This window comes from Lissotriton vulgaris, chromosome 2_1, assembly GCF_964263255.1.
Source record: "Lissotriton vulgaris chromosome 2_1, aLisVul1.2, whole genome shotgun sequence".
Classification (NCBI taxonomy): Eukaryota; Metazoa; Chordata; class Amphibia; order Caudata; family Salamandridae; genus Lissotriton; species Lissotriton vulgaris.
In genome coordinates this window covers 1,649,538,169-1,649,610,257 of record NC_141687.1, presented here as the reverse complement: position 1 = coordinate 1,649,610,257, position 72,089 = coordinate 1,649,538,169, and positions in this window count along the sequence as shown.

The window sequence follows — 72,089 nt, the reverse complement described above, 5'->3', positions numbered from 1 at the left end:
ACAGAGGTAGAGAGGTGCATTGAACTACATCTCCCACAATGCCCTGTGCTACACCCAACTGGGCGGGGGATGTTTGAAATTGAGTTTAATGCCTGCAAACACGCCCTTCACCTCTTGTCCTTTTTTCATCCAGCAGCTGAAGAAGAGGCAACACTCGAAACGCGTCCTGGCTGGCTGACAACATTTGGCAACATTTTGTGCTCGTGTGCAGTTTGTTCACTCACAGGCTGACATTGAATAAACATCTGCTGCGAATCAAGTTGGTCTCCACTGGCTCTCTCTAATGTTTGGGACTGCAAGTTTAGGATTTATAACGGCCTCCCTGGGTCGTGGAGAGAGCCGACTGCTGCGTGTAGCAGGTCCGCTGCGGTGTCATGGGACACTGCCTGTGAGCGGAGGAGACTGAACACGCTCCCATGCAGTAAAGATCGTGTTCACAGCGGCGATTTCAGCATTAAAGTGGTGGTAATGAACTCTACATCTAGCGCCAGAATTGAATATAGACATTTGTACAAGAGGGCAAGGCGGACCCACAGAGGTAGAGAGGTGCATTGAACTACATCTCCCACAATGCCCTGTGCTACACCCAACTGGGCGGGGGATGTTTGAAATTGAGTTTAATGCCTGCAAACACGCCCTTCACCTCTTGTCCTTTTTTCATCCAGCAGCTGAAGAAGAGGCAACACTCGAAACGCGTCCTGGCTGGCTGACAACATTTGGCAACATTTTGTGCTCGTGTGCAGTTTGTTCACTCACAGGCTGACATTGAATAAACATCTGCTGCGAATCAAGTTGGTCTCCACTGGCTCTCTCTAATGTTTGGGACTGCAAGTTTTGGATTTATAACGGCCTCCCTGGGTCGTGGAGAGAGCCGACTGCTGCGTGTAGCAGGTCCGCTGCGGTGTCATGGGACACTGCCTGTGAGCGGAGGAGACTGAACACGCTCCCATGCAGTAAAGATCGTGTTCACAGCGGCGATTTCAGCATTAAAGTGGTGGTAATGAACTCTACATCTAGCTCCAGAATTGAATATAGACATTTGTACAAGAGGGCAAGGCGGACCCACAGAGGTAGAGAGGTGCATTGAACTACATCTCCCACAATGCCCTGTGCTACACCCAACTGGGCGGGGGATGTTTGAAATTGAGTTTAATGCCTGCAAACACGCCCTTCACCTCTTGTCCTTTTTTCATCCAGCAGCTGAAGAAGAGGCAACACTCGAAACGCGTCCTGGCTGGCTGACAACATTTGGCAACATTTTGTGCTCGTGTGCAGTTTGTTCACTCACAGGCTGACATTGAATAAACATCTGCTGCGAATCAAGTTGGTCTCCACTGGCTCTCTCTAATGTTTGGGACTGCAAGTTTTGGATTTATAACGGCCTCCCTGGGTCGTGGAGAGAGCCGACTGCTGCGTGTAGCAGGTCCGCTGCGGTGTCATGGGACACTGCCTGTGAGCGGAGGAGACTGAACACGCTCCCATGCAGTAAAGATCGTGTTCACAGCGGCGATTTCAGCATTAAAGTGGTGGTAATGAACTCTACATCTAGCGCCAGAATTGAATATAGACATTTGTACAAGAGGGCATGGCGGACCCACAGAGGTAGAGAGGTGCATTGAACTACATCTCCCACAATGCCCTGTGCTACACCCAACTGGGCGGGGGATGTTTGAAATTGAGTTTAATGCCTGCAAACACGCCCTTCACCTCTTGTCCTTTTTTCATCCAGCAGCTGAAGAAGAGGCAACACTCGAAACGCGTCCTGGCTGGCTGACAACATTTGGCAACATTTTGTGCTCGTGTGCAGTTTGTTCACTCACAGGCTGACATTGAATAAACATCTGCTGCGAATCAAGTTGGTCTCCACTGGCTCTCTCTAATGTTTGGGACTGCAAGTTTTGGATTTATAACGGCCGCCCTGGGTCGTGGAGAGAGCCGACTGCTGCGTGTAGCAGGTCCGCTGCGGTGTCATGGGACACTGCCTGTGAGCGGAGGAGACTGAACACGCTCCCATGCAGTAAAGATCGTGTTCACAGCGGCGATTTCAGCATTAAAGTGGTGGTAATGAACTCTACATCTAGCGCCAGAATTGAATATAGACATTTGTACAAGAGGGCAAGGCGGACCCACAGAGGTAGAGAGGTGCATTGAACTACATCTCCCACAATGCCCTGTGCTACACCCAACTGGGCGGGGGATGTTTGAAATTGAGTTTAATGCCTGCAAACACGCCCTTCACCTCTTGTCCTTTTTTCATCCAGCAGCTGAAGAAGAGGCAACACTCGAAACGCGTCCTGGCTGGCTGACAACATTTGGCAACATTTTGTGCTCGTGTGCAGTTTGTTCACTCACAGGCTGACATTGTATAAACATCTGCTGCGAATCAAGTTGGTCTCCACTGGCTCTCTCTAATGTTTGGGACTGCAAGTTTTGGATTTATAACGGCCTCCCTGGGTCGTGGAGAGAGCCGACTGCTGCGTGTAGCAGGTCCGCTGCGGTGTCATGGGACACTGCCTGTGAGCGGAGGAGACTGAACACGCTCCCATGCAGTAAAGATCGTGTTCACAGCGGCGATTTCAGCATTAAAGTGGTGGTAATGAACTCTACATCTAGCGCCAGAATTGAATATAGACATTTGTACAAGAGGGCAAGGCGGACCCACAGAGGTAGAGAGGTGCATTGAACTACATCTCCCACAATGCCCTGTGCTACACCCAACTGGGCGGGGGATGTTTGAAATTGAGTTTAATGCCTGCAAACACGCCCTTCACCTCTTGTCCTTTTTTCATCCAGCAGCTGAAGAAGAGGCAACACTCGAAACGCGTCCTGGCTGGCTGACAACATTTGGCAACATTTTGTGCTCGTTTGCAGTTTGTTCACTCACAGGCTGACATTGAATAAACATCTGCTGCGAATCAAGTTGGTCTCCACTGGCTCTCTCTAATGTTTGGGACTGCAAGTTTTGGATTTATAACGGCCTCCCTGGGTCGTGGAGAGAGCCGACTGCTGCGTGTAGCAGGTCCGCTGCGGTGTCATGGACACTGCCTGTGAGCGGAGGAGACTGAACACGCTCCCATGCAGTAAAGATCGTGTTCACAGCGGCGATTTCAGCATTAAAGTGGTGGTAATGAACTCTACATCTAGCGCCAGAATTGAATATAGACATTTGTACAAGAGGGCAAGGCGGACCCACAGAGGTAGAGAGGTGCATTGAACTACATCTCCCACAATGCCCTGTGCTACACCCAACTGGGCGGGGGATGTTTGAAATTGAGTTTAATGCCTGCAAACACGCCCTTCACCTCTTGTCCTTTTTTCATCCAGCAGCTGAAGAAGAGGCAACACTCGAAACGCGTCCTGGCTGGCTGACAACATTTGGCAACATTTTGTGCTCGTGTGCAGTTTGTTCACTCACAGGCTGACATTGAATAAACATCTGCTGCGAATCAAGTTGGTCTCCACTGGCTCTCTCTAATGTTTGGGACTGCAAGTTTTGTATTTATAACGGCCTCCCTGGGTCGTGGAGAGAGCCGACTGCTGCGTGTAGCAGGTCCGCTGCGGTGTCATGGGACACTGCCTGTGAGCGGAGGAGACTGAACACGCTCCCATGCAGTAAAGATCGTGTTCACAGCGGCGATTTCAGCATTAAAGTGGTGGTAATGAACTCTACATCTAGCGCCAGAATTGAATATAGACATTTGTACAAGAGGGCAAGGCGGACCCACAGAGGTAGAGAGGTGCATTGAACTACATCTCCCACAATGCCGTGTGCTACACCCAACTGGGCGGGGGATGTTTGAAATTGAGTTTAATGCATGCAAACACGCCCTTCACCGCTTGTCCTTTTTTCATCCAGCAGCTGAAGAAGAGGCAACACTCGAAACGCGTCCTGGCTGGCTGACAACATTTGGCAACATTTTGTGCTCGTGTGCAGTTTGTTCACTCACAGGCTGACATTGAATAAACATCTGCTGCGAATCAAGTTGGTCTCCACTGGCTCTCTCTAATGTTTGGGACTGCAAGTTTTGGATTTATAACGGCCTCCCTGGGTCGTGGAGAGAGCCGACTGCTGCGTGTAGCAGGTCCGCTGCGGTGTCATGGGACACTGCCTGTGAGCGGAGGAGACTGAACACGCTCCCATGCAGTAAAGATCGTGTTCACAGCGGCGATTTCAGCATTAAAGTGGTGGTAATGAACTCTACATCTAGCGCCAGAATTGAATATAGACATTTGTACAAGAGGGCAAGGCGGACCCACAGAGGTAGAGAGGTGCATTGAACTACATCTCCCACAATGCCCTGTGCTACACCCAACTGGGCGGGGGATGTTTGGAATTGAGTTTAATGCCTGCAAACACGCCCTTCACCTCTTGTCCTTTTTTCATCCAGCAGCTGAAGAAGAGGCAACACTCGAAACGCGTCCTGGCTGGCTGACAACATTTGGCAACATTTTGTGCTCGTGTGCAGTTTGTTCACTCACAGGCTGACATTGTATAAACATCTGCTGCGAATCAAGTTGGTCTCCACTGGCTCTCTCTAATGTTTGGGACTGCAAGTTTTGGATTTATAACGGCCTCCCTGGGTCGTGGAGAGAGCCGACTGCTGCGTGTAGCAGGTCCGCTGCGGTGTCATGGGACACTGCCTGTGAGCGGAGGAGACTGAACACGCTCCCATGCAGTAAAGATCGTGTTCACAGCGGCGATTTCAGCATTAAAGTGGTGGTAATGAACTCTACATCTAGCGCCAGAATTGAATATAGACATTTGTACAAGAGGGCAAGGCGGACCCACAGAGGTAGAGAGGTGCATTGAACTACATCTCCCACAATGCCCTGTGCTACACCCAACTGGGCGGGGGATGTTTGAAATTGAGTTTAATGCCTGCAAACACGCCCTTCACCTCTTGTCCTTTTTTCATCCAGCAGCTGAAGAAGAGGCAACACTCGAAACGCGTCCTGGCTGGCTGACAACATTTGGCAACATTTTGTGCTCGTTTGCAGTTTGTTCACTCACAGGCTGACATTGAATAAACATCTGCTGCGAATCAAGTTGGTCTCCACTGGCTCTCTCTAATGTTTGGGACTGCAAGTTTTGGATTTATAACGGCCTCCCTGGGTCGTGGAGAGAGCCGACTGCTGCGTGTAGCAGGTCCGCTGCGGTGTCATGGACACTGCCTGTGAGCGGAGGAGACTGAACACGCTCCCATGCAGTAAAGATCGTGTTCACAGCGGCGATTTCAGCATTAAAGTGGTGGTAATGAACTCTACATCTAGCGCCAGAATTGAATATAGACATTTGTACAAGAGGGCAAGGCGGACCCACAGAGGTAGAGAGGTGCATTGAACTACATCTCCCACAATGCCCTGTGCTACACCCAACTGGGCGGGGGATGTTTGAAATTGAGTTTAATGCCTGCAAACACGCCCTTCACCTCTTGTCCTTTTTTCATCCAGCAGCTGAAGAAGAGGCAACACTCGAAACGCGTCCTGGCTGGCTGACAACATTTGGCAACATTTTGTGCTCGTGTGCAGTTTGTTCACTCACAGGCTGACATTGAATAAACATCTGCTGCGAATCAAGTTGGTCTCCACTGGCTCTCTCTAATGTTTGGGACTGCAAGTTTTGGATTTATAACGGCCTCCCTGGGTCGTGGAGAGAGCCGACTGCTGCGTGTAGCAGGTCCGCTGCGGTGTCATGGGACACTGCCTGTGAGCGGAGGAGACTGAACACGCTCCCATGCAGTAAAGATCGTGTTCACAGCGGCGATTTCAGCATTAAAGTGGTGGTAATGAACTCTACATCTAGCGCCAGAATTGAATATAGACATTTGTACAAGAGGGCAAGGCGGACCCACAGAGGTAGAGAGGTGCATTGAACTACATCTCCCACAATGCCGTGTGCTACACCCAACTGGGCGGGGGATGTTTGAAATTGAGTTTAATGCATGCAAACACGCCCTTCACCGCTTGTCCTTTTTTCATCCAGCAGCTGAAGAAGAGGCAACACTCGAAACGCGTCCTGGCTGGCTGACAACATTTGGCAACATTTTGTGCTCGTGTGCAGTTTGTTCACTCACAGGCTGACATTGAATAAACATCTGCTGCGAATCAAGTTGGTCTCCACTGGCTCTCTCTAATGTTTGGGACTGCAAGTTTTGGATATATATATATATATATATATATATATATATATATATATATATATATATATATATATATTTATATATATATATATAGTGACATTAAGCTGGCAAGGCAATATTGCTATCTCAAAACCAGACCCAAAAATACAAAGGCTACTTGCCATCATTTTAGAAGCTGAGAAAGGCTAGCAAGGGAAATAGCAGCTAATGACTGCCCAGATGAAGTTACTGTGATAAACGATTACAAAACCACTATGTTAGGTGCTGAAATATTTTTAGGATACCTGTAAAACACTTAATAGGGAAATTTGCATGTAGCCAGTAGTACAGCATTTCTCAGGAGGGCTTCAAACATAGTTATGAATATACAGCCCTTCACAATAGTCCTGGCATATATGACATGAACAGTACCAACTCGGGGTCTGATATGAAATGATCATGATTTCTAGAGTGCAACAAATGCCCATGGGCGTCAAGGCTCTGTAGTCTTACTAGAATGCTTAACAAGAGCTGAAAAAAACAAAGATGAGAAAATATTCCAAGTTCTCCTATGCCTTGTTAAAGTGTAAACAGACACGTTTTTAACGCCTTTCAAAAAAGAAGATGTGGCTTTCTGGGGGCAAGATAGAGGGGTAGACTGTTCCACAGCCTTGAAGCCGCAAATGAAAAGGCTCTGCCTCTCCATTTCATCCAATGTACTCTGGGAATAATTGCCTGCTTGCAAGCTACAGAGTGGAGATTTCTGGCTGGTACATAACATTAGAACATGATTCACAAAGGTAAATATAAACTTGTGGAAGTTCACTCTTTTTTAGTATTCACAAGCTATGATTTATTAGTAACTTTATGACTGCTGAGACTCTGCAGTTGGGCGAACTATTAAATCAGCTGGCCTATCTTTTTATGTGTCGAGTTCTCCACCCTGAGTGCGGAGTCTCTGCAGTTGTAATGTTATCATTAAATTGTAGGTTGTGAATATTGAAAAAGAATAAACTTACACAAACTTGTAAGCTCAGCTTTGTGAACCAGGCCCTCTGCCTTCTATTTTTCCCTTAGAAAGCATGGACACTTCTTTAAATTGCTTCTACACTTGTAATTGGCAGTATTAACCAGTGTTGGCTCTAGAAGTGAATTTTAGAGTGCCGCAGATAAAACTGGTGAGGCCACCTACAAATGTTATATCTGACTTCGTATGTATGTTTGCATATATATATCTCTCTATATGTATACTTAGATACAGGTATACACTCTCAAACATACCAATTCAGCTTGAAACATTTTCAGCAAACAATACTGCTTTGGAATGAAAGGTGTTTGGACAAATTATTGTGTGTGGCAAGGTGCAGTGTCTGTTTATTCTGTGTTATTTCCTGGTATCTTCAGCAGATGTGGTGGTCGGGCACAAGAGGCAGAGACAAAAGATCTGGGGCCTGGGTCCCATCTCCCCCACTTCCTCTCCCCTCAGAAGATGCCAGTGATACCAACCATATTACTAGGGTGTATATACATTAATGGACAGTCTCAGTGACTAATAGGGCTGCTATATCATACAGTGCCAAGAAACTGTAATATGGGCGTATATTGCAATCAAGGGTGACATTTACAAACCACGAAGCCAAATGATGACATTTAAATAAGTTAATAGTTAATAATTGGTTTTATTATTCATTTGTACTCAGTGTTAAGTCTTGTTACTCTCGTTTTGAGTTCAGGTGAAATAAAGAGATTCCTAGAACATCAAAAAGCTATAAAAATGCAGGACATGTACTACCCAGTTTCAATACATTCTTAAGTATATAATGATAATACGTTTAATAACTGTTGATATTGTTGGGTAATGACACAATCCTGCAGTGTATCCGTGGAGGAAACTGATAGTTTCTCCTTTTGCTAAAATCCGACGGATGATGTAAGAAAGTGAATTTTTAACTGAGGTGGGTGGAAGTCCACCACAAGCAATAAAGTCATTAACCCTGATAGGACCAGTTAAAGGTTTCAGTAATTTAAAACTGAGAATGGAACAACACCTCTTAGCTATGACACAGAGCACATGGGCTTAACGGTGCACAGACATAATATCGAGTCCAAAATATCGATTGGACATAATATCGAGTTTTAGACAGGACAGAATACAGATATCAAAAATATTGTTTTTAAGGTAAGTGATGTAATATCGACTGTTAAAAATATAGATAGTTAAAATATTGAAGTATATAATATAGATTGTTAAAAATATCGATTTTTTAATAATATCTAATTTTTTATAGTGTGTTTTTATGTTATAATATGTGTGATAAGTGTGTATTTAGGTTATAATGAATTTTAATTAATGAATTTTGTTTTTATAATTTTTGCGTGATTTAATTCTGTAGCGGGTTGTGGGTTTATAGGGGAATAGGGTGGGAAGTAATTTAATTATAATTAATTAAATATGTACATTTATTTATTGGGATTCATTTTTAATTAATTGTTAATAAATGTATATTTGTTAATTAATTAAATTTTAATTGTAATTAATTTTAATTAATTGATTTATTGGTAATTATGTAAATTTTACTCATTTATTTTCTGTAGCGGGTTGTGGGTTTATAGGTGAATTGGGTGGGAAGTAATTTAATTATAATTAATTAAATATGTAAAATTATTTATTGGTATTTATTTAGAATTAATTATTATTTAAGTTGTTATGGGTAATTAATAAAATTATAATTGCCAATTAATTTAATTTATTTGATTAATTGCTAATTATGTTCATTTTAATAATTTATTTTCTGAAGCGGGTTGTAGGTTTTTAGGGCAATAGTGTGGGAAGTAATTAATGTATAATTAATTAAATAATTAAATTTATTTAATTGTATTTAATTCGAATTAATTGTTAATTAATTTTAAATTATTGAATAATTAATTGCTAATGTGTAATTAATTTGTATTAATAGGTAACTAATTGTAATAATTATTGTTAATTATTAATTTTAATACATTAATGTTTCTATTATATTAAATTGGTAATTAGTTTTAAATAATTTTTTTTAGATATTGCTTTGTAATTTTTTAAATAATATATGAAGTATTTACTTTCCCTAATGTTGTATTCTCTGGAATGGGAATAGTAAATTTAACCTCTACGCTATCCAACGCTTTCCCTACTGTTGCACCCACTGGAGTGGGAATAGTAAATTTTACCTCTACGCTATCCAACGCTTTCCCTACTGTTGCACCCACTGGAGTGGGAATAGCAATTTTAACCCCTACGCTATCCAACGCTTTCCCTACTGTTACACTCTTTGGAGTGGGAATAGTAATTTTTGCCCTTACGCTATCCAACGCTTTCCCTACTGTTGCACCCACTGGAGTGGGAATAGTAATTTTTACCCCTACGCTATCCAACACTTTCCCTACTGTTGCACTCACTGGAGTGGGAATAGTAATTTTTACCCCTACGCTATCCAACGCTTTCCCTACTGTTGCAACCACTGGAGTGGGAATAGTAAATTTTACCTCTACGCTATCCAACGCTTTCCCTACTGTTGCACCAACTGTAGTGGGAATAGTAAATTTGACCTCTACGCTATCCAACACTTTCCCTACTGTTGCACCCACTGGAGTGGGAATAGTAAATTTTACTTCTACGTTATCCAATGCTTTCTCTACTGTTGCACCCACTGGAGTGTGAGTAGTAATTTTAACCCCTACGCTATCCAACGCGTTCCCTACTGTTGCACTCACTGGAGTGGGAATAGTAATTTTTACCCCTACGCTATCCAACGCTTTCCCTACTGTTGCACCCACTGGAGTAGGAATAGTAAATTTTACCTCAACGCTATGCAACGCTTTCCCTACTGTTGCACCCACTGGAGTGGGAATAGTAATTTTTACTTCTACGCTATCCAACGCTTTCCCTACTGTTGCACCCACTGAAGTGGGAATAGTAATTTTAACCCCTACGCTATCCAACGCTTTCCCTACTGTTGCACTCTTTGGAGTGGGAATAGTAATTTTTACCCCTTCGCTATCCAACGCTTTCCCTACTGTTGCACCCACTGGAGTGGGAATAGTAATTTTAACCCCTACGCTATCCAACGCTTTCCCTACGTTTGCACTCTTTGGAGTGGGAATAGTAATTTTTACACTTCCGCTATTGTACGTTAATAATATTGGATATTATTTAATTATATTTTGTTACTATATATATATGTTTTAACAAATATGAATTAAAACATTTTTTTTATAACTTTCATTCATTATTTAATTATTATAAGTTAATTTAAGTATTTTTAAGTATATTTTAGTACTTAATTTTTAATATTAATTTAATTTAAAATTGTTTTTAATAAAGTAGATATTTTTATAAACTATATTTTAGTAAACTATAATTTTTAACTCGATATTTTTGTACTTACCTGTTTGTAGATAGAAACTCGATATTCTGTCTGTCGATATTTTTTCAACGATATTTTTGATGGTCGATATTCTGTCCCTCGATATTATGTCAGTGATCCGGGCTTAACATGTAGTGAATTCCCGTCTGGGCCCACTTTGGTTCGCCCTTACTTTTAAATCTTAGACGTTTTAGGGTGCCGCTTCTCTGCATAGCCACATATAATCCATTTGTTTCCATGACATTGTTCTAGGAATAGGCAGTAGATGCTGTTTGTTATTCAGAGACTTTTCTTGGGATTTTGTCTGCACATCTTGGACAAGGTTGCTGGGAATACATAACAACATAAAGTACTGTTTTCTTTGCTCGTACAGCAACAACTCCTAACTTCTAAACATAACACTGTCACACAGATGCATCTTCTAATACAATAGTTTTATCATATGAGCTGCATTCCGTCCTTTTGGGGATAGAGAGGAAAATAATTCTGGCACAGAGGACTGTTCTGGAACGACAGAATTACCTGACATGCATCCCTGTGTAAACTCAGTTTACACTAATGGTGAGTACAGACTAACTACATACACCAGGAATGTGGTCTGAGTCCAGTCCCGGAGATCATGTATATATCTTTGTGGTCACACATTAAGGGTAGACCTAGACACTTAATTTGCCATGGTTGGGAAGTTCATTCTTTACACCCTGTTAGTAATTCTGGTTACATTGTTTAGTTAAAACTGCCTAATGATTGCAGCATATTTGCTGCAAAATAGACTATGATAGTTTCAATAAAGGTGTTGTAAACTTTCTTTGTGTCTTTTTTATGTTACTACAGGCATTCATGAGTGAGTAAGTGAGTAACGAAAGAAGAGGCTCTGTTTCCACAGTTCTCTTGGGGACTATAGGGTCATGTTCGATGTTGTCGAAATCACCTGTTACTCTGGGAAGGTTAGGAGTTCAGGTGAGGCAGTGTGAGCTAGCCAAGATTGGGCTGACAGGTACTAATGTCATAGAGAGGCTTAGTCCCTTCATTCTGACATCTTGTCATCCTTACACACAGTTTTGTTTTCCCAGCAGAATCCATGCAACAAACATAAAGAAAAAGTGTACAGCCGTTAGAAGTACCAAATCAGTTACAAAGTTAAAGAAACACACACACAAAAATCCCCAATCCAATTGAAAAAAATAGAGAACATTTATACATGCAATTTAGTGCTAAGTAATAAGCAAAATGACACCAAATGACAAAAATCTAATATGGGACTCAGAGATATGAAGTTTTAAAGATTTAAGTGAAAAAGTGCCAAGAAAAAGTAAAGTGCTAATGATAGTCAATGGTCAGTGTTGATCAGGTTCTTGGTGCAATTTCAGGCCCACAGTGATGGAGCGTGGCTGAGATACATCTTGCAGGTTTATCCTGGATGGATATTTTACCTTGGGACTTAGTCCCTGAAATGGAAGTTGAAATACTCCAGCAGGGCAAGATTGCAGGCTGTATGCAAGAAGAGTTTTCACAAGGTCTGATAGCTGTTTTACAAGGTCACAATTATGGTCTTGGTACGGGCATGAAAAAGTTCACACCAAGAAAAGCTGTCTCATCGGTTAGATACTTTTCATGCCTTAGCCCGGTAAAGATTTCTACATTCAGACTTAGGGCCTGATTCTGAGCCACCGAACCCATGGTGGCGGTTCCTGAACTGCCAGACTGGCGGTCCACCTGTCGTATTACAAATATGGTGATGGGACTACCACAGGGCTGCTGCAACCGCTAGAGGCTCTAATATGCATGTGGTGCCATTGCAGTTTTCATGGTGGTCCATGAAGTGCAGGAACGGCCTTTGACGTTCCCATTGCAGTTCCATTTTAATAGGCACCGCCATGGGAACGACAAAAGGGCCACCCGTCAGACCATGAGATTACTTGTAATCTGTGGGGCGGCCAACAGTTGAGTTTGGTGGTCCTAGAGCAGGGAGCTGGCGTGGCAGCCCGCTCCCAGACCGCCAAACTCATAATCAGGCCATTGGTCTAATTTTAGGAGCTCAGAGTCCTCCAGTGGGACAAGATTGGAGGTAGTATTTAACGAGGAGTTCCATGAGGCCAGATACCTTCTTGCTGAGGGCATACTGAAATGGATTTACTTTCGCTGAAAAGTACTTAGTAGGAATAACAGGTTTCTTTACCCAGCCAAGTTGTACCTTGGGTGGATTAGCTTTGGTGAGTGGTCCCAGTCCTCCGGAGGTCCCAACTTTTCAGAGGTGTTGGGAGAAATCCAGTTTTACATGGCCAAGGGTTGGGGACCTCAGGTACAGCACTTGGGGGGTCGGAACTCACTCCAGCAGAGGCCACCAGAAGAGTCCAGTCCAAGAACAGTTGCTACTGGTCATGTGGGTACATTAGGGAAAAGGCCTCTTGCAGTTTGTTGTGTCCCAGTGGCCACAAAGGCGGTCAGCCATCTGACCTTTGAAGTCCACTTCTTTGTTCTGGGTAAAACTTATACAAATGTGTGTGGAGACTCCCCAATCAGGGTGGAGATCTTTGAACAGAAAAGGTAGGAGAGGCAGAATCTCCATACGTAGGTTTGGTAATAGCATTTTATAGTACATTAGTAGTATGATTGTACTACTACTACAACTACTACTACATCCTTCAGGCGTCCCTGGAAAAAGCTCAAATTGGAGGATTTCCATCGTATTCTGACCACCACACCCCTGGCTCACTCGGATGACGTTAAATCTGGATATAACACCTTTTGTGCTTGGATTGTTCGAGCGCTCGATGCACTGATACCAGCCACTTGGAGTAGGAACCGTTCCTCCCAGTCAAATCCTTGGTACTCGGAGGACCTCAGGCGATTAAAAGCTACCTGTCAAGCCGAAAGAGCTTGGAGGAAGAGCTATGAGAAAGACCTAAAAGTATCCTACCTGGCTAAGGTTAAGGTTTACCATAGAGCTGTCTGTCGGGCCCGAGCTGATTACTATGCGCGGGAATTTCAGGTAAGCTCTAACCCTTCCAAACTGGTTTTTAAAGTCTTGAAGGAGCTCACAGTGAACAGACTCCCAATTACGGAGATCTGCTCCCTTGCACACTGTGAGGGGTTAGCCAGTTTCTTTGTGGAAAAAGTAAACGCCATCTATCGCTCTTTTCCCAAAGTTGACCAGGATAGTACGACCCTAACACCTCGTACTTCTCCTGGCTTGGCCACTCTTCCCATACCATCGGAACCGGAGTTCAATCTCCTGGTGGCCAAGGTCAAATCTGGCTCACCAGATGACCCTCTGAGACCAGCCCAGTTTGTGGACTCAGCGTCCCTCTGCCTTCCTCCTATTCGCCATCTAATGGAGCAATCCCTAACCACCGGTTCAGTTCCGCCTGCCTGGAAGGCTGCCTGCGTCATGCCTATCATAAAAAAGCCGGGATTGGATCCCTTGAAGCCGGAGAGCTATCGACCAATTTCTCTCCTTCCATGGGTGGCAAAGATCACAGAGGCCCATGTGAATAACATCTTAACAAAACATCTGACTTCAGCACAACTACTGGATCCCACACAGAATGGCTTTAGACCTGGACACAGTACAGAGACGGCACTCTTATTTATGGTTGAACACCTCCGCTCTGTACTAGATGCAGGTCAAACGGCGGCACTGGTCCTCTTGGACCTTAGTGCCGCCTTTGACACTGTATCCCACACCATTCTTGTCCAGAGGCTTGGTGAGGCAGGCGTTTCAGGCAGGGCGTTAGACTGGTTTCAGTCGTTCCTTTCGGAACGATCCTTTCAGGTGGTTGTACCGCCATTTAGGTCTGAATCTCGTGCCATCACCCAAGGAGTTCCGCAGGGGTTGGCGTTGAGCCCCACTCTCTTCAACCTTTACGTTCAACCATTAGCGGAGGTTGCGAGGAGTTGGGGTCTCACAATGGTATCTTACGCCGATGATACCCAGTTGGCGGTGGCCCTTAACGGAGATTCCGACCAACTGGCATCTAACTTCGCGGATGGTTTGAGGGCGGTTGCCAGTTGGCTAACGGCCAACTGTTTACAGCTCAACGCCCTCAAAACCGAGGTGATGGTACTGGGAAAGCACCCTGATCTGTGGAATGTAAATTGGTGGCCTAAGGAGCTGGGACCCCTACCAAAACCTGTGTCGGAACTTAAGAACCTTGGCGTTTGGCTGGATTCCAAACTCACCTTCTCGTGCCACACTAAGAAGGTGGCATCTATGTGCTTTGGCATTTTACGTGGTTTGAGGCCTATCCTCAAATTCTTCGATGCCCCCACTCGCCAGATGGTGGTTCAAGCGAGTGTACTATCTAGACTCGACTATGCCAGCGCATTTCTTCTGGGCGCTAACCAGGCGGAAGTCCTGCGATTCCAACGGGTCCAGAATGCGGCAGCTAGAGCCCTGGTAGGCCTCCCGCGTGTCTGCTCAGCCCGCAGCACAATTGATAAATTACACTGGTTGCCAGTCATCAGACGCATCGAATTTAAGGCCTTATGTTTTGCTTTCAAAATTCTAAAATCTGACACTCCCGCCATCCTCCACCATCTTATGACTCCTTATATTCCTTCGCGTAGCCTGCGCTCTGCCAGCCTAAATCTGGCACTTGTTCCCCGATTCCATAAATGCAGATTGGGCGGTCGATCGTTTATGGTGATGGCCGCAAAACTGTGGAATGCACTTCCTGTCCACATTCGTTTTTTAGAAAATCTTCTCGCCTTTAGGAAAGCTGTCAAAACTTATCTTTTCCCCCTGCCCTATTAGCTTCCTTTTGATTTCTGCTTGTTAGTTATGTTCTTTCCAGATATAGCGCCGGGACGCCCCTTTGCTGGGGCAGCTGTGCGCTCAAAAAATACACTTAACATAACAACACATATTACACAATACAGTATGTGAATAGGCCCCTATGCGTCAATTCCATAGCAGAAAGTTACACACAGTGCCCATGTGAGGCACATGAACAGGCTATGTAAAAAAAATTACACATTTCTCTGGTAGCATTATTTTTATTTATTTGAGCTAGAAATATTTTTTCTGAAATGTACAAATTATGTGGCAAAAAGTGATCAATCCATAGTTCTGTGGTAAATGTTACAGCCACAGAATCTCAACAATCCAGTGGCCCTCACCACTGTCCATTGTTTCATCAACAGTTTTCTCACCAAAAGTAAACCTATACATTTAATTCCAATCAGTGGCCATTGTTTGCCGCGCTCTGAAGAAAACAGTGTTTTAAGATAACATAAACATAAATAACAGATAGTATATCTAATATGATCCTATATTGGCATCTCAGGGCTCTGGAAGCCATAGATTGTAATACTGGACAATATTACATGGTTATTTGTTATGTTGTTGTGCATCATTCATATATATAAAGTACCTTGGTAATCAGATGTGCAGTTGATGGTTTTATATTTACAGCACTTTATTTAGCTCTTGTCACGTTTTGCACTTACCACTTTCTTGATCTTCTTGTAGTTGTTGCACATATTTCTGATAAATAGCTGAGTTGGAAAAACAGCACAGACGCCCTCTGCCTGAGTGGAGCATCAAACCAGCCCGCTTAGGCCAACCCCTTCTCCCCTCTCATAGCATCTGAGCAGCGGGGAATTGCACAGGGAGTTTGTGATGCTGTCATAGTGTTTGCTGAGACCAGGAAGAAGAACACTGTGGCATGGTGCGTGAGGCGGCCAGCAGCTTTTGGTAAGTCTTTCTTTTTTAAATTATTATTAATCTCACCCGTACCACCTCCACCCGCCCCACCACTTGTTGTGTGCGCGGGCCATCATTGGCATATGTGTGTGTGTGTGTATATATATAGAAGGCACAGTCTCATTTGAGCCTCCCATAGATGGGTGTGTCATATAGAAAATGGTGAAGTGGATCAGCGGTTGCGCACACCGTTTCCGTTAAAGCCTCTGAATAGAAGCATATGGAGCTTCGAAGGCAAATCCACAAAGGAGCAGCTCCTACGGGCGGATCCCCGTCCATACCTACACATAACTCAAGCTGTTGGTCGAGTGCTACTTATATATATATATTTAAAACAAAATGTGCACTCCCACAACCTCCAGGTGGCGAAGAAGGAGAGACGAACCACTCGAGTCTCAGGCAAGATGTTATTTATTGACCATTTCTTCTCAGCAAATGACGCGTTTCTGGCTCGAAAGCCCTTGTTCACATGCGGAACTTAGCCAAGCTGACTGTTTTTAAATGCTGCATAGTGCACACCCACCTTCTCAAATTCCGAGTCACATGATCATGGACAAGGAAAACAGACTGCATTGTTATCAACTAGGTCAACTTCAAGTTTACATTTTGTAAAAAAATAAACCTCATTTCATTGCCAGCTGAAAGCGTATTAAAACATACATTTTCTCCTTATTATGTTTCAACACAAAAGTAGTTCTATATATGTATCTTACTGTATAAATACATTGATAAAAAAGACATCCCATATCTTAGGCATATTATGTAAGTGCAGCATCCAATGGACAAACAAATGTTTATAAATGTATAAAACTTGCACATTTCAATAAGGAAAATGCCCCCTGCAGCGGAACATATTGCATAATGCTCTTTATATACTGCTGCCACAAACAAACATTACAGGATAAATCCTTTATATAGAACCTGTAGCCATAGGTAATGCACCGTCTATAGAGGCATTTCCTGTTTTTATCAAGTAGCTATACATTGTTTTGTGGAGGACCCACTAAAGTGCAAAAAGTGCATAGCAGCAACAACTAACTGTGCAAAACCGTGCTAATGTGCAAATATAAAGGCATATAATAAGAGTAAAGTGCAGCAATATGATTTAAATAAATGTATAAATATTGATAACAATAAAAATCCATTACTGGTTGATATTGCTAAAATCATATAAATATCATCCATAAAATTCATCATACTAGAAAAAATGCAGTTACAAATCATGCTTTCAATTGAAAGCATATGAGGTATTCAATTCTTTCCACCTAGCTATAGCAGTTTCAGTTTATTAAATATCCACTATGGTTCAAAAACCTATATACATATAAATATAGTGTCATTCTTAACCCTCAGAATCAGTGGTGTATATCATCATATTATGAGGTCTAATCCAACTGCAATGGGGAAGACAATAACTAGAAACTAGAGAAAATTGTACATATCTTCTGTATTGTTCAACCCGTTTGGCCACTTACTGTCGAATTTGTGGATCATTCTAGTCGCCAGCTGCCTTAATTGGCGTTCTCTGTTACCCCCACGCCGTGATTTAGAAATAGATGCTATGAATGAATGAATGAATTGGAATTTGTAAAAGTGCAACTAAACCCGAAGGCATCAAGGCGCTGAAAGATGGTATGGCAATATGAACAGGTGATGTGCAAATCATAGGTAAGCTTCTCGGAAAAGCCAGGTCTTGAGTGATTTATGGAAGAGGGGGTAAGAGGCAAGTTCCTTGAGGTCATCAGGGAGCATGTTCCATAGTTTGGGTGCGAGGGAGCGGAAGGACTTGCGGACTCGGGGAACTGTCAGAAGATTTTTGTCGACGGAGCGAAGGCCCTGCCGGGGACATAGAAAGACGCAAGGGGACAAATGTCTTCTGGCCCAGTCCCATTTAGGGCGTGGTGCGTAAGGCAGAGGGCCTTAAAGGTAATCCTGTACTGGATGGGGAGCCAGTGCAGGTTCTTTCTGATGGCAGTGCCTTACGCATGCTTCGGGGCATCTACAACAAAGCGGGCCGCTGCGTTTTGCACGATCTGAAGGCGTTGGACCAAGCCGTCGTTAATGCCTAGGTATAGTGCGTTGCAGTAGTCCAGCCGGGAGGCTATAAGAGCCACCGCAACCTGTTTTCGTGCTTCAGGGGAGAGATAATGGGAGATTTTTCTAAGGATTCTTAGTCCACCACAGTAGGTGGAAACTGTCCTATTTACCTGTTTATCAAGAGTGAGGGTGGTATCCAAGATAACACCTAGGTTTCGGGCCAAGGTGGCGGAAGTGGGACAGGTGCCGAGGGCAGCAGGCCACCAGTCCATTGGCCAGGTCTCATGTTTGCCTCCAAAAATGAGGACCTCCGTTTTCTCCCAGTTCAGCTTGAGGAAGTTCTGAACCATCCAAGCTGCGACTGCCTCCATACAGTTTTTGAAATTTAAAGTCGCTATGTTCACCGATTTTGATATGGAAACCACAATCTGTGTGTCGTCGGCATAGGAGAGAACTTCCATCCCAAAGGATCTTACAAGCCTGGCGAGTGGGGCCACGTAGATATTAAAGAGCGTGGGGATCAGTGAAGAGCCCTGGGGTACCCCGCACTTCACAGGCTTGACGGGCGAAAGAAAGACGCCCAGCTTCACCCTTTGCTTCCGCTGGTCAAGGAAGGATGTTAGTTGGCTGAGTGCCGAACCGGCTACTCCCACCTTACTGAATCGGTTAGCTAGGATGGAAGGGGACAGCTATCAGAAAGTATTTGAGGCAAGTGACATCATTGTTGTGTACCATTTCGTAATGACGTGCCACAGGATATGCAGGGTCACTATGTAAAATGGCACGTAGGTGCTGTAAAATCCTAACGTGCACCTGCAGCTTTGTACTCCCATTGTAGTTAAGACCACAGGTGCACGTCAGAACGTATACAGCAAATTCAGTCCTGCAGTTGAAGCTCCCCAAAATAGCTATTTCTCTAATACTGAAGGGGGTGCGGTAGTGAGTCATGTTAATGCCGAACTTGCAGGCCCTACAGGTGGAACATTTTCGGAAGCCATGAGCAGGTTTTAACCACATCTTGTCCTGTCTGGTCTCAGGGCTACTTTTATCAAGAATTGCTCCCATGCACTTTGCTCTCCTAAAGGTGATCATAGGAGTAGCAGGCAATCTTGTGCGTAGCACTACATCAGTGAGTACAATGGGCCAGTTCTTTTTGACTATAGATCTAATTCTCCTTTCCTCACTGCTGTAGGTAGTGATCAATCTGGGCCCTTCATTGTTTGCTACCTCATTTCGAGTAGCTGACTCAACAAGTGGAGCATGATAGTCTGTAGCACAGCTCTTAAATAAACTCATCCTAGGTCGCACACTGGCTTTTGCCATAGCTTAATTTAACAAAGTGTCAGAATAACCATGTGCCCTCAATCTAGTCATAGTTTCCTTCAAGCAAATAGCAAAATCTGATTCCAGGCTGCAAAATCTTTTAAGTCTTAAAATCTCACCTTAGAGAATACTAGCTATGAGATGTTTGGTATGCGCACTCATGGCATGGAGCGTGACATTTCCAGAGGTGGGTTTCCTAAACAGGGTTGTTTCGAATTTATCATTTTTGATATAGACTTTCACATCTAAAAATTCAATACTAGATTTATTGATGTGGTATGTAAAGTGGAGATTCATCGAATTGTTAATAATGGCCTTTATAAAGTCTAAAGCTTCCTTTTCCTCTCCTTTCCACATGATAAAGATGTCATCTATATACCTAAGATAGCAAGATATATTTTTATTGAACGATACCCTGTGTTCTTGCTTCAGAACCTGTTCCTCCCACCAGCCTGAAGCGGCAGGCACCACGCAGTGCCTGCTGCTTGGTGAATGCAAATGCGGGGGGGTACCACAGGTACCCCCCATTGCACAGAACACCTCGGCCATCACCTGGGGGGCCCGCAGGGGGCCCCCAAACCAAAGACAGCCTGCCTTTCCGTGGTGGCATTGCCGCCATGGAAAGGCTTGACAGAATGCCCATTGTAATATGGCTGGCGGTGTCAAACAGACCACGCCACCATATTACACATATTCCGCCCCGGGCGCAAGGCGACCGGGGCGGAAAACAGGCGGGCGGCGTTTTTCACCGCAGCGGTCTCCCCCGCCATCCAAATATGGCGGGGGGAATTTGGCAATGGATGTCGGGCGGATTGCCTCCGCCAGGCCGGCAGTGGCTACCGCCAGCCTGGCGGAGGCAATCTGCCCGACATCATAATGGACCCCTAGGTCTCTAGTCTTAATAAGGAAATCACCAGTGTCTTTCACATAGCTGGGTAATTCTTTAACCATGTCTTGCAAAAAATAATCAATATATTGACCCACTTGTTCTCCAATGCTTTTGATGGACGACATAATTGGCCTTCCAGGTATAGGCATAATACCCTTGTGAACTTTGGGAATGAGATATAACACGGGGAGGACAGGAAACTCATTATTCATGAATTTATATTCATCCGAAGAAATCAGTCCTTCCCTTCGCCACTGTGCTAGTTGCTTCTGTAGAGTCTCTTTGGACTTAGTGTATTCCTTATGTGTAGATCTTTCATAGCAGCTTGAATTATTCAAATGTCTATTGGCCTCCTTCACATAGTCACTTTTCGGCCATATAACAAGGTTGCCTCCTTTATCCGATTTTTTTTATTATAATGTCATTGTTTTCCCCCAATTTTTTCTTGAGATTTGCATATTCCTGTTTCTTGTACTGGACTTTTTTTCTTTTTTTACCTATTACTTAAAGATATACATTTTTTTTTTAACTTTGTTTATTGAATAAAATCACAATAATACAGTACATGATTGGACAACACATTGCATATTTTCGATAGGATAGTACGATCAAAGCTTTTAGCAAGAAGTGTTCATCACATATCTCCTACCAGTCTCTCCTGTCTTCGCATTTCCATCTCAGTTGTGGGCGACACACACAAATGTCCCCTGTATGCATTCCACTGTGACCATTTCTTATCCCACTTTTTGGGGCATCCCCGAGCCTTATAGACTTATAGATCTATCCATTTCCTTGGCCCACAGTATGACTTGAGGAGGGTGTATGTCCCCCCAGCCCCTAGCCACCTCTCTCTTAACCAGTGTGTAACCCAGCATTACAAACTGCCTCTTGACTTCTGTTAGGTCAGTGGCCTCCCATATATTCAATATCCCGAGCTGTGGTGTAAGTGTAATACCTTTCCCCAGGGCTGTGTGCATATGATTCGTGGCTTCCTCCCAAAATGAGCGTACCTTGGGGCAGGACCATAGTTTATGGTAAAAAGTGGCCTATTGCCCACATCCCCTCACACATTTTTCATCAGGTCTGGATCCTATCTTGGCCAGGACTGTCCCTGTCATATATGATCGATGGAGTATTCTCAGTTGAATAAGGCGAAACCTCTGGGTGATAGCTGCTTCACGCGGGGAACTCAGGGCCGATTGCCAGTCATCATCCTTTATGGGGCCTATGTCGTCTTGCCACCGCTCCCTGAGCTTCGGGAAGGCGTCTGGGAGGTTGTTACTCAGCTTCCTGTAAGTTAGGGATATTGCCTTCGAATTGAGAGGCCCGTCAAGCAAGCGATCTCCTAGGGGCGACAATTCCGGTATGTCTGTAAAAGACAGAAAAGCTGCCCGCAACGCGTGTCTGATCTGGAGGTATCTGTATATTTCTCCCTGTGCCATCTGATATTTTGTCAGGAGTTCGGCGAAAGTCAGTACTGCCCCTTTTTTAACCAAATCCCCTACTTTTGATAGTCCAATAAGGTCCCATTTGTCAAATCCAGGCTGTTAGCCTAGCCTACCCAGCCCTTGAGCAAACCATTGTGTCGTGGCTAACGAGAGAGTGCCCGCCCATCCCAGTCGAGAGGTAACCTGATGCCAAATTTCTAGTGTATGTTTGGTCGGTCCGAAGAACTTCCCCTTGTTTTTCCTGTCGGTGGTGTATAAAACTCCCAGATAACCTGATCGGTCAGTTTGGTACCTGTCGAGGGCATACGCGGGGTCGTCCGGGGGACGATATATCTAGTGGTTGACAGTCACCAGTTGTGCCGTCCAGTAGTACCTCTGCAGGTCCGGGAGAGCTATACCTCCATTTTACCAGCTTTTTGTCAACTTTTGCCTTGCTATTCTGGGGGACTTACCGTCCCATAGCAGAGTGGTTATCTCGCTCTCTATAGCTCTGACGTACGAGTCTGGGACCCTGTGAGGACAGTTATGTAAGACATAAAGGAAGCGTGGAAGGGCCAGCATCTTGAAAAGTGCCACCCTCCTCACCAGCGTCAAGGGCAGGGTCCTCCAATGTTTCACATCTGCCCGCAGCCTGGCCAGAGGCGGGGCCAAGTTTGAACCATAGAAGCAGGCGGGGTCTGAGGTAATAAAAATCCCTAGGTATCGAATTCTTTCCGTTACAACCTTTTTTGCATACTGTGGCGGGAGGCGCGTCGTGTCCCCTTTCAGCATAAACAGGACTGATTTATTCCAGTTAATCGGGTATCCAGAATATTTACCGAAGTTTGTGAATGTATCCAACACCACAATGATCGATCTATATGGGAGCAGCAAATAAAGCAGGATGTCATCCGCATAAAGCGATATGCAGTCTTCTACGTCGGTTGCCCAGCGCAAGCCCCGAACAATCACGTCTCTCCGTATCCAGGCCGCGAGCGGTTCTAATATGAGGGCGAAGATCAGCGGGGATAGTGGGCAACCCTGTCTCGTGCCCCTCTAGAGTTCAAACATACAGGAAGTGAAGCCATTAACCCTTACCTGGCCCATTACCCCAGTGTAAAGGAGTCTCACCCAGGCCACACATTTGGGCCCCAACCCCGCTCTCCGCAGCACTTCAAATAAGTACGGCCATTCTATGGAGTCAAACGCCATAGAGGCGTCAAGAGACAGTATAGCTGCGTCTTCCTCAATATATTGTCTCCGGGCCATAACGTTGTGTCCTCTACAGAGGTTGAGAGCTTTGCTCCGCCCTGGCATAAAACCCGATTGGTCTGGGTGAACCAGTGAAGCAATGACTGTCGCCAATTTAGTTGCTAGGATTTTTTATTTTTTTATTATAATGTCATTGTTTTCACCCAAATTTTTCTTGAGATTTGTATATTCATGTTTCTTGTACTGGACTTTTTTCTTTTTTTACCTCTTACTTAAACATATAATTTTTATTTTTTAACTTTGTTTATTGAATAAAATCACAATAATACAGTACATGATTGGACAACATATTGCATATTTTCGATAGGATAGTACGATTAAAGCTTTTAGCAAGAAGTGTTCATCACATATCTCCTACGGACCACTGACAAAATATCGACCTACAAAATATCAACCTACAGGAATATCGAGTCAAAAATATCGAGGGCAAGAATATCGACATCCTATCTACAACATGGTAAGTACAAAAATATCGAAAAAATAATATACATGTTAAAAATATCGATGTTAAAAATATCGTTTTTTTTTCTGTTAAAATATAAATGCAAAATAAAGTACATAACACTAATAAATAAAATGTACATAGTTAAAAGTATCTAATAATGTTTCAAATTAATAAATAATACATATATAATAATAATACATTAATTAAATATATACAGTAAATATATAATATATATGTACTGAACAATAAGTAGTAATAATTATTTTACTAATTTATAAATTAATAAAATGTATTCTAATTTACTAATACATTTACAAACATAAAACAATAACATAAATAAAATGTAAAAAATATAAATAATTAAATATACTTTTAATATTTTTAACATTAATTATTTAAAATGTTGGCTAGCGTAAGGATAATAATTACTATTCCCACTCCAGAGAGTGCAACAGTAGGGAAAGCGTTGGATAGCGTAGGAGTATAAATTACTATTCCCACTCCAGAGAGTGCAACAGTAAGGAAAGCGTTGGATAGCGTAGGGGTAAAAATTACTATCCCACTCCAGAGAGTGCAACAGTAGGGAAAGCGTTGGATAGCGTAGAAGTAAAAATTACTATTCCCACTCCAGAGAGTGCAACAGTAGGGAAAGCTTTGGATAGCATAGGGGTAAAAATTACTATTCCCACTCCAAAGAGTGCAACAGTAGGGAAAGCGTTGGATAGCGTAGGGGTAAAAATTCCTATTCCCACTCCGGAGAGTGCAACAGTAGGGAAAGCGTTGGATAGCGTAGGAGTAAAAAATACTATTCCCACTCCAGAGAGTGCAACAGTAGGGAAAGGGTTGGAAAGCGTAGGGGTAAAAATTACTATTCACACTCCATAGAGTGCAACAGTAGAGAAAGAGTTGGATAGGGTAGGGGTAACAATTACTATTCCAACTCCAGAGAGTGCAACAGTAGGGAAAGCGTTGGATAGCGTAGGGGTAACAATTACTATTCCCACTCCAGAGAGTGCAACAGTAGGGAAAGCGTTGGATAGCGTAGGGGTAAAAATTACTATTCCCACTCCAGAGACTGCAACAGTAGGGAAAGCGTTGGATAGCGTAGAGGTAAAAATTACTATTCCCACTCCAGAGAGTGCAACAGTAGGGAAAGCTTTGGATAGCGTAGGGGTAAAAATTACTATTCCCACTCCAGAGAGTGCAACAGTAGGGAAAGCGTTGGATAGCGTAGGGGTAACAATTACTATTCCCACTCCTGAGATTGCAACAGTAGGGAAAGCGTTGGATAGCGTAGGGATAACAATGACTATTCCCACTCCAGAGAGTGAAACAGTAGGGAAAGCGTTGGATAGCGTAGAGGTAAAAATTACTATTCCCACTCCAGAGAGTGCAACAGTAGGGAAAGCGTTGGATAGCGTAGGAGTAAAAATTACTATTCCCACTCCAGAGAGTGCAACAGTAGGGAAAGTGTTGGATAGCGTAGGGGTAACAATTACTATTCCAACTCCAGAGAGTGCAACAGTAGGGAAAGTGTTGGATAGCGTAGGGGTAACAATTACTATTCCAACTCTAAAGACTGCAACAGTAGGGAAAGTGTTGGATAGCGTAGGGGTTAAAATAACATACTTATAAATAAAAGCTTTTTTTAGTAATAAAAATATAAACTATTAAATAAATATAAACCATACACAATACCTATACATAATTATTAAAGACATGATTATCAAAATATATTTAACCAAAAATAAATATTTAAAAATACCATTTTATAATATTTTATTACCAATTAATAATTAATTATCAATTATATTATTAACAAAACAATAAATTTAAAAACATTATTACTTAATTACATTTAAATTACTTCCCATCATATTCCCCTATAAACCCACTACCTGCAACAGAACACATTTATCTATTTATGAATTAATTAAAATTAATTACCAATTAATTAAAAATAATTACCAATTAATTAAAAATAATTTATAATTCCTACTAATTAATAATTAATTAAACATAATTAAATTACTTCCCACCCTATTCCCCTATAAACCCATAACCCGCTACAGAATATATATATCAATTAATCAATTATTTTAAATGAAATACCAATTAATTAAATTTATTTACCAATTATTTAAAATTATTTAATAATAACTACTAATTATTAATTAATTTAACATAATTAAATTACTTCCCACCCTATTCCCCTATAAACCCACAACCTGCTACAGAACATATTTATCAATTAATTAATTAATTAAAATTAATTTCCAAATAATTAAAATTAATTAGCAATTAATTAAAATTATTTTATAATTCCTACTAATTAATAATTAATTAAACATAATTAAATTACTTCCCACCCTATTCCCCTATAAACCCACAACCCGCTTCGGTACTAAAACATATAATTTGCTTATAAATAAATGTATTAATATATTAAATTAATACACATATAATATTATTTATTTTAAATACTTAAGTAAAACATATAACACATGCATAGTAAAAAACAAAAAAATTATACAAATATCGATATTAGTGTTATCGAAATTAGTGACATCGATATATATGCTATCGATATTGCTAACTTCGATATTGCTTACATCGATATAAAGAATTTCGATATTACTTACCTTAGGGTCGATATTCTGTCCAACGATATTCTTGACATCGATATTCTACACCTTCGAAATTTCAAACACAATATTTTGGTAGGTCGATATTTACAACTCGATATTTTGACTGTGTACCATCTCCTACCAGTCTCTCCTGTCTTCGCATTTCCATCTCAGTTGTGGGCGACACACACAAATCTCCCCTGTATGCATTCCACTGTGACCATTTCTCATCCCACATTTTGGGGCATCCCGAGCCTTATAGACTTATAGATCTATCCATTTCCTTGCCCACAGTGTGACACGAGGAGGGTGTATGTCCCCCCAGCCCCTAGCCACCTCTCTCTTAACCAGTGTGTAACCCAGTGTTGCAAACTGCCTCTCGACTTCTGTTAGGTCAGTGGCCTCCCATATATTCAATATCCTAGTTGCCAGGATTTTGGCTAGCACTTTTGTTTCTAGATTAATCAACAAAATAGGTCTATAGGAGCCACAGTTGTCCATCGGTTTACCCTGTTTATGAATAACTATGATAGAAGATATACGCTGAACCAGAGGCAGCTGACCATCCTCTAAGTTTCGCTCATACGTGGCTTTCAGATGTGGCTCAGTCAAAGAGGCTGTGGCCTTCAGAAATTCCACCGGGACCATTAAGTTTCATCGCTTTTCCGGATTTGAGTTGTCCTAGGGCCTTTCCTATTTCTTCTGCTGAGAGATCTGCCTCCAGAATCTCCCTGTCCGCCTCTGAGAGGCTCGGGTCATTACTGTCTTGAAGGAGTTGGCGAGAGTCTTCCGCCGTATAATGCATGGAGGGGGAGTTTACCCTCTCAAAGTGGTGGGCGAATTGTTCCGCTATGTCCTTCGGGTGTACTACTATGTCTCCCTCTGGTGACGTCAGTTTAGGAACCCATTGAGAGCCCTGCTCCCGCCTCTCTAGCCATGCCAGAGTCCTACCTGTCCTGTCTCCGAGCTCGTACAGTCTGTGCTGAACTGCGCTGTGTTTGGCTACCATCTGTTCCCTAGCTTTAATCCGGAATTCGTCCTGTTTCAAAAGAAGCCTATGACTTGTGTCAAGTGAGGGATCTAGCGAGTGCTCCCTCTCCAGCTCGAGGAGGTCAGATTCCACCTTGGTCAGGAGCTCTTGTTTTTTACCAATATAACCAGTCCTCAACGATCGAGCCACCCCCTTGAGTACCACCTTGAATGCCTCCCAGATTGTGCACCTGGAGTCAACAGAGCCCACATTCTCAGCAAAGTAGTTCTCAGTTTGTGTACGGAGTTCGTCCCTAATGTCTGGGATGTGGAGGAGCCATGGGTTAATCACTATCGTGGCTGGTGGTTGGCGTTCCCAGTGCGTGTATTCTGTCAGGATCTGGGAGTGGTCCGAGATTCCTCTAGGTAGGAGTTTATATTGGGCAAAGTTACCTATGAAGGACAAATGTGTGAAGAAGTAGTCAATACGCGATAAACTACTGTGTGCATTGGAGAAAAAGGTAAACATTTTGTCGGTGGGGTGGAGCATTTGACCTACGTCCATCAGACCCAGTGCCTGTGTAAAACCAGCAAGAAGGTCGCTAGATTTGTCTTGTGGCTTAGGTGGCTGGCGATCATGTGTCATATTGTAGTCTCCCCCCATTATTAGTACACCCTCTCGGAGTCCAGTCAGAGTATTGCCCAGGTCTTCCAGTGCTGTCTTACCCAGGGCGGGCGGCAGATAGACAAAGAGTAAATTGATTTATTTTCTGTCCCATTGGGCCTCTACCACCGCAAACCGGCCTGCCGTGTCTGCCCATGTCTTGTGTAGAGTAAGGGGAGTTGTCTTTTTCACTAGTATGGCCGAACCCCGGGAGCCAGTAGTCTAGTCGGCATGCGCTAAGACTTTATATCCCCATCTAGTTAGGGCTTTGGATTTCTGTCCCACCAAATGGGTCTCTTGTAATAAGACAACATCAGGTGAATGTCCCTTCAGGTATTGTTGCACTATTCCCCTCTTGATTCTATCACCCAACCCATTCACGTTCCAGGACATTACCGTAAGAGAACGCTCACTATCCTTCCCCATCTCTGTGTGTCACCCTTCGCTCAACCCCACGGATCATGGCAATACAGGAGAAAACATAAACCCATCCATTTAGCAAGTGTCGTCCAGTAATCAATGTATCCATGATACTCGTAGAATGCTTCAAGTCTAATAACACATTATTAAGCGTTCCTTCAAACAATACACTCCCTATAATCATTGAAACAGTCATTGTATCAATAAACCAAGCACCCTTAGAACAACCACCCTGATCCCCCATCACCTCCTCCCCCCTCCCTGCGCCCCGGCCTGTGGATTCAAAATTACCCACCCCCAAACTTGGCAGAGTGCTTCTCCCCCCCCCCCAAGATTCTGAAACTACTCGGGGTAGAGTGATCCCCCCTCCCGTTCATGCACATCAAAATAACTGGAAACTTTGCCATCCACATTGATTCATCAGAGTCCCTCCTAATCATAAAGCTGAAATTTAAACATAGTATGTCATAACTTTTCTAGGAAAGAGCTTGCCGGACAATGTCATAACCTTGGCTATAACTCCCCCCTCTCCCTGGTCTCCCTACTTGCACTTTTCAGCAATTGTGGGTGCGTCAGACTCATCATCACTGTCCATCATTCCTGTTCCTCGATTCAACTGTTCTTTTCTACGGGGTCGTCGCGATCTTCTTCCACTCGGACTTCGCAACGCTGGCCTGGTTTGCCAAGACGGTCTCTCCTCCTACCCCCTACTGTGTGCCAGCCTTCCATCCACTCCCAGACTGCTTCTGGGGAGTCAAAAAACCAGGACTTGCCATCTGATTCGACTCTCAACCTAGCGGGAAAGAGCATTGCATACTTGACCTCTCTGTCCCTTAATTCCTTTTTCACAGCTTGATAACTGCTCCGTTGAGCCTGGACCTTAGCAGTAAAATCAGGAAAAAAGGCCACTTCATAGTTGTCAATCTTCAGGGGGGGATTGGAGCGCGCCGTCTGTAAGATGATGTCTCTATCCCTATAGTTAAAGACTCGCGCAGTGATGGGCCTCGGGGCGCCCCCGGTTTTGGCCTACCCCCGGGACTCTGTGGGCTCTTTCGATAGAAAAATAGCTGGATAGGGTCTTGGGTTTGAGATGTTTTGTGATAAGTTCTTCAACATATAAGTCCACAGCTGGCCCCTCCATTTTCTCCGGAATCCCCAAAAGGCGAATGTTGTTGCGACGGGCCCGGCCTTGGGATTTGTCGAGTTGCTGTAACATCCTCTCTTGCTTCTTCTGCATCTCAAGCATTTGGGATTGCAATTCAGATGTGTCTGACTGTAGGGCGCTGGTGACTATTTTGAGTTCCTTGACCTTCTCATCCATCTTGCTGAAGTCTCACCTGATAAGCGATATCTCGACGTTGACTGAGTCAACTGATGTGCGCACCCCATTTATAGCCGCCATGATGTCATGTAACGTGGGCTCCTGATCCTGTATGGGTGCCACTGTGCCTCCATACTTATCTGATTTCGGGTAGCCACCCTTGTCTCCTGATTTGGACCACGCAAATTTTGCAAGCTGTTTCTGGGGGTTGCCTCTGAGGCCCTTACCTCCCGTCGCCATGTCTGATTGCAGTCAATCCCTGCCCCAAGTGAGGGCCGTCACTGGAGGCTACACAGGCACACTTATTCCAATACTATCTCTGCAGTCAACTCTCGTTCAAGGCCGTCCGCTTTGGGAGTCGCCGCCGCCCCAACACCGCCTGCGGCGCAAGCCGGGCAGAAGGACGCGAGTCTTGGCACCTGTCCCCTCCTCTCAATCTCCTCGGTAGCTCCGGACGTAGACTGTTGACCCACTGTCGCTATGCAGGCAGCTGTCTGAGGGGTGGCACACTTTTCCCCCCGCAATTGTTGGGGGTGTCCACTTTGCATGGGGACCACACGAGGCACTATTGCAGTCTTGCTAGTTCCCTCTCATATGAGGGCATGTGACTGTGTACAGGTTGTAGAGCCAGTAAGTCCGCTCGCATATGCCAGGGGCCTAAGTAGCAGTGGTTTAATCGGCACAGGGAGCCAGCCAGCAAGTTCCCCACACGGGATGGCAATCTCTAGATTCCTTCCCCACCGTGCACTCGGGGTGAGGATAAGCAGTCCATAGCCCCCATCGTGGTCCACCGGCTCCACAACTTCTCAAAGCCCCACAGGGCACTCCAGGAGACACAACACTCCTATTACGGTCTCCTGCGAATCCTGATACAAATTGATTCCCCCAGGGCACCCTCAAGTCGGGGCGGACTCTGCAAAGCCACACTCCAAAATATCGCCGCCGGGCCCCTCAGCTCACCGCTGCAGGCACTCCGGGTCAGCCGCAGAAGCTGCCAGCGGCACTTCAGCGCTCCACTTGCCTTCACGCTCCTGCCACGGTATCTCTGCCTCGCCTCCTCACTCGGGCAGCGGAGCCTTGGCCACACATCCCCGCAAGCAGGCCTCAAAACCGGAGACTAGCGTAGATCCTCTGGCGCCCAGGTCCCGGGCCAGACGTGTCCTGCAGCGACATCCCCAGCCGCCACCTCACTGTAGCCCCCCGCGGCAGGGGGCTCCTTCACCAGTACTCCACCTCACCACAGCACCATCATAGCAAGCAAGCCAACCTCTGCCACCTCGCCTGGATCGTCGACACAGCAGCGGTCACCAAGGGGCCACCATGTTAATTTCGCCAGGGTACTCAGCCAGTGCAAAAGCAGTCTCCATGACCCGCTATTGAAGATTGGAAGGCACCGGCGGGGGGGGGGGGGGGAGGGGGGGGGTCCAGGGGCGGGACCGCACCGCTGGAGGTAAGAAGGTGCTGTGGATGGCACAGAATAATGCAATATTTGTGACGCTTAGGCAGCAGCCATTCCTGTTGGCTGCTAGCCACGCCCCCCGAAGATATAATTTCTTGATATCCTCGATGATACAATAATGAAAAATATCCACTTCGTCTTTGGGCACCAGTGGAATAAAACACGACTTGGGTTTAAATGGCTGATCCCTGCCCTTTTCTGTGGCAAATTGATTTTATGTAGCCTGGTTTGTGTAGTCATATCTGTATCAGGACCTGAAGGTTAAGATCCAGTAGCATCATTAAGATCATGTAATGTCAATAAGGTGGGAATGTCAGATACTGTGAGTGCCATATCATTATCGACAGTGCTATTAGTTTTGGAATTTGTTTTATTTTTGCCAGATTTCATAGCAAAGAATATTTTAAGTTTTAATTTTCTGATAAAAACAGAATACATCGATGCGTGTGGTGGCATAGTTAAAACTTTGACCGGGGCAATAATTCAGTCCCAGTGCTAGTAGTTGTTCCTCAGCTTTGGTTAGGACGACAGAAGACAGGTTGATGATAGAATTATCGGCCTCTACCGTTTCCTCTGCCATTGTGCTTTTTTCTTTTTTTGACATTTGTTTGCACCTTTTTCTCCTGTCACGTCTACATTTATTTTTTCTTTTTCTGTTGGCCTCCTTTGCTGTCTCGGCCTCAAGGTCTGAAGTCTCTCTTCTACTAAAAAATTGAGTTCTTCCTCCAAATTTAATTTTGTTAGCATCTGTTGTCTGTTGTCAGGTTCCAAACTAGAATCACTTGTTAGTGAAATTGTGTCAACACTGGAAATTTAATAATTTGCCCCCAGAACTGTATTGGATGATACATTAGGAATGCCCCCTTGCCTTTGTTGCTGTACTGTTGTCGTTTGGCACTATCATATTTACGCGCAAATGTAAAAATCTGGCCGTTGTTATAATCTGCCTGATTGCGCGCAAACTTGTGAGCTTTCCTGATTTTAATTTTGTCCTCATGTTTGCGTAATCTTTCATTAATCGCTTCCCTCGTTTTTTTTATAAAATCAGTTTCTTCTTTTTTGTCAAGCTCATCATTTATCTTGTTGCTTTCTTCAAAGCCTGCCACACGATCAATAGCCGCATACTTAATCAGGATATGGACTAAGTTCATGGACGCGGCAAGATTACTTTCCACCCGTTCTTTCAACATGCAGGGTTTGGGTTTGTCAAAGCTGGGAGCAAGTAAAATTCTCAGTCCCCGGGGGACTTGCCTCACTTAAGCATACTTAGTCAATGACTTGTGCTCCCACCACTTGGTGATTTCAAGCCTCATATTTTTTTCCAGGTTTTTTAACTGAGTTTTTGCATTGGATTCCACTTTGATTGTACCGCTGAAAGGGTGTAATGAAGCAGTGGATGTGGAAGGCAGATTTCTGAATACCTCATTAGCTGCTGCCTCACGTTCACTGACTGTTTCCGCAGACATTATGAGAATCCATGTTACTTCTTTGGTCATGGAGCACACAAAATTAAGGACAGCCAAGTATGGAAAGCCTATCTTCGTACCTCCCCACCAATGCCGATGCCCTATCACTCACTGCATGAAACCGATCCTCAATGGGTCCTCCGACCCAGTCGCTGGTCATTCTCCTGTCGGTGAAAATTCTTCCGGCTGCAATAGGGGGCGGCCACCAAAATTCCGCAACGGATTCCAGCAGAGATCGGTTTGAGGGCAGCCGCCGAATTCCGGGGAGGGGGTCCATCAACAGAAGCAAACAAAACTTCCAACAAAATGTGCACTCCCGCAACCTCCAGGCGGCAATGGCCCCGCAGGGGGAGCGGCGCGAGACGTCTCCCCCTGCGGATTTCGCGCACAGTGGAAGGGTCCAGGCGTGAGACAGGGAGGGAGCATCAGGGCAGGCTTTTAGTGCATAGGTGGTGAGGAGATTAGGCGCAGGCAGGTTAGAGGCAGGGAGTTTGTTTTTCTAGCGAAATTCGAGTGTCAGACAGGCTATTTACGATTATTGTGTAAGAGGTGGAGGTTAAGTTAGCAGCCAGTTTCGTTTTCAGCATGGAAATGAGCGAACAGCTGGTGGCAGCTTTGAGAGTTATTCAGCAAGAAGGGAGAGAGGACATGCTGACGCAGGCGGCGCTTCAGGAAATGCTTCCACCAAAGCGTCCCCCACAGAGGAAAGCAGCACGAAGGGTGAAGTATGCCATTGAGGCTTGTCAGCCGGCTTCTGGCAAAAAGGGGAGCAGGAGAGCTCGCTCCTTGAGTGCAGATATTGAGAAGTCATTGCGACCAGGCGTGACAGGAAAAGTCGTGGCTGTGCGCAGGGCTACCTCTCTCACGCGTCAAAAAGAGGTGAGTGACATTGATAGCAGACCAGACATTTCTGAGGTAAATGCGCAGGTTGTGGGCACAACCATGGGAGCCACTAAGGGTACTACGCAGGTTGCCCTCAAAAGGAAAGGGAAAGAAAAGGTAGTCAAGAAGTTGGCAGTTACCCAGGACAGGTCGGGGGGCTCGGGATTACCTTTGCCACCCCCACCCATGAGCGTTTTGCCCGTTTTTAATGAAGCTTGTATGGACAATGGGCAACCCAATGTCAGTCAGAAAATTATCGTGAGGGGGCGGTCGGGCTCTTTGGTGGCTTATTCTATTGACAGTGACGATGATGCAGATTTTGAGGTGCAGCCCTTTCAAGCCCCCCTCACGTCACGATACCCAGACAATTGCCTCAGAATAGTAGCGGGTTCGTGCGAGCAGCAGAGTTTAGCTTGGAAGGGCCACCCTTGCCTCTACGTGGAGGGCCCCGTGCTCAGCAACAAGTTGGAGTACCTCAGGAGACACAGGAGGCGAGTGATTCGGATTTGGACGACGATTCTGACGGCGAAGAAGACGGAGATGAAGACGGCGAACCTGAGCAATGATCTGGCACATTTTCTTCAGGTCAGGAAGTACGCCGGTGGGACACTGAATACCTATTTCCGCGTGCTCGCCCTTCACCATATGACGCACAAAAAAGAAGGAGCACTCAAACCAAGAGCGGCAACGGTCAATGGGTTTGGGTTGAGCACTCAAGTTCCGCTGACAATCACTCGGAGAGACATATTTCCACAGAAGACTTCATTTTGTCGCGAGGTGCTCGCGACAGGGATGATGCGCAGATGGTTGGTTTCCAGAATGTGCCATCTGTTCACGCAGCTGCCTCTACTGTATCACAGTACGCTGAGGGGCTTGGTAAGGTATATACTAGCAAATCCAGAGCGGATTTTCCGCAGTCAGACAGACCTCTAGAGCGGAGTTCTGATCTGGTTTGGTCGACCTTTGATGGCGGGGTAGGGGATGGGGCTTGTCCCAGTACTCGTTGGGGGTCAGAGGTGAGGGGTGATTTTAGTCAGGCCACGAAAGGACAGGCTGGGAAATCGAAAAAAGGCAAGAAATTGGTGCATAATAAACAAAGTGTTTTGGGTACAGCTGGGAAAGAGCTCAAATGGGCAGGACGGGGGGGGCAACAACCTCTTCTTTCTCGTTTCAGAGGTCAAGTGCGGACTCTTCTGCTGTGTAGATGACCCCAAGAGATTATCAAGAGCGGATGTCTCCAACGGAGTTGCAGCAATGAGCGGTACAGCTACCATGCGGTAAGCCTCATTGGTGGGCAGCGTGGGATGCTGGACGGGATAGAGGGGCGGATGTCTGAACTTTACCTGTGGTAAAAGTGGTAGGGGAGAGGGAAGGTAGGAAGAGTGTGTCATTAGGCAATTCGATATCATCTGGAGTCCTGACACCGCATAGTGCACTAGATGCAGGAGAGTCCCCTCAAGGGTTAGTCACTTTGGAGGGAGGGCTTACACAGGACGCGGTGTCAGATCAGATGGTATCTATCAATGTTAGGCAACGGCTTCCTTACATGGGCCTTGCGATGCCATTGGGGTCGCATTTATCAGAGAAGACTAAGCAACGTATATGGAACCATGAGTTCATTGATATATTCAAATTACTTCATCGTGACGTGCAAGCCAAAGAGGGTTCTAAAGAGGAGGAATGGGAGTTAGCGTGACGTCCCAGGGTGCCTCGTACAATTGAGAATTGGACCTGAGCCTTCCTGATTTATGCAAGTATTTATTGCGAAAGATATCCAGAGAGGTCCGTTGCTCTTTATAAGTATATGGATATCGTCAGGAAGGCGCAGCTGCACTTTGGGGGATACTCATGGTTGAACTACGGTGAGGAATTTCGAGCCCGTATCAGCATTTGTGCTGAGAAGCCGTGGGGGGACGTGGATTCCGAACTTTGGCTCCAATGGATGTCCACGTCTCACCCATCGGCGACAACACACACGGCAAGTGGCTTGCCAGTGCCTTACCGGCCCTTTCTATGGCGTCCCGCTCATTCTGGAGCGGGTACATGGGGACGGGGTTTCACATCAGGTACGGGATCCTGTTGGAACTATAACCGGGGAATGTGTACTAGACCAATGTGCCGATTTAAGCACGACTGTTCCCAGTGCGGGGGCGTCATCCGCTCACACAATGTGGTTCCTCAGCGGGTGGTTTTGGCGGCCACAGATTCAGTGAGCAACAACAATTTCAAGAACAGGGTGGCTGGAAAGCTAGAGGAAGGGGCGCCTCTTTCTCTACTTTTCCAAAGGGCGCCTACACCAGTTAAGTTAGCCAGTTTGATACCTTGGTTAAACCTATATCATGACACTGACACAGCAGCTCGTTTATTTTGGGGGTTTCGAGAGGGCTTTAAGCTGGGATATCAGGGCTCCCGTCATCAGAGGTGGGCGGATAACTTGCGTTCGGCCAAGGTGCTGCCGGAGGTGGTCCGTAAAAAATTAGATGCAGAGCTCAAGGTAGGTAGGATAGCGGGCCCCTTTCAGCATTGTCCTTTGCCGAATTTGATGGTGTCCCCTCTTGGAGTCATCCCCAAAAAAGCTACTGCCGAATATAGGATGATACAACATCTCTCTTGGCCTGAGGGGGGTTCCATCAATGATTTCATATCAGCTTTGGATACCTCAGTGTCGTACACGACAGTGGATGAAGCGATGGATTTAGTGACAAAGATGGGCAAGGGAGCGGAAATGGCTAAATGCGATATCCAATCTGCCTTCCGTTTGTTACCCATTCACCCTTCTGATTTCGAATTGTTGGGGATGTTTTTTTATTGACATTATTATGTTGACAGAGTCTTACCAATGGGATGTGCGGCCTCTTGTGCGCTGTTTGAGATGTTTAGCACATTCCTACAATGGATCTTTTCACAGACATGTACAGAAGGTATCAGTTGTCATTATTTGGACTATTTCCTTTTCATAGGGAAGGCTCAGACAGGACATTGTACAACAGCACTAACACACTTCCAGAGGCTTGCTGAGTCTTTAGGGTTTTTTTTAGCGCCTGACAAGACTGAAGGACCTAGTACGGTCATGACTTTTCTAGGCATCGAGTTAGATACCATACAGATGACAGCGCGCCTCCCACGGAGTAAGATTAGTGAGATCAAAGCATTTTTGCTCCTGGTTATGGACGCACGCAAGATCGAATTGAGACAGGTGCAGCACTTGTTAGGCTACTTGAACTTTGCGTGCCGAGTGGTACGAGCGGGGAGGACATTTTGTAGACGTTTAGGCATGTCTTTATCAGGTGCCTCTCTCCCACACCACAGAGTTCGAGTGACTAAAGGCATCAAAGAGGATTTGAGAGTGTGGTTGTGTTTTTTAGACAGTTTTAATGGCATATCTTTGCAATTTTTGGATGAGAATTTTGTGTGGCAGGTCCAAATTTATTCCGATGCTGCTGGCTCGAGTGGTTTTGGAATTTTCTGGGAAGGACGGTGGTGCGACGAGGGTTGGCCAGAGCATTGGAAAAATCAAGGCTGAAGCATTGCCTTTTTAGAGCTGTTTCCCCTAATTGTCGCTTTGTTAGTTTGGGGCCATGAATTCCAAACCAGATCTGTGTTGTTTCACGTAGATAACATGGCTGTAGTAAATTTGGTGAACAATCAGAAGGCCAAAGATGTCAGAGTGTTGCAATTGTTGAGAATGTTCATGCTTTTGAGTTTGCGTTTCAACATGATCTTCAAAGCTAAGCATGTCCCAGGGATTAACAATTCCATTGCTGATGCTCTTTCCCGCTTTCATTGGCAGAAGTTCCGCGAGCTGGCGCCGGGGGCAGATCTCACCAAAACGAAAGTGCCACACAACCTTTGGGCCCTAGGGGAATGAGGATCGTACAGCTAGTCGAGCAGTCAATTGCCCCTTCGACTAGAAGAAGTTATGTACAAGCATGGCAGGAGTTCTTACACTACACACAGGTGGTAGGCGGGTCAGGACAAGTGGGAAACGAGAGGGGTAACATTTGTGATTTTGTTCTTACATTGATAGACAAAGGGTTGTCTCACACAACCATTGCCGGAAAGTTGTCAGGTTTATCTTTTTATGGTCAACTGTTGTGGGGTTTCGATCCGGTTGATAATACTTTGGTTAAGAGAATGTTGAGGGGACTTCAGCGGAGGACAGTTAAGTTCCGGCAGCCATGAGCCCCCATCACCTTTGACCTATTGCGACGTTTGTTGGAGCAGTTGGAGCTGTTTTGTTATGACCTTTGGGAAGTTGGGCGTTTTAGATTGGCCATGATTTGGATGTTCTTTGGTGCGTTCAGGGTTTCTGAAGTGCTGGGTGTGGGGAGAGACAGAGGTTTATCCAGCACAGAGATATCAGTCATGGAACACAGGATAGGCATCTGGGTTAGGAAGTCTAAAACTGATCAGTTGGGTCGGGGTACATGGGTCTTTCTAAATAGCAGCGGTATTTCATACTGTTGCCCTGTACAGGAATGGGTTCAATTTTCTTCTTTGAATACTGTTAAACAGGGGCATATTTTCATTCATGAGTCTGGAGACAAGATAACCAGTTCCCAATTCTTAGCTGTATTGCGGAGAGCATTAACCTTTTTAGGAGAGGACCCGCACTGCTTTGCCACACATTCATTTTGTATAGGGGCAGCTACAGAGGCAGCTAGGTTGGGATTGGGTTTAGATGTCCTGAAGCGTATTGGCAGATGGAAGTCTAGCAGCTACAAAAGATATGTGCGAAAATAACAGTTTTTTGGGATGGTAACACGCTTGATTGCGTCAGACTAATTGTTATTTTCTTTCAGGTACTGTTCGGGGAGAGAATTCGAGATTTAAAAGGCAGACGTGGATGGTAGGCCATTCATTCGTAAAATGGGCAGCCCTGTTTGCTGAAAAACAGATTTACGGACGATCCCTTGGTATTCCTAGCGCCCAACATGAACTGGTATGGAAGGGAAAAGGAGGCATGAAATGGTCGGACTTGTTCCCAACATTAACGCAGATGTTCCATATGCGAGGTTGCCCGGACTATCTTCTTATCCATTTAGGTGAGAACGATTTAGTGAAATTACCGGGCTTAACACTTATCAAACAGATGCAACGGTCCTCAAAACGAATTGGCCGACCACTCGCTTAATATGGACAGAATTCATTTATAGACAATCATGGCAACAGGCCAGATCTCACGCGGCGGTTGAAAAGGCTAGATGAAAGTTGAACAAAGCCATGAGAGTATTTTGCAAAGTCATGCAGATAGGGGTTTTGGTACATGAGAACATCACAAGCAGCGAAGGTCATCTCTTTCGAGATGATGGAGTTCACCTATCACATTTGGGCATGGCCTATTACTTGGTTGAGATTCGGGATCTGCTGGCTCAGGAATTGCAGGTCAATCTGTGGTGCAACTCGAAATTGTGAAGGGATTTAGTTTAGGTATTTAGGTGGGGCCAGGAAAACTCCTTAGTTTTCCAGAGTGGCAGAAAATCCTCGGGGAGGAAAAGTCTAGAGCGGGCTACTCCAGTTATTAGTTAGCTAGGGGGACTTCTAAAGAACAATTGAGGGGAAAGATGGAAAGAAAATGTTGGGGAAGTTATGTTAATTTTGAATACAAAGAAATATATATATTTGATGGTTTCGGTATAAATTCAGATTTATAATAAAATTAAATGGTTTCGTGTTCAATTGCCAAATTACATGTTATAATATCCATGAATGAGTATCTGTTGGGAAATTCATATATCCTGAATAAAGTGGCCTTTTATGCTATAAGAAAACGAGTGGTCTTGAATTTGTGGGCGAAGAAGGAGAGACGGACCACTCCAGTCTCAGGCAAGATGTTATTTATTGACCATTTCTTCTCAGCAAATGACGCGTTTCCGGCTCGAATGCCCTTGTTCACATGCGGAACTTAGCCAAGCTGACTGTTTTTAAATGCTGCATAGTGCACACTCACCTCCTCAAACTCCGAGTCACATGATCATGGACAAGGAAAACAGACGGCATTGTTATCAACTAGCTCAACTTCAAGTTTAACTTTTGTAAAAAAATAAACCTCATTTCATAGACAGCTCAAGGCGTATTAAAACATACATTGTCTCCTCATTATGTTTCAGCACAAAAGTAGTTCTATATATGTATCTTACTGTATAAATACATTGATTAAAAAAATCCTATATCTTAGGCATATTATGAAAGTGCAGCATCCTATGGACAAACAAATGTTTATAAATATTTGAAACTTGCACATTTCAATAAGGGAAATGCCCCCTGCAGCGGAACATATTCAATAATGCTCTTTATATACTGCTGCCGCAAACAATATATATATATATGCAGATATAGCAGAAAGAGGCAGAATAAAGGTCAACAACAAGCAGAAAGGGGCAGAAAAAAGGTCAGCAATGAGCAGAAAGGCAAAATAAAGGAGAGAAACGAGCAGCAAGAGGCAGAATAAAGGTGAGCAATGAGCAGAAAGAGTATGGGGTCAGAAACAAGAAGCAAGAGGCAGAATATACGTCAGCAACAAGCAGAAAGAGCCACAAAAAAGATCAGCAACAAGCAGAAAGAGAAAAAATAAAAGTCAGAAATGAGCAGAAAGAGGTAAAATATAGATCGGCAACAAGCAGAAGGAGGCAAAATAAAGGTTAGAAACTAGTAGAAAGAGGCAACATAGGGGCCAGCAACAAGCAGACAGAGGCAAAACAGAGATCAGAAACAAGCTGAAGGAGGCAGAATAAAGGTCAGAAACAAGCTTGCTGAGACCTCGTCGGAGGCCCAGCCCCCTTTTTCAACCACTCTGCACAGAGGCCTCCTGGCGCACTCCTGTTTGGAGGATGAAGTCCCCTTGGTTGAAAAGGGTCATTGTGGGCTAAGAACCCTCATTGTTGCCACAAGTAAGTCCCCCACAGTGGGATTGCTGAGAGTGGTTAGAGGCCCCTCCCCCTTTCTCAACCACTCTGCACAGGGGCCTCCTGGGGTACTACTGGTTGGGGGATGAAGTCCCCTTGGCTGCTGAGGGTCTTTGAAGGGCAAGAACCCCTAAGCTGTGAAAAGTAATACCTCCACACCTGGATCGCTGAGACGTGGTCAGAGGCCCGCCTACTTTCTCAACCACTCTGCACAGGGGCCTCTTGGTGCACTAATGGTTGGGAGATGAAGTCCCCTTGGATGATGAGGGTCATTGCGGGCCAAGTATCCCTATTGATGCCACAAGTAAGTCCTCCAGAGTCGGATTGCTGAGAGGTTGTATGAAGCCCCACCCCTTTCTCAACCACTCTGCACAGGGGCCTCCGGGTGCACTACTTGTTTGGGGGTGAAGTACTCTTTGCTGCTGATGGTCTTTGGGGGCCAACAACCCCTATTATTGTTGCAAAAGGTAAGTCCCCCACAGCTGGACTGCTGATAAGTCATCAGAGGCCCCGCCCCCTTTCTCAACCACTCTGCACAGGGGCCTCCTGGCGCACTACTAGTCAGGGGATGAAGTCTCCTTGGCTGATGAGGGTCGTTGGGGGCCAAGAAGCTCTAATGTTGCAACATGGCTGGATTGCTGACATGTTGTCAGAGGCCCTGCCCCCCTTCTCAGCAACTCTGCACAGGAGCCTCCTGGCATACCACTAGTTGGGGGATGAAGTTGCTTTGGCTGCTGAGGGTTGCTGGGGGTCAAGAACCCCTATTGTTGTGACAAGTAATTCCGGCACAGAGGGAATGTTGAGACATCATTGAAGGCCCTGCCCCCTTTCTCAAACACTCTGCACAGGAACCTTCTGGCAAACAACTGGTTGGGGGATGAAGTCCCTTTGGCTACTGATGGTCGTTGGGGGTCAAGAAACACCATTGTTGTGACAAGTAAGTACCTCACAGCGGGACTACTGATAAGTCATCAGAGACCTCGCCCCCTTTCTCAACCACTCTGCACAGGGGCCTCCTGGCGCACTACTAGTCAGGGGATGAAGTCTCCTTGGCTGATGAGGGTCGTTGGGGGCCAAGAAGCTCTAATGTTGCAACATGGCTGGATTGCTGACATGTTGTCAGAGGCCCTGCCCCCCTTCTCAGCAACTCTGCACAGGAGCCTCCTGGCATACCACTAGTTGGGGGATGAAGTTGCTTTGGCTGCTGAGGGTTGCTGGGGGTCAAGAACCCCTATTGTTGTGACAAGTAATTCCGGCACAGAGGGAATGTTGAGACATCATTGAAGGCCCTGCCCCCTTTCTCAAACACTCTGCACAGGAACCTTCTGGCAAACAACTGGTTGGGGGATGAAGTCCCTTTGGCTACTGATGGTCGTTGGGGGTCAAGAAACACCATTGTTGTGACAAGTAAGTACCTCACAGCGGGACTACTGATAAGTCATCAGAGACCTCGCCCCCTTTCTCAACCACTCTGGACATGGGCCTTCTGGTGCACTACTGGTCGGGGATGAAGCCCCTTGGCTGCTGATGGTCGTTGTGGGCCAAGAACCTCTATTGTTGCGACAAGTAAGTCAAGTCCCCCACAGCTGGATTCCTTAGACATTGTCAAAGGAACTGCCCTCCTTTTCTCAACCACTCTGCACATATATATATCCTTACTAATATAATAAAGAGAGAGCCCAAACCTTTGAGGCGGGTAATCTCAGGAACCACAGCACCAATCATAACACCCAATACAGCGTTGGAAAGGGCAGTTGCAGCAGAAGGACATAGGCTATGCAGACGCCCACCATATACATTTAAAAGGTGAAAGAACCATGCCAGCAAAGTAGTCCCTTGTGGGTGTGTCTGCGTTGTGCTGTGGGCGTGTGCTGGGGGCGTGACAAACACTGGGGGCGTGTGGTACGTTCCGCCCTTCATGCCATGTCTCATATTGTGTGCTAATCCCACCCTGCTCCCTTTAAATACCCCTGCACCCTATAATCATAACCCAACCTTACTCCTTAAAATACCCCAACACCCTTAAACACTAACCCATCTTAACCCTATAAATATACCCTGTACCCCAAAACCCAAACCTACCCCTGAACCCTAAAAATACCACTGTACCCCAAACCCCAAACCTAGCCCTGAACCCTATAATACCCCTGTACCTCAAAACCCAAACCTACCCCTGAACCCTTAAAATACCCTGGTACCCCAAAACCCAAACCTACCCCTGAACCCTAAAAATACCCCTATACCCTAAAACCCAAACCTAGCCCTGAACCCTAAAAATACCCCTGTACCCCAAAACCCATACCTATCCCTATCCCTATCCCTAAAACTACCCCTGTACCCCATAACCCAAAACTATATCTGAACCCTTAAAATACCCAAACACCTCAAAACATATACCTCAGTACCCCAAAACATATACCCCTATACCCATACTTACCTTATCCAAACATTTAAAAAAAACATGCTTTTACCATTCATGCATTTACAACGAATTTCGTTGTAAATGTATGCGTGGTAAAAGCATATAAAATGTAATGCCATGCGTTATAATGGCATTGCGGAGTCATGGTACTTTCATAATGAAAGTATGCGGAGTGATGGTATGCGGAACGAAAGTTGCGGAATAATGGGTGTTTACCCTCCCCCGGTAAGTACATTGGTGGCACGGCAGCCCACATCTCCAGCAACATACTCATATTTTTTCAACACCCATTTGAAAAATGCACAGGTCTCTCTCATTGATGGCCAGTACTGACATACACTTTTAGACTCACCTCCCACCACAAGTTCTAGAATTGCGAACTTTAAGCTGGGGAGCTACGTTCGAATCTCAGCATCAGCTCAACATCCTGTGATTCCAGGCAAATCGCTTTGTATCCCCGTGCCTACCACAAATGAATGTGTTCTTCTGTAATGTAAATTGTGCTCATGCCATGTTGTCGAGTTCGCGCTATATAATATTGCAAGGAAAAATAAAGTAGGGAAACTCGAGTTCACACACTACTGAACGCGCACTCTTAAGTGTATCAGCAGTGCACTGTGAATCGGAGCGTTTCACAGGCCTGTCACAGATAAGAAATGCTCTCTAAACGAAATCCTACAAAACAATATACTACTGGCCGGCAGCAATTCATACCCGGACAACTTCGGGACGGGCTGCTAATATATATATATATATATATATATATATATATATATATATATATATATATATATATATATATATATATATATATATATTTATATATACCACACGTTTGATGAAAATAAGCCTGCGCCTTCTTTTGATGGCGGGCCTCGACAGGGTTTCGTCTCACCCCAATCTATCCACAGAAACGCCGTCTCCAACAGTTCATAAGACAACAAGTCGAGGCCCAATCTGCATTTCAAGTGAATTTATTTAAGCGATCACACCCAACGCGTTTCGCAGCCTTAGCCGCTTGCTCACGAGGCTGCGAAACGCGTTGGGTGTTATATATATATATATATATATATATATATTACGTATACCGCTTTCTAATTGCGCTGCCACGAATTCTGCCAGCCGGCAAAGGAAACTCGGACGCGGACCAGATAGGCTTTTGCTTCCTTTATTATAGAGGTACAGTCAAAGACGTTTCGGCTCAACGGAGCCTTGTTCACATATTATATATATATATATATATATATATATATATATATATATATATATATATATATATATATATATATATATCCAACTTGTCTCCAAAAGTGCTTTGTTGCACTGACAGGTATGCAGACTACAAAATTACGCCAAAGACAGTCTTCAATCTTCAAAATGATTTATTCCATTGTGGTGCAAATATATATATATATATATTCACCAACAAAGTGCCCAGAAGCTTAGAGGAGCACTCAACAGCGCATCCACCATCCGGTGCTCGTTGTCAACCTGCCTGCAGGTAGCCATTAATTATATTCGCCTAACTCGTTTCAGGGTCGATAACTCCTTTCTCAAAGGCATTTATACTTCAAACAATGGCGCTGAAACATTCTTTAATTTACTGATGTTCATTTATTGGATTCTGGCCCCCACGTGACCTCATGAGCCCTGCTAAGTGCAGTATGCATAACCTGTGCATTCTGGGACATGCAGTTTCCATCAGTAAACTGGCGCCACAAAGTTCCTTATTGCGAAGGTTTTCATGTCTATAGTAGATTCCAGAATCCTGCAGGTAAGTTAGCTTTGCATGATTTGCTGTGCTTTTCGGTACTGGAAAAGTTTCCCACCTCAGCCTCTCTTTTTCTGTTCCTTAGAGATGGTGCTCCCCCCACGGCAGGACGGCCGTGTTAAATATTCATATATATATATTTGCACCACAATGGAATAAATCATTTTGAAGATTGAAGACTGACTTTGGCGTAATTTTGTAGGCTACATACCTGTCAGTGCAACAAAGCACTTTTGGAGACAAGTTGGAGATATATATATATATATATTTATATATATATATAACCTACTGGCGGTTGCCAGTAGGTAGTTATAGTTAGGATCTACTTTCCATAGGAAATCCGCAACATTCTATTGGGAATAACTTTGGCGCCGGTGGACGAATCTTCGCGAATTTATCAAAGTTCGTGGCCCGCTTCGCTCCGCTCCTTCCCTGAAAATGTGGGGGGGATTCGTCAAGCAGGGGCCGAGATGAAAGGGGGGTCCCAAAACGTGTTTTCTCCATGTTAATTTCCATAGGGCGGTCGAACTCACTTTTAGCCCGAACGGCTGAATGGATTTCCACCAAACTTGGCAAAATTGTAGGGACTGGTACCCCGATGTGCCTTTGCTATGTCTCAAGATATATGCTCCAGTGGTTTTTACAAAAGTTAACTTTGAAAAAATATATATTGGGCTACATTGGGCTATATATATGTTAGAGCCCAAAAGTAGCTCAATGTAGCCCAATGTAGCCCAAAGATGGCCACCAGAGACAGAAAAAAACAAATGTAGCCCAAATATCAGCCAGATGTAGCCCAACTATAGCCCAATGACAGAATGTCCCAGAGTGTTCTAAAGAACAACTAGAGCGCTAACAGTCTTACTTATGACAAAAGTATGGCACCCCTGAAGTCATCTTGATTGGAATAAAGTGGTAACACTTAATACATTTAATTTGAAAAGGAACAAAATGAGGGGTTTCATTTTGCCATAGAAATTATATATATATATATATATATATATATATATATATATATATATATATATATATATATATATATATATTCACTGAAAAAACCATAGGTTTTACACCAGTTATAGTTAGGAATTAGCATTTAAAAAACCTATTAAATTCACTGAAAAAACCATAGGTTTCACACCAGTTATAGTTAGGTGGAAATTTTACTCGCATAAAACCATTGAAATTCCCACGTTATAGTTAGTTGGACTCACTATAACTTGTGCGTGCAATGCACTGCTGATGACGTCACATATTACATCACTCATGACATGGTCAGTGACATCACTCATGATGACTGATGACCAAGCTCCATCCGCGGAGCGAAACGCGTCAGGGAGGGCACTTGCTCTGTCACTTTTTCACTTTTTTGCTAAATAAATATGCACTGCTGGCACCTTGATTAGTGTGATGGCTTGGTGATTTAACATCTGATACCTGTTCTTTGGAGTGGAGGTCTGCGCCTGCTTTAACCGCTACCAGAAGCGGTTGGGATCCTTCTTTTCATATATATATATATATATATATATAGATATATATATATATGCCAAGGTGCATTAAAGAATGAGTGGGTGTATGAGTGTCTGACTGGATGATTTTGTGGGTGCGTGACTGACTGTATAAGTGAGTGATTAAACGTGCCTTAGTGAATGCATGGGTGAATGACTAATATGTGTTAATATCTGTATCAGTTTGTCAGTTAGCATGTCAGTGGTTGCATGAGTTGGTGAGTAGCTACATGAGTGTCTACATGGGATTATATGCAGGTGTGTTAATGTTGTTTTTAATTCTCAGATGTTTGTCTTTGCGTATGTAATAAACATAATCAATATAATCATTCTACATATATTCTGCACTAGAATAGTGCATAAGAAAGATCTATAGATACAAGATTGTATGTGCGTACTGACCTGCGGGCTAACAAGGGGAGCTCATCTACTTATTACCTTTCGGATCTCTGACAAGACTGTTTGCATGTCTCCATATGATCCTATAACTACATTACAGCCTGTCGGGCGGTCCAGTGCTTAACACCTCCCATGCTGGTGACGGAACCGCTCCGTCACCAGCCACGAACGCGCTGTGCTGATGACGGAGCGGTTCCGTCACAGCCCGCTCGGCGCGCCTGCATGGCGCGGATTCTGCGCCTGCGCTGGACGTTCTGTTGAGTGGGCGGGGCCGTGACGGAACCGCTCCGTCATCAGCACAGCGCACCCGAGGCTCGTGATGGAGCGGTTCCGTCACGAGCATGGGAGCGCCGTGCGGCCCCACCCCCTAGCGTTGCGGCGAAATTGCCGCCACAGCGAAGGGGTTAATTTGTAAAATAATAAGCGCTAGGGCCTTGACCAGGAGGCCAATGCAGCTTGCACCACCAGCCCCCTGTCATTGCTGCCAAAACAACTAATAACCATCTCTCTCACCTGCAAGGGCGACAACTCAGACTATTCCAGGTCCCCAAAGCTAAAGTAATGTCTGGGGAGGTAGGTATTAGTAATTTTCAATGTATATTGCATAAATAAACAACTGTTGTTCTGCTCATCTCTAAATTTGATGAGCAGTGCCACCATGTGGTAGACTGTCCTAAGTGCCGTGTTGACAATTAAGTGCTGGTGCTGAGCACCGTAAACTAATAAAGTGCTGGTGCTTAGCACTGGAAATCACCGGCTCAAATTGAGCACTGAATTTTTCCAGTCCTGTACCTAGATTGCATAATAGTTTATTCATATATAAATAGACAATTTGGATTTTGATAAATAAATTCTCATCAGAAAAACGTAGACAAGCAAGCCCACATAGAGGGACTCACAGATACATAGCCCATTGGCAAGTGCTCACAAATGTTAAGATATAAGGAAAGTGCACATAGGCAAAGCCCTAGCCATAGAATGTGCAATGCAGTTAGATGAGAAAGCCAGCGCTAGATTTCCAGGTTTCATTTGCTATAACTTCACCACTAGACATCTGCTTCATATGACTGTGTCATGAGAGTCCCTCTTGAAGATGGCGTTTGGTTATCGTAATGCTCAAGAACACAGAGATTATGTGTGATCATAGCATGTTAAGTCTCCACAGAAATAGGGTGAGATTATACTCATACTCGATCCGAGGACCGCCAGACTTGTAGTAGCACGACAGTGGCGGTCCAGGCATTGCCGCACTGGCGGTCTGACCTCCCCATTATGACTTGGGCATTTGGACTGCCATGGGACTTCTGCTGCCACCAGGGAACCGCTGTTCCCTGGCAGAGACATGGCGGTCCTGAGGCCGCAATACGCTTGATGGGACCGTGGCAGTCCTGCCAAGCATATTACGAGTTCCCTCTCCACCGCGGTTTAAAACTATGGTGGAGAGGAAACCCTGGTGCCTCACACCATGTGGATGCACACAGGTGGGCACAACATACAGTTTGGGCTGGACTATTCAGATGGAGAACAGGGTCAAGACTGATTTGCCTATGGCTGAGTCTAAACCTGAATGGCATGGGGAGCAAACAAATGATATATTTAGGCCCAGATCTCTGTACTGGGGTGAATGCATGACATTGTTCAGCATTCTGTTCAACAATTGTTCTTTTTGCATCCCTGTGTGCATGCTGACCAGTTCCTGCACAGCATGGACTTTACAGTCCATACCACGCCAAAAACCAGCCGGCAAGACAGGAGGAAACTCTTAATCAGGCGGGTGGCCGATCCGCGGCTTTGGCACAGCGGGAGCGTGGCAGTGGTGTAATTGGGCCAATAGTGTTCAATTAGACATGTTCAAGCCCCTCCAGAGGAAGTGTCTGATGGTACTCATGTTCAGGTCCTTGCAGAGCTAGTGTGTAATTATAGTGATGTTCAGGTTCCCACAGAGATAGTGTGTGATAATAGCTTTGTTTAAGTGCCCTCAGTGATACAGTGTGATGACAGTCATGTTCAAGTCCCACAGAGATAGCAAATGATTATAGTGATACCTAGGTCTTTGCAGAGATCGTGTCATTATAGTCATGTTCAAGCCCCCAAAGAGATAGTATGTGACTGCAGTGATGCTCAGGTTCCTAAAGAGTCAGTGTTTGATTAGAGTCATGTTCAAGACCCCATAGAGATAATATGTGATGATGGTTCGATTTATGTTTACATCCTCACAGAGCTAGTGTATAAGTGATTTTCGTGATGCTAAGGTCTCTGCAGAGACAGAGTGTTATAGTTATTTTCAAATGCCCGCAGAGATAGTATGTGATTATAGTTGTGTGGTTATAGTAATGGCCAGGCGCCCACTGAGCTGCTGTGTGATTACACACACACATGCACAAACACTACATTTATTTTTGACTCCCTCTCCCCTGCTTTGCTTCTCTGATCCTACCTCCTGTCACACACAAACTTCATTTTTTCCAACAATACCCGCCACACAACACCTTACCAATTTTAGACTAATGATCTGCTTTTCTCAAACACAACAGATAGCCTCCCTGACTGCACACCAGAACACCAAAGCCATCTAGTTAACAAAATGCTGCCAGCTCAACAGCTCTACCCAAGCAAAACACCATCATACGTCTCAGAGGCATTCAGATTATCTTAACCTAAATTTACCACACATCATTGCATCATAACACCAGACCAATGATGCTGCCTACAAAACAATCTCCCTAGACCGGGCCAATGGACAACTGACCACCCAGTTCAATGAAAAACACCATAGTCCTTCAGCACACCACAGACACTGATCACTAGAAAGGACTTTAGTGGAACCAGCTCATTTAAATTTCATGCTAACAATAAACTCTACTATGCAAGACCTTTAAGAAATCACTACCAAACACAAACCAAACATCCATAGACAATTGATTAAAGGAAATCTCACAATGTACGAAAGGCACACCTATCATGAAATCATTACAATGCCATACTAATGGTTCAAGCCTATACAGAACAGACAACATAACATTATTTTAGAAAAATTAATACCCACACACAGCGGTGTAGCGTGGGTTGCCAGTGCCCGAGGCAAAGTTTTTAAAGAAAGTATAGCACCCCCTAACTTGTGGAGCGTTAGCTCAGGACGTGCTAATGGTCCAGGGTTTAGGGGGGGTGCAATAATTTCTTTTAAAATATTGAGCCCCTAAGAATGTTATGCCCGGTGCAACGCCCTTGTGGTCCCACCCATGCTACACCATTAACCACACCCTAAACTTTAACTGCTCAGTCTAATGTCCCTTGGCATATACTGCTAACTCAGCATTGCATATATTTGCCCATTTTCCACAATCCAACAGTAATGTGCTCATTCACTACGTTTCAATAATGCATATATTTACCACAATGTTCCACAACTCATTGCATATTGGGTGAGCGTAAGAGACATGCACACATATTCAGCGGTTTAGGCAATTTCATTGAGCAAACAGGTACACAGTAACACACAGGCTGGTTTACATAAACAGGCAAACATAGTACAAAAGCACAGTCTCTGGCAAGCCACTTACCTAGCCACTCACTTTATTATTATTATTTTTCATTTAATGCAATTTTATATAGCGCAAACTTTACCCGAAGGTGTTAGAGCGCTTTACATAAGTACCAGTTGCAAAACATAAGGACTAAGGATTACATGCATTACATAAAAGATACAAACAGAAAAAATTGCAAATGTACAAGATGTAAAGTCACACAAGGACGAGATACAAACAGAAAGAAAAATTGCAAATGTACAAATAGTAAAGTCACTCAAGGAAGAGATAAGAATGGATATACTCTAAGAGTCACATAGGAATGGTAGAGAGTACAAAGGTCTACTGCATATACTAGTGATTAGAGTTATCTCTATATACATCGGGAAGGGATACAAATAGATATACTCTAAGAGTCACATAGGAATGGTAGAGAGTGCAAAGGTCTACTGCATATACAAGTGATTAGAGTTATCTCTATATACATCTGGAAGGGATACGAATGGATATACTCTAAGAGTCACATAGGAATGGTAGATAGTACAAAGGTCTACTGCATATACTAGTGATTAGAGTTATCTCCATATACATCGGGAAGGGATACAAATGGATATACTCTAAGAGTCACATAGGAATGGTAGAGAGTACAAAGGTCTACTGCATATACTAGTGATTAGAGTTATCTCTATATACATCGGGAAGGGATACGAATGGATATACTCAAAGAGTCACATAGGAATGGTAGAGTACAAAGGTCTACTGCATATACTAGTGATTAGAGTTATCTCCATATACATAGGGAAGGGATACGAATGGATATACTGTAAGAGTCACATAGGAATGGTAGAGAGTACAAAGGTCTACTGCATATACTAGTGATGAGAGTTATCGCTATATACATAGGGAAGGGATACAAATAGATATGCTCTAAGAGTCACATAGGAATGGTAGAGAGTGCAAAGGTCTACTGCATATACTAGTGATTAGAGTTATCTCTATATACATAGGGAAGGGATAGGAATGGATATACTCTAAGAGTCACATAGGAATGGTAGAGAGTACAAAGGTCTACTGCATATAATAGTGATTAGAGTTATCTCTATATACAGAAAAGCAGAGTTCCATTAAGTGGGGTCGGAGGGGGGATGCAGTCACAGCACCAAGGGCGGGTGGGAGGGATACACGGGTATGGAGAAAAGGCAAATCAGAAAAGGGAAGAAACATTTGAGGATCATCAAGGGGGAAACGAGTGAAAAGGGTTAAAGGATGAGGGAACGGACAAGATGGCGGGTCAGGGTCCAGAGAAAAGCGGCAGAGAGCAGCAGCAAAATGGCGGCCAGGACAAAAGAAAAAGTAAAGAAGTCCGGAGAATCCGTGGCGTAGTTTTTTCATTCGAATGTGGCTGCAGGGCTGCTGCCTGCATCTGGTGTTTTCACGGCCCGCTGCTTTGTTTTGGGGAAGGGTGTGTGTGCCCCGAGGGCCGCTCCGCACGGGCCCTCTCTACTGGCCAAGAATTGCGGGGCTGCCGCAGACGTGGGGCGGCCGGGGAGGGAGCGCGGCCAGGGCTCACTTTCTCAGCGGGGGCTGCATGGTGATCCTGCAGGTCCGGAAGAACCATACATCCCTGGTGTGGAGAGGAGCTTGCGGCGCTCCTCTGGCCCCCGGGGGCGCGGGGAGCCCGGGCTACGCTTCAGAGCGGGCAGGGGGAGCCGCTGTTGTTGGGTGGCGGGTTGGACGCCAGGCTGACGGGCTTCCCGCTCCCCACATGCCCCTCTCGGCACGCCATTTGCCGCCGATCGCTGTGGCTGCCCCGCGCTAGCGGCTCATGGAGCAGGCTCCCCTGGAGGCTGCAGTGGTGGCAGTGCTCGCCGCTGTGAAGGCAGTGGAATGCACCCCATTAGGGCAGAGGATGGAGCCTTACGGCTAGAGCGGTCAACCTCGAAGCTGGGGAACCGGGTTCGAGTCTCTGTACCTCATACTCAAATATGACAGCCAGCAGTATGACCAATGTAGCCAGCTAGAGCTGACCCAAGTATTCCCGCCAATCTAGGACTGACAGCCAGTCTGCCTCCCTCTTGGCACCTCCCGCTTTTCATTCAATTGCACCCCTACTCCAGCCTCCAATTATTACCCCTGCACCACAGCCTCTATTTCCTTCCCACTTATCAAACTGATCACATCTTCTGACTGTACTGCCTCTCTCCTCTCCCCCAAAGCTTTTCCTTTACCCAAGCCTTTCCCTGTGACCACAACTTTACCATAGCATCTCGTCCTTCGACACTACAGCCTCTGCAGGTCCCATGAGTCCCAACATGCCTTGCCCACCGACTCTCACTAACAATGTCTGCCAGGACTCTCTCCATAAACCCACAACTCCTTTATCTGAATCCCCAGCCTCCACCAAGGTATCCCTTCACTTGACTCCCCAGCCTCCACCCATCCCTTTTACTTTCGACGGAATCTGACCACATCTGACTTCCCAGCCTCCACCCATCCCCGACTCTCTGCGGGGGTCTGGCTCTACCCCTGTGCTGAATTCTACAGGTTATCTCCATTTATCAGATTCTCAATTTCTGCCCATTTTCTTCCAGTGTAAATATTCATTCACCTATTCTCTGTGTCTTATGTCTACATCCACCCACGCCTCTCTGTGCACATCTCACGCATTTATTTCTACATCTGGCTGCGTCCATCTCGCCCAGTCTCCATCTTTTCATCCAGTTTTTTCCCTCTCTGCGGGGCATATTATCAAGAACGACGTTAAAAATTATCGCCGATTTAGTGGCAGAAAACTGGCGCTAAAGCTGCGATAATGGGCTTGATAATATGCCCTTGAGAATTCCAATAGAAGTCCATGTTCTGGTGTGAACATGGGCTTCTATTGGAATTCTCTACGGCATATTATCAAGCCCATTATCGCCGCTTTAGCTGCAGTTTTCTGCCGCTAAACTGGCAATCATTTTAATGCCGTTCTTGATAATATGCCCCCAGCTGCTTCCATTTCCCCCTTTAGCTGCCCATGTCGCTCCAATTATATATATTCGTCTTTGTACAACTTCCCAGATTCTATTCTCTCTGTGAGATGTTCTCTACATTTCATTTTTCGGTTTGTTCCCTTTTTCTATGTCCCTATGTCCAGTAGTCCATCCCTCCCTCAGTACCCTTTTGACTGCGTCCCTCTCAATTGCCTCTGCCCCCCCCCCTCTATACCTGTATCACTGAACTCCTCTCACTGTGTACACCCATCCTCGGCACCCATCCTGTTATGTATGTTTCACCAATCTGTGTGCTTCTTTCACTGCATCCACCACTTCCCATTCTCTCCGTGTTGTCCCTCTGTTAGCGCCCCCTCTTTTCCAGTTTGTCTCTTTCTCTTGTCTTTGCTTACTTTGCTCACCTAGCTTCATATTTTCTCTGTGCCATCTCCTTGCTTCAATTGTTCCCCTTTGATCTCCCCGGACTGAATGGGCTAATTACGGGGCATATCCATTACATTTCACTATCTGCGACCATCTTTAACAGTTCCCCCTAAACTTTGTACAAAACTGCACTGTTGTCTGCAGAAGCTAGCGGAACACTTCGATGAGGTAGGCTTCCAGGCCTGCAGCCGCAGCCCGACACGGCACCTCGGAAGGGGCCAAAGAAAGGTCTATTAGCCCAATAGTGGGCGCGCGCCTAGTGCACGCGACAATGCGACTTGTGTTGAAAGTATCATGGGGCTTATTTACAAGCCCCTTGCGCCGCCAGGGCGTCACTTTCAATATGGGTATAAATGACGACCCTACGGAGCAAGGAGCTTGTAAACAAGCCCACATTATTCAAAACGAAGACGGAGAAAAGCCACGTTTTAAATTAATAAAAAAAAGTTCTGCGCTTTCCCAGCAGCTCCATAAGCAGAATCCTGTCAATGGAACATTCATGACATGCCAGGCCCTCCAATGTGATGTCACGAGGGCCAGGCTAAGTGCTCAGGGGAGGCCTTCGCCATATCAGAGAGACAAGGAGAGGCCACTGATGGGGAAGAAAGGCGGGTAGAATGGGGTCGTCCTTTAGGCTCATCGAGGTATCATTTTTGTCATTAAATAGTTGTTTGTTTTCATGAAATTTAATTAAATCCGTGTTTTGCCTCCCCCCTCATCAAACTGAAACGTATGGAATCACCCATAAAGTGATGACGTGGGTTTGACATGTTGAAAGTCTCCATTGTGAAGTGTCCTTGGTATAAAAGGCTGGTTACCAGGCAGCTGCAGCAGAGCACGCGTGGACACCAGACAGGGAGGACCACTGCTGGCGGTTGGAGCTGAGGCCAGCGAGTGTTCGACGTTGGGGTGGGGGGGCATGTCAGGCTCCAAAAAAGGAAGGGAAAGAATGGGTTTAAGGGCACAAGGTGAGTAAATAAACCAAACGAAAAGTGAACTGAAAACTAAACTTGAAACCGAACTGAAATCTAACTTGAAACTGTCTTTTTATGTTTAAAATGCTTTATTGAGATAATAAAACAACGTAAAACAACATTACAGACGCAATAAAAGCAGGAAATAATGATAAGACGCAATCTAGAGAAATAAAATGCTACAAAGTGACCTTATTGAATAAAACCATACTTAGTACAAATACATTTTTAATGGTATTTTTTGGAGGAAAAGAGAAAGGAAAAGGAGGAGAGAAAGAGGAAAGAAAGAAGAAAAGGAAGAGAAAAGAGAGAAGATTAACATATTACGTAGCATATTAAAACACAATAATTAACAATAAGAGCTAATGTAAACTCCTAGATAAACAAGCACTGGCGTTGCCAATAGGTTTCGCATTTGGAAAGTTGGAGCTATTGGTTTTGTAAATTACATTTTATATTTATATATTGTTATTGACAATGCCAATAACGATATATAAATATAAAATGTCATTTACAAAACCAATAGCTCCAACTTTCCAAATGCAAAACCTATTGGCAACGGCAGTGCTTGTTTTGCTTAAGGCCTTTTTGGATTCCCAAAGAAATCTAAGTGGCCCAGAGACTGGCGAAGAAGTCAAGACTGCCTCTCGCCTGCACCACTGGCCGGGCAGGAGCTCCCGGGAGGGGGTGTGGTGCGTGTCAGAGCCTTCCTGTAGGGGAGGGGCCGAGGGGAGTGGTGGTTCTAGTGTGTAAAGCGTACTACAAGGCCCCGCCCGTGAAATGTCAATAATATAATTATGTGCCTGCTTTCTGGGGCCGCCCCGATGATGAAACCTGAGCCAGTGATGTTTGACTGGTTGTTGATTAGCATCTCAAACGGGAATGCGCTATAGCGATTTGATCGAGAGTATATGATTCCCCTCTCTGGTGAGCTCTTACGGGACTGCCTGTTATTTTTTGGTTGACCTTGACTGGATGAAGGGGTGGGATGGCCGTGCCGGGATTTGAACCCGGGACTTTCATATCATCACAATGAACGATTTTGGTTCTAGCCTCAAGAGTCAATGCTTAGAATGTCAGCGTCACGCGTGTAGAGCGACCGCCCTCAATTAAGATTTTGTCACAAACCCACTCTTAATTTTGCCACGCACCTTGTCGCACATTTCACTACATAACAAGTAAACAGATGAGGTGCTACCCGCTGTGGTTAAAAGTTCCTGCGTTAAGCTCCAGCGGCATGTGGTGATGCAGTCGGCCACTGCCGCACATTTCAAATACTGTTCAATTGGACTTGATGGCAAGGTAAACGTTCCTAGAGAACAGACTGCATTACAAGTCCTTTAGTAACCGTAATCAGGAGTTGATGGATCCTTTAGTAGGCTCAATTGCCTGTGATTCTGGGTAAATTACCTAATCTCCCGAGCATACCAAAAAAAAAACGAAAGTTATCCTTGTGTTACATAATTGGTGCTTGTGTAAAGTGTTCCATTACATTTGAGTCGATTTCGCGCTATGTAAAATTGCAACAAAAAAACCAAACCTACAGCAGGAGCCATCGTATTCGACCAGCCCTTTTCCAAGTGCCTCTCTTGCAAGGTGTCGTCAGGGTTAATGTTTCTATGGTGCATTTTTTTTTCAGAAAGGGATTCCACTCGGGGCAGGCGGGGTAGGCGAGCCGTGCAGCGGCTTTCTTATTCAGTGTAAAAGGCGCGTGTGCACTCCCTGGCATTCCAAGGTCCATGTGTACTGTCCCGCAGTCCTGCATCTGGGAGAGGGTGGGGTTACACCCGAGGTGCCTGGGGGCTTCACTGGGCGGGCATGCGTAGAATCCAATATGTTAACGGAGTACAACTGTGCCAGGGGAAGCGTGTGCAACCCCTAGCTCTAGTGAGAAACAGATGCAAACATAGATAGAAATGAGGAAGTCGCAGTACTATTTCTGTGTGGGTGGGAGTGCATAGGCAGTTTAAGAGAGATTACTAACTGCAAACTGATACGTATTGTAGCGATAGGAGTTTACATTGTCAAGCTGCGGGCGGGGGAGAGCTCCTGGCAAATGGCCGGAGGGAAGCCGGATGGGGGCGGGAGAGCCTGGTGGGGGGCGGGAATGCGAGCGAGGGGAGGAGAAGTGTGGCAGGCGGATTAGGGAGATGCGCGGAGGGAAGGCAAATGGCCTCGCAATGCTGGCAAATGGCCGGAGGGAAGCCGGATGGGGGCGGGAGAGCCTGGTGGGGGGGAGGGAATGCGAGCGAGGGGAGGAGAAGTGTAGCAGGCGGATTAGGGAGATGCGCGGAGGGAAGCCGGATGGGGGCGGGAGAGCCTGATGGGGGGGCGGGAATGCGAGCGAGGGGAGGAGAAGTGTGGCCAGCGGATTAGGGAGATGCGCGTGCTTGTGTGGTCACGTGACCCGCTTTTGTGGTCACATGACTCACATGCACTGTGAAAAAACCGCAGTGGTTTGACGAGTCGATGGAGCACTTGAAATCTCGCCTATTACATTCGCAAGCGAATGATAATAGGCGAAACCTAAAAAGTAGTCAAAGGTAACCACAATTAGGGCCCGATGTAGGTAATTTTATTTTACCACTTCTTAAATACCGAATGATACCGAATTGGTATTTAAGAAGTGGTAAAATAGAGGGGGGGGATGTAGGTAATACAGAATCGGTAAATACCGAATCGTTAAGATTCGGTATTTCCCGATTCTGTAAATACCGATTCTGTAATGCCCATTGATTCCAATGGGCATTGAAGCCCATAGGAATCAATGGGCATTACCAAATCGGTATTTACAGAATCAGTAAATACCGATTCCAGCAAGGGTGCAGGGGGTGTCACTTTGACACCCTGTAGCACCCCAAATACAGGCATGTGTGCCATGTGGCACACAGACATGCCCTAAGGGCATGTCTGTCTGTCACATGGCATAGGTGTGCATGCACACATGTGCATGCACACCTGGATTCGGTATTTTACCACCCAATTGGATTGGGTGGTAAAATACCGAATCTGAAAGGCCTGTAGCACTGGAAACAGTGCTACCTACATCAGGAATTTTCAGAATCGGTAAAAATACCGATTCAGTATTTTACAGAATCGGTAAATTTACCTAATCGTAAATGTACCGATTCTGTAAAATATAGCCCCCTACATCTCAATCACCAAATACCGGTCGGTAACGGCCGAATTTGGCCGTTAACGACCGGTATTTGGTGACCTACATCGGACCCTAAGTCTCTTTTAATCAACAAAGAAGTGGAGGTAGCAAAAGCTCTGTCCATTCTATGATGATGACAAAGAAGATTACACCATGCATGAAAGGAAATTTTGGAAGCATCTTTCCAATTAGAAGTAATAATCTGAAAAGTAATGGCTATGTACAAATTAACGAAATTGCCAGAATCCTTAAAATTATAAAAACAGAGGAAAGATTACCTAGAAAAACATGCTCAATATGGAAGGGAGTATCAGATAAAAGAATATCGTTTAACTAGGACCAAATTTTTGACCAAAATTCAATAATTGGGGGGCACTGAAAAAACATGTGAAAGAGGTCACCGTTTGCATGAGAGCAGGACCAGCATTTAGGAGAGTCAAGTAATTTAAATCTATGAAGGGCACATGGGGTAAAAAATAGTCTATTGTAAAAAAAATAAAGGGACTGTGTCGTGCTGGCAGAACGAGAGGTGGTCTGAATCTTGGACCAAAGAGTGTCCCATGTATGTACTGGGAGGTCAATGCCAAGGTCCTTCTCCCATAGAAGTTCTAAGGGAGACTTGGTCCTGGGTGATGAGGAGTGTGATATTAATTTATAGATGGTGGCTGCTTTGTATTGCGTGGAAAAGTCAATAGGAGGAGGAGAAGAAGGAGGACAGAGGAAGTAGTGGGTGTATGATTGGCAGGGAAATAGTAACAAGTAAGGATATCTTTTATGGCCTTGATGGCCGAAATAAAGAATTTTGGATTGGATTGGATATCTTTTAAAATGGGGTACTGGGAAGAATAACATGTTGAAATATGATAAAGAGATTGACGATCAGAACAAGACAAAAAGACATCATCTTTCAGCAAATGCTGACGAGTGATAATCCCTTTATCTATCCACTCCTTCCAAAAGAGGGCGCAATTATTAATCTTAAAGTGTTTATTATACCAAAGAGGAATATCCAAAGAACGGGAAGTGGGCGAAAATAGAGCAGACAACGAGGTGAGAACTAAGGCTTTAGAATGACCGAGGGTAGGAAAGAACAAACGGTTTGGAGGTGAGATAACCAGAATAGCTGAACGAAGAGGAAAAGGAGAACATTGTGCCAACTCTAAGGTGCTCCACGCAGTGCGTGATGAGGTATGGGATTCCGACACGAAAGTCCAAATTTGCTTTAGGGAAAAAGCAGAGTGGTAACGTCTAAGATGAGGAAAATTGACTCCTCCCGAGTCTTTAGGGAGTTGTAGGCGAGTTAGCGTGAGTCTAGATTTGCGAATATTACAAAGAAATTTGATAAGAAGACTGGTGTTAGTGCGAAAAAAAGTATTAGGAAGAGAAATAGGGAGCATAGAGAGGTAAAAATGTATAATAGGGAGAAGCATCATCTTAATCGTGGCAAGTCTGCCCCACCATGAAAGGAAAAGAGGGGACCAGCTATCAATGAGAGCTGTGATCTTTTTTATAATTTCGGAGTGATTGAGTTGAATAAGATCCTTGACATTGTTACCATATAAAACACCCAAACATTTGATATGACAAGAAGCCCATTCAAAGCCAGAACCTGTAAACATAGAGGGAAGGCAAAATGTATTTAGAGGAAGAATTTCAGATTTGTCAACATTTAATTTATAACCCGAAACACAAGAGTAGTTATGTAGTAAAGAAAAAAAGGCTGGGAGACTTGAAACTGTCTTGAAACTCAAATTCCCTTCCCTTTCCTTCAGATCAACTTCCATGTGCCCCTTCCTCGTTTATTGCCCTCCCCTGCCCGTTTCTTCCCTCTTATCTATTCCTTCCTCTCTTGATTTCCATTCCCTGCCGTTTTTTTTAGGTCTCGCTCCTAGCGTTGCAGTGCGCAGCACTGCTCGCACAGTGCAAGATCTCATGTAGGGGGTTTTGAAAGCTGACCACACCCTCGTGCATGTGGTTTTGCTTTCGCCGGCAGGCATTGGCTTTAGCGTGTTTAAAAAAAAAAAAAGGCACGCAATTGGGCAAAGGCGGGCACATGTCCTGCCTTTGCAACGCCCATCCCCGTCCGTGTCTATTACACTCAGCAGCACACGTTAGCCGAGCTGTCGCTGCCGAGCTCCCTCGACCCCGCTCCTCTGTGGTGCTCGCACACCACTAGTTTCAATTCCCGGCCCGGCTCCTCTGTGGTGGGCGTGCACCACTGGTTTAATCTGTTCTGGTTTTCATGGCCCCAGCGTATTGCAGCTGTTTTAGGTTAGAGTGGAAAGTCAAGTAAGGCCGCCCGGATGTTTATGAAATGAGTGGCGAGCCAACGCACACGCAGACTAAAAAGAGTTGGCATGAGGGGCACTTTATAATAAATAAAAATTAATAAGGAGGGGAAAATAGCTAAAAGCCAGTCTCTTCCTGTCAGCCTCCCTCACATGACCACCTTCCTGCTGGTGTGACGGCCCCCAGGTGGCACAGACCGGACCATGGCGGACCAGGAGTCCATGCCGCAGTGGCAGCAGCTGAGTTACTCCACCGGCCACTTCCTGAATGACCTGTGCGCTTCCATGTGGTTTACCTACTTTCTGCTCTACTACCACTCGGTGCTGGACTTCAACACCACCTACGCGGGGTCCTGCAGCTCCTGGGCCAGGTGGCCGACAGCATCTGCACCCCTCTGGTGGGCTACGAGGCAGACAGCTCCCCCGGGAGCAGCTGGTGCAGCCGCCGAAAATCCTGGTACCTGGTCGGTAAGTTTGTTGTTTTGTTATTTGCGTACTGGTGTTCGTTTCAGTGCCAATTGTGAGTGTTTCAGAAATATTGTATTGAGAGTACCTCTGATATATCAAGTTTTCTCATTTCTGTTGTGAGTACCTGAGAGGTCTCATGATGTCCCAGGTTAGGCGTGAGCTGTTCGGGGATCTGAAGCTGTCTCACTTTGGGTGTGAATAGGTCAAGTGTCTCACGTTTCATGTGTGAGATTAGTGTAGTTAAGACACTTGTGGTCGCCCTGTGCAGAGATCTGAAGGTGTGTTCAGAAATTCCAGATTGTTCGGTGACTGATGCGAGTACCTCAGATATTCCCAGCGGTCTAGTGCCTGATGTGAGTACTTCCCAGTTCTTTGATTTATTCTTGTTTTTTTTTAACATCCCCACTCCCTCTCTCCCCCCTTCCCACAGCAGCCACCACTGCTCGGCTCCCACCTCAAGTGTGGAAAAAAAGCCACTAGCCCAGACTCGCCTGAAGCTTCACCACAAACTCTTATACTCAGCAAAACTAAGCTGGCATCAACTCCCAGGGCAGGTTGTATGAGATAGGGAGGGTAAGCTGATTTATTGGCTGGCGACAACAAACCACCCATGCAGAGTGCTAGCCGAGCTACAGAGGGCGAGACCCAAAGGGTGTCCAACCTCATGGCGCTGGAATTTGCCTCGCATTTTCGGACGCATACACCAGTGGGAGGCTCCCCCAGACCTTCAAGGCACGACAATTATGGGTATTTTGAAGGCCAATAAATCTGGAGTGTTGGTCATACAATCAGTAGTACATGGTACACGCGGACCAAAAAAGCTTTATGCCAGGCAGGGGCATTTGGCCCTGCCTGCGTCATTTGCATTTGGTGCTTGCTCATTCGGATAGGAGCTGTTGGGTGACTCGGCACCCCTTATCATCGATATCGATCGAACATTCAATATGGTACATGAGCCTTATCTTTTGGCGGTCCCCTGCAAAATGTGTATTGCCCCCGATGCCAATGGTGGGCATCATTACAGTATACCGATTTGTGAGCCCAGGTCAGAGTCAGTGGGGAGGTCATGTTTCGCTGTAGGCGGACATGCTCTTCTTCATTCAGAGACCTGAAGACCCCCTACTGAGGCTCACAAAATATTTGAGATGTACGGGGAGGCCTCTGGGATTGAAGTCAACTGGGGTAAGTCAACCTTGGTACCTATTTCAGGGGTGCTGGACCGTGAGTAGGTGGATCCTCTATTGCGGATGGAGGACGGCACTTTCAGCTATTTGGTCATGACAGGAACCCTTACTAGGTCGAGCCACAGGAACGGCAACATAGTCCCGTTGATGGCCAGGGCACGGAGTGACAGATGAGTGGTCCATGCTGCTGCTCTCCATAGCAGGGCGCTCTTTTAGATGGTGTCTCTCCCTCGTTTTCTGTATGTACTGCAGCACTACCCTCATATACTACCGCCAAACTTTCTTCATCGACTTGCAGGAGCATATCACCAATTTTCTATGGGTGGTAAACACTCAGAGTGTCCTTCAAGAAGTGCCGGTTCTCCCCATTCAAGGCAGGGTTACGTATGGGCAGATATCAGGCTATAATATTGGGCTTCACAGTTGGTCAGTATCAACGATTGGTTCCCAGCTGATAGAGGGGACCCAGCCCATAAACTGGAACTGAACTTACTACACCCATATAGTCTACTCTCTTTGCTGTACATCAGGACACCCCGTGTTCATTGTCATCGAACACACAGGCCCCGCTACGATGCTCTTCGCTGCATGAAATGGTATGGGACCCTTACGGGGAGACTTTCCTGTGGCACAGGACGTGGATGGCGGAATAGGCAGACCTGGTAGGGTCTCATCTTTGAAACCTTATTGGGGTCTCAACACAGATGTCTGGAGGGAGGGGCACATTACTATGGAATGGGGGGCATCTCACATTCATATAAATTGCTAGTTATCAACACACCAGACCCCCTGGGGGCCTAAGGTTGCAGTGGGAGAAGGACATGTGGGGCCATAAAGGATGAGGGTCAAGGCAATAATGTCTTCCAAAACACTTGCAATCTCCATGCATTTCCACTCGATCTAGTTCAAGTTCTTTCTTCGGATCTATTACTCCCGGGCATGCCTCTGGCGCATGGAATGTGCTCAGGACCCTGCGTGTCTACTGTGTGGTCATGCTCCTGGTTCCCTTTATCATGTTTTCTGGGCCTGCTCAGTGGTATGAGTGTACTGGACAAAGGTCAACAGTCGGATAGGGCGGGTGGTGGGATTACCACTAGCTTTTGACCCTAAGACTATTTAGCTTGCAATAATGGACACAGCGGGGGGCTCTAGACCGCACATGCCTTCATTGCTATAGCATAGCTGGTGGCTAAGAGAGACCTGGCCAGGCATTAGAGAGCTGTACAGGCGCCACCTCTACATGAATGGGTTAGAGGCATGGACTCCTGCGCAGCAATGGAAAAACTAGTGTACAAAACACAAGTAGTCCTTCGGAAACACAAACAAATGTGGGGCCCATGGGCAAGATTCAAAGGCCCTGCAGACTGAGTATGTAATGGATACTGTATGGCTCCTTTCTCCTATTGTACAGTGAATTCACCTGTCACTGGACAGGCAACTATATTCATACATTTGGAATGTGTACCATTGATGGCTTAATATGTGTTGCCTTGCGCTTAAACTGGGGCCTAGCTTGTAGGAGTTTGCATTTTTTTGTTCGCCTGCAGTGTGAAAACAAAATGCATTATAAAAATAAAAATACATATGCATAAGTGTACCATGCCCCCTTTAAAAACAATAATAAATGGAGCAGCCTGGTAGCCCATTGCTTCTGCAGGGCCCTTCAAACATATATACATATATTTTTAAAGGGAGCCGGGGAGAGGGGAGCAACCGAGGGGAGGTGAAGTATACACCAACGAAAGTAGGGGAACAGTAGGGTGAGTGATGGAAGCAGTAGAGGATCTTGGTGCAGAGGACTAAACATGTTTTTTAAAACTTACAAAACAGCTGGATGAGAAGGGCAGAGGTGGAAACAGTTGAGTTTAGTGGCAGGGGTAGCACAGCGTCTGGGGGCAGGTAGGTGAGTGGGAAGCAGCGCACAGGCGACATAGAAGGACAATATGCACTCCTATGGAGTGCTGGAGACAAAATATTTGTTCCCGGAGGTGGGGCTGTGGAACAGCATAACTCATCTAATCAAAAGGATGATAAGTAAGCTAGGCACCAGCATAGACATAAACACAAGAGAAAAAAAAGCTACTGAATAAGATGAAAGCAAATGCCATGGACAACAAAGCCAAAGGTGAGCAATAGGCTCATCCAAAACGGAGTATAGGTAATGTCCACAATAGATCTTTGCCAACATATAGCTAAAAGCTCTTTGTGGTGAAAACTAACAAGAAAGGTTGATAAGAACTTTAAAGTGTTCAATAACTTTTTTTAAATGTTGAAACACCCTAAGAATATTATTGTAGTAAGAACAAATAACTGCACCCGGTATGGTGTAGACATAGCAAACATTTCAGTCAGTAAACCCCTCTTATGTGCTCATCAGGCAAAAGCCTGTACACCTCAGACAAGTTGAGCAAACCAGGCAACGCTTGCCCTCAAGCAATGCTTAGAACAAGACTCCAGTAAGAACTAGCCCAGGTATGGGAAACAAAATACAAGCAAAAATGCTGTACCCTTTGTCTAAAACCTCATGCATCTCTGTAAACTGCCGGAAAAAAACTATAACTCCTGTAAATAAACAAGCTACAAAGTCTATGACCAGCTTCAACCACTTCTTCACAGAACCCTACAACCCCAAATAAAAAAAACACAGCTCAGTTAATTTACACCATGATCCATTGTCAATGTCTTAAGCACCAATGAAAGCAAGCAATCAAGGGGCACCATCAACCTCAAATAAGTGATAAATGGGTCGGTCTTAATTTCAAAGCTGTAATGAGTGCTTTAAGAGCAGCAGTGGTAAAAGCAAGTTGGAAGAATGAAGTAGCCACCAAGGAAATAATAGCCTAAATCACAACAGAAATCTGCACTATACAGCAAGAAAAGATGGCCATCAATCAAAATGAAATGGTGCATTATTCCACCATCCATTGGTTGGGTCAGTATTCTTCTGTTAGTCTCTCTTTTTAGGTCTCGCCTAGCGATGCAGCGCATGTGCTGCTCGCCTTGGCGAGATCTATTGTTGTGGGTTTTGCATCCGAAGGGGGACAGGAGATGTGCACTTGCCCGGACAGCCGATGTGCATTCTCACGGCGTCTTGCCTGCTCCCACCGCGCTTTCCCTTTCACGCGCTCAAATAAGTGGTTGTGCAAGCTTTAACTAGCCTGCTGTGAGTTGACAGGCTGGGAAGAAACTGGAAGCATTTACTGTACAGGTAAGCCAGTGCCTGTGCTAGGTTTCGGCATGACGTCACCGCGGGCCAGTCACCTTACCCAGGAGTATGCCACAATTAAGAATGGGCGAAATTTGCGAATTTGCGATCCGCAAATTGGTGCGAATTAAGACTCGCAATCTGCAAAATCCGCGAATTCGTGCAAATTTGCGAATTTGCTGTTTTTGCCAGTTCGCAAGGGTTTTTTACAAGTTCGGGAACGCAAACTTACTTGTGTGGTCGCAACGGTCGCGACCATGTTGTTTATACGTGTCCAGCCTGTTTGCGACGATGTGGTTCATCGCGGCCACCCTCCGGTTCATCACTGCCACCCTCTGGTTCACCAATGCCACCCTCTGGATCATCACTGTCCCCCTCTGGTTTATCACAACACCCTCTGGTTCATCACTGCCCCCCTCTGGTTTATCACAGCAACCTCTGGTTCATCACTGCCACCCTCTGGTTGATCACTGCCATCCTCTGGTTCATCCCTGCCACCCTCTGGTTCATCCCTGCCACCCTCTGGTTTGCCACTGCCACCCTCTGGATCATCACTGTCCCCCTCTGGTTTATCACAGCACCCTCTGGTTGATCACTGCCGCCCTCTGGTTGATCACTGCCATCCTCTGGTTCATCCCTGCCACCCTCTGGTTCATCCCTGCCACCCTCTGGTTTGCCACTGCCACCCTCTGGATCATCACTGTCCCCCTCTGGTTTATCACAGCACCCTCTGGTTGATCGCTGCCACCCTCTGGTTGATCACTGCCATCCTCTGGTTCATCCCTGCCACCCTCTGGTTCATCACTGCCATCCTCTGGTTTGCCACTGCCACCCTCTGGATCATCACTGTCCCCCTCTGGTTTATCACAGCACCCTCTGGTTCATCACTGCCACCCCCTGGTTCATCCCTGCCACCCTCTGGTTTATCCCTGCCACCCTCTGGTTCATCACTGACACCCTCTGGTTTGCCACTGCCACCCTCTGGATCATCACTGTCCCCCTCTGGTTTATCACAGCACCCTCTGGTTCATCACTGCCACCCTCTGGTTCATCCCTGCCACCCTCTGGTTTATCCCTGCCACCCTCTGGTTCATCACTGACACCCTCTGGTTTGCCACTGCAACCCTCTGGATCATCACTGTCCCCCTCTGGTTTATCACTGCACCCTCTGGTTCATCACTGCCACCCTCTGGTTGATCACCGCCATCCTCTGGTTCATCCCTGCCACCCTCTGGTTCATCACTGCCACCCTCTGGTTCATCACTGCCACCCTCTGGTTTGCCACTGCCACCCTCTGGATCATCACTGTCCCCCTCTGGTTTATCACAGCACCATCTGGTTAATCACTGCCACCCTCTAGTTGATCACTGCCATCCTCTGGTTGATCACTGCTATCCTCTGGTTCATCCCTGCCACCCTCTGGTTCATCACTGCCACCCTCTGGTTTGCCACTGCCACCCTCTGGATCATCACTGTCCCCCTCTGGTTTACTACAGCACCCTCTGGTTCACCACTACCACCCTCTTGTTCACCACAGTTGATTATGGGGGAAAGCAAAGCACACCTTCTCAGCCTCATCTGAGATGAATTAATAGGGGGCTGGTTAATGTGTCACTGAGTTTGTGCTTCAAGTCTGGCACCTGCTTCCTTAGCTGTAAGACCTTCCTGTTGCAGTTATTTTTTTTACAGGAGCATTGTGCCATACTTGTAACTATTCTCGGACCCTGCTTTGAGGGTCAGAGCAGGGTCAGAGAATAGTTGAAAGTAGGCAACTGAACTCTGGAGGGGCCCCTCAGGAAGCACTACAGGGAATGGTTACAAATTAGCTTGAACTTTCGCACCTGCTAAGTGCTTTCATTTTTCCAAAATTTGTTTTTCTGCCATTTCGCGAGATTTTCGGGACGCGAAATCGAACTTGCAATCCGCAAATTTGTGCGAATTTGTTGATTTATCTTTTTTTTGCGTGTTCAGGCGTTTTTTCTTTTTTTTTGCGTGTTCGGGCTGTTTTTTGCTTATTCGTGGACCGCTTGCAGCGCATCGACCCCGAGGTTGCCCATGAGGTCGTGTACGGGTGCGGCCATCTTGTTTGTGTGACGTGTTTCAGTTTCCGGGCGCTCGTTGCAAGCTCGCGTCGTATGCGGCGCGCAATTACGTATTCGTGGGCGTTTTTGCGTGCTCGTGGGGGAAATATCACGCAAACTTACCCACGCGGTCCTCTATGGGCGCGGCCATCTTGTTTTTCATTCACTGCTATGGTTTTGGGCATGCTACCTTTCTATCCACCTTACATCTTTGTAATCCTATGATTTTCTGAACTTTTTTTTTTTTCTTATTATCTCTCTCTTCAATTTCCTACATCTATATTTTGTGTTTTTTTAAACTTTTTGTTACTTTATTACCTACTTTATTTCTTTCGCTCTCTCTCTTATTTTTTCTCACACCTATTCTTCTTTCCTTCTTCTTGTGCCCAGGACCATGGCTAAGGGAGGCGACAAGGGCAAGGGGTAGGGCCCAGCACCCCGTACCCGGCTCCCTTGCGGGCGTTGGAGGGGGGAGGAAGTGCAGCCCAGGGAGATCTTCTCTGCAGTGGAGGTGGCCGCATTGATGGTTTTTGTCCAGGTCCATCTCCCTAAGACCGTGGCAGCAGGTGGGCGGATTGCTTCCGGTTACATCCTCCGGGAGCGTCGCCAGCTGTGGGAGAAGGTGTGCCGGCGCATGTGTAAGGAGTCTGGGGTCCGGTGCACCTACCACCAAGTGACGCACCGGTGGAGTGACATCTTGGACCGGGAGCATGACATGCTCGACCTGCTCGGTGTGGAGATCCTGGGCTTGGTAAGTAGCTATTTAATAACTACTTTTTTTCCTTCTGCTCTGTTATATTGCTAATCTATTTTTTTCCTGAAGAGTACGAATGCTGCTGATTAGATTACATTGCAAGTAAATTAATGTTTAAATAGCTTCTGTCATTGCAGGTGCTCGCCTGGTTATTGGCGTTGCTACTATGCTTACTTGTTTGCAACTTTTTAGTCATTTGAGAGCATTACTGCGTAATGCTAGAGACAGTAGACTCAAGTCTAGTCCTTCTTTGTACTCCTGCTGCTGCCACTTTGAAGAGATAGTGGTGTATTGATACGTTGAGTATATTATTTATTACTTGTTCTAGGACATTTGTTAGTGGTCTGCAATCATGATGACGGACTGTGTCTGTCACGCGACGTCTCGTGCTGCTGAGTGATGGCAGTCGTAGTAGAATCTTTTTGTTGTTGATGTAGTTAGTGAATTACATAACTTTCCTATTAGACGGTCTGCGAATCCTGCAATACTGTACTACTATCCTCTTAGTTGACCTTATCAGATGCAATTGATGTTGATTTGTTTCCCCGACATAATTTTAGATTGAGTACAAAGAAATCAAATATTTCCCAAAAAACAATCATCCATGTTGTTTTTCTTTATTTCATGATCACCAGCAACTCCCAGGGGCAAGGCGACGGCGGCGACAGAGACTCCGGTGGCAGAAGTTGGACAGGAGCAGTCCCTTGCAGGCTCTTCTGCTGGCCCCAGTAAGTTGTTTTATTGTTATATTAATACTTATACTTCCCTAACTTTTACAGCTCCTATTCATTATAAACTGGTACCTAATAATTCTATGTTTTACAAAATAGTCTTTGATCTTCTTCTAATGTAGACTACTTTCTACATTCTTATCCTGCCTCTACCATCGCTCTCTGTGCTACTACTGTTTACAATTATGAGTCGGTCTGTGTAGGTAGCTAAGCTTTCCCATTCGGCAAACGGTGTGAAACAAAACTCTGATACAGCAATAGCTCTAGGCACTGAGTGCAGTCCTCTGGGTTGCCCTTGCTGTCTATTCCAGTCTTCTTAATGTAAGTGCTTTGACAATTTGCAAAAACAAAATGTAATTGTTTACACCAAGTAAAAGGTAGCAGTGTCCTTTTTGATTTGAGAGGAGCACATCCCATACCGCTAGTGTTTCAGGGACTATTCTGCACACAAAGAAGTATGGAAAAGATGATAGGTGAAGTTCGACTTTCGACATACCTCAGTCCGAACCGAAGTTGAACCCCCAATCCCCTGACCGACTATCTAGAATGTCTGACCAATGATTTTACGACCAAGAAGAACAGAAGAAGACTACCTCCGAGTCCCGGCCTATCTGAGTCACTGAAACATGACTGCCAAGTGCAGTAGTTCAAACCTTTCCGCTCACTCTCTCGTAAACAAAAAACACACAGTGTTTGTTAGTTTTAAAGTTTTATTTTCAATTAAGAAATGAAAACACTATTTCTTTATTTTTAATAGCGTAGTATTCTGATGGATGAAGATGACGTTAACGTTGCGACAACATTCCCATGAATGAAATTAGTATGACTCAAAATTAATAATAGTTAACAGACACATGAAATTATTAGAATAACTGTGCGGGAGCCCCCACCTTCTTTAAAGTATTTAAAGTACTGCTGGTGATGACTTAGTAGTAGTTGGTGAATTGTCTGGCAGAAGGGCAATGGAATCTTCTTTCTGTAATGAGAAAAATGGTGCCCATTAAGCAAGCATTCATCAGTTGTCATAAGAAGAAGTGTAGCATTTAATGGAATAAGCATATAAAAGGTTAACACCCTCCCCAAAACCGTTACTTTTTTTCAATCCCAGTAATAAAAAAATGTGTTATGTAACATTTTCTTTCGTTACGAGACAAAATAGAGGGTTGTGTATGGCATCTAAAAATATGACATGTTTTTCCTAGACGTCACAACATCTGACGCGGCACAGATGACCACCAGTGCCGGGGCCAGCAGTGCGGAGGGGTCCACTCACGATGCGGCGGCGCCAACAGGAGGAGCTGGGGGGGAAGACTCAGCGGCGGCGGACGGTGGTAAGTTATTATACTCCTTACTTATTGAAATTTTTTTGAGTAGCCTTGCAAAGGAGTGTATGATGTACTGTACAGTAGTACACAGTACACTAGTATAAGTACACTGTACTGTCAAGAACATTTACTAATTTAGAACTACTTTTTGGGCTATCACGGAGAAGACAGTCAAACTTGACTTTTAATAGCATTAGCGGCGGTACTTCTCTGGTAACCAATGGCCCCCTCTATTTCACTTCAACTCAGCTGGCAAATTTTTATTGTGAAGCCAAGTCATATCAGATGAAGTTTAGGGATGTGAAGAACGAAAAGTTAAAGAAGGGTGAAACGAAGGACGAGCGAGTCTTAATATTTATGACTGTAAAGAATGGTTTGTTGAATGCAATTCAACATAAGAAGACAGCGGTTTCCAAAATATAATGAAAAAGGGTGTTAGTTGGTTTTTGACAAAAAGACATTTTGGTACATTTGAGACATTAAGAAGAATCATAGACGTACTTTCGAAGCCTGGATGTTATCTTCTTTATCCTCCTCGTCGATAGCAGAGGTGTATGATGTAGCAGAGCAGACGCTGAGTGGAAGAAGTATGGCCAGTGGCAGTGCCACCCCTATAGAAAAGTGAGACATTCAGATCCCCACTTGCATGTACTGCTTAAAGTACTGCGAGTCTGCATCATCATGGCCTGTGTCTGTATTTCTTGGGTGAAAGCTGAGTGAGCTGGCATTATGGTGGCTAGCACAAGTTCACGTACCAGTGATTTCTTTTGCAACCCAAGAGAAAAAAAGTTTAAAAAAGGCCTTTTTTTAGGACTCTCTGACTATGTATGTAGTAGTGAGCCCATTCATAGTGCTGCTAGTGGAATTCCTGAAACTCCCGGTAAGGTCACAGGCTTACAAAGACGGCGGAAAGATACATTCCAAAATGTTATACTGTTACGACAGGTATCTGTGCACACGTCGCCTTTTACAGAGTAAATGCTGTAGGTAATCAAACAACACAACCACTAGACAAACAATGTGGAAGTAGTCTTGATAGAAGTTTTTCTTCAATTCAGATTTTATCTACCACGCCCAGCCAACACGTGTTTCGTCAGGGCTAGTAGCCCACGACTTCATCAGGCCTCCCGCGGGCAGCGGTTCCAAAGCTATTGCCACAATGGCTATGTGCTCTCAGCCGGTTCTAATTCCGACCCGGCTACCGGGTACTGTCGAGGTTCTCGCTGATTCGTCTCAGCCGGTCATGTGATGGTTAATACCAAAGATGCGACACACCATAGGAGTATCCGTGCGAGCGGCAGGTTAAGCCGTACTGCTTTCCAGCGTCTCCATGTGTAAATGCGAAAGTCATTTACAGTTTACACGCGAAGACGCTGTAAAGCTGAGACGGCTGAGACGAATCAGCGAGAACCTCCACAGCACAGCAGCAAAAAGAACAGCTGCCCCCCCCTAGAGCCTGGATGGTATGTCAGCGCCTCCTCCGAAAGCGAGTGGACTACCTGGAGCGGTTGGCCAAAAACCATCAGCGCCAGCTCCGGGACCTCCGCAAAGAGCTGCGGGACGTGCAGCACCAGCTGTCCAAACTACGCCACCGGAGGAAGTGACTGTCCCTTGCCCCTTTTTTAAAGACTGTTGGGGGGGTGGGAATTGGGTTTTTGGGAAAGGGTACTTTTGATTTTTGGACATTGGTTTGGTTAGGGAGGGGGGTGAGTTGGGGTAATTTATTTTATTTTTGTGACACAACAACATCCATAATTTATATTTCTTAATAATTATATTTTTCATTCCAAAACACAGCATACGCGCTCATATTATTTTGTGTGGGGGTTGGCGGTGGTTACTGGACGTTTGGTTTTTCAAATTTACCAGCATGAATGAAACATCTTGTCCTGAAATGTACCAAAATGCAAGTAACCGAGTTAGTCAATTCAGTAGCCCTACTACTGTACTTTACTAGTAGTACTGTCAGTCTCTGCTCTCCTCCCAACTTAGTCCTAGCCCATTATTCTACTACCTCTCCAATATGCTTATCTTACCTGTGATTTGCGAATCACGGTTGGTGAATACGGTTGGTTGTTGACTTTAATCCTCGACGGATGCAATATCATTGTTGTGCTGGTAGCACTAGTGGTACACACTGGCAGGATCACCATATGAAAAAAAGAGGAAATTAAACATTGACGGGCAGATTTATGTTAACTGGCGCATCCCGAGGGATGCGCCAGTTAACGTGCGCCACAGTGCGCCACAGCTCCGCCACCCATGGTGCGCCGCATTTATAATGCGGCGCACCATGGTGCAAAAACGGTACAGATGCTTGACGCATCTGTGCCGGAAATGTGGCGCAATGTGGCAAGTGCGACGCAGCTCCAGCAAGGCTCGGGGGTGCCGCATCTACACAATGCTGCATCAAGACCTACGCCTGCTTCAAGCAGGCGCAGGGGTTTGACGCAGCATTGCCCTGAAAGTGACTGAGTGAAATCTCATAGATTTCACTCAGCCACTTTCAGGAGGCGTTCCTGCGCAGGAACGCCCCCCCTGCGCAGG